We start from the raw sequence: 70,004 nt of genomic DNA on the forward strand, positions 1-70,004 counted from the left end.
ATAAAGTGTTACACTCCATCAGCTCCTATTGCATCCATGGCTGAACAGCACCAGCCAGCATTGGATAACACTCAGATCTGCTCATGGATGCGTTTGACATCCACGCAGGAGAAATACACACTCTGTGATGAATCAGGAGCTGGAGCCCAGCAGCAGGCATTTAAGGATGAACCATTTGTTTTAGAGGGCTTCACATTCTGGTTATAAAATTTCCTCTGGGCTGGAAGCTGGTGCCCAAGAAGAAATGGTCTCTGCGTTCTGTGTGGTTTGCTGTAAATCCTGTTGGCCTCCTGTGCAGCACGTTGTGGGAGCTGGAGCCACAGGGATGTCAGGCTGGGGCATTCTGCTAAGCACTGCAATTTGGGTGTGTTCCCTGTGTCAGAAAGACCAAAGCACTGTGACTTCATTAAATAGAGTCTAGTTTGAGGTTTATCTTATTTTTGAAACTGAAAACTGTTTGGGTTTTGGCTTGGGTTGAGTTAGAGTTTTTTGATATTGGGAAACTCAGGAGCAGACTTGTGCTGCCAGCAGGCTCTCTGTGTGTTCTCCAGTGTGGAATAGACATATCTCCATGTATGAGAAGGATTCATGTCTCTCAAGGTAAATCCATGCATGCCAGAACAATTGCACGAGAGGCCATGTGTATGTGCTGAGCAGAGCAGCCAAGTGAGCCTGCTCTGCCAGGGCCTCCTCGGAGCGTCCGTCTGTCCCCAGCCCTGCCGTGTGACCCACGCTGCACCCACTGGGATTCTCATTCAAGGTTCAAGCCTGATTTCCGAGTTTTGGCAGCCCTGCTGTGGGCTGGGGCAGTCCAGGACAGGCCCTGTGTTCCCCTGGTCAGTGCCTGGGGGATGCCCGAGGCCAGGAGCTGCTGCTGGGGCAGCCGTGCCGCTCCTGCAGCGCCAGGCAGGGACGTGAGGCTGCGCTCCTGTCAGCTCCTGTTAGTCCCCAAACGTTCACATTACTGTAATGCAGCTGGAAAGGAATCCACGAGTTACAGAAAATGATTTACGGGACACAAGACACTGCATTTCAGAGGTCTCATGTGTGCCATAAAAAATATATTATGAAGGAATTATCTCCATTGGAACTGGAGCTACACAGGGAGAACACATGTCCAGCTGAGAGCAGCATTGAGCTTTTGTTCATTATGGGAAACACTGATGCTTTTCCTCCTTTTTTTATGAGTACGTTTCTCAGCTCTGGGTAGCTACCTAACATTGGCACTTCACTTTTTCCAAATGTTGCTTTTGCAATGAGACCGAGCGTAGCTGGGAGCCCAAAGGTGCATTGCTCTGTGAAGCTGGCAGTCCTGAGGGATTTAGGTCAGACGAAGAATAGAGTTAGGGCTCTGAATTTTAGGAAAGCAAAGCGCCAGCTCTTCAAGGAGTTGGTCAATGACACCCCTGGGAAACTGCCCTCAGGGACAAGGAGCAGAGCAGAGCTGGAAGGTCTTTAAGGGCACTTTCCACAGAGCGCAAGAGCTCATGATCCCCAGGAACAAGAAATTGGGCAACAAAGGCAGAAATCTGACATGGCTGAGGTGGGACCTGCTGGCCAAACTCGAGGGGAGGAAGGAAATGCACAGGCAGTGGAAACAGGAAGAGTTATCATGGGAAAAGTACAGGGAAACTGCCCGGGTGTGTAGGGATGGAAGCAGGAAGGCCAAGGCTGGAGCTGAGCTTGGCCAGGGACATACAGAATAACAAGAAGGGCCTCTACAGATATGTCAGCTGAAAAGGGAGCTCAAAGAGAGCAGTGACAGCACAAGGGGAAATGGCTTCACACTTACAGAGGACAAGGTTAGATTGGATATATGGATATGGAAGGAATTGTTGCCTGTGAGGGTGGTGAGGCCCTGGCACAGGGTGCCCAGAGAATCTGTGGCTCTCCTTGGATCCCTGGGAGTGTTCCAGGCCAGGCTGGATGGGGCTTGGAGCAGCCTGGGATGGTGGGAGATGTCCCTGGCCATGGCAATGGTTGGACTCTATGACCTTGAAGAATCTAACAATTCAAAACATTCCATGATTCCACACCCCTATGCAACAGTAAGGTTTGGAGATGGGTTTCCCCTGTAAAACCTGGGCAATTCTTGGGCTTCCCCTGCAAAACCTAGGCCACGGCTCATCAGCTGGGGGAGCAAGAGGAAGCTCTGCCAGCTCTCTCCCATCCAGCCTCACCCAGAGCATCTCTGTACAATCCAGTAGTTCCCCAGACTGGTGAGTGGACAAGTGTCACTGCCTCCAAATTCCCGTCCTGCTCACAGGCAGGGTGAGTTACACGGCATTCACAGATGCACAAGGCTGGAGACACAGCCTGCATCCTCCCAGGGCTGGCTCAGGCGTGCAGCTGTGGCCCTCGTGGGTGTGAACACAGAGCTGCTCTGCAGCTTTTGCCACTGGGGTCGGGTGCTGGCTCTTTCTGGGATCTGCTGCTCCCAGGTAGTGCTGGCAGGTGCACAAGGTTACATTGCTGCTCGTTCACCTGTGAGGGTTTTAGCACATGGCCGTGTTCCTCAATTCATAGCTGTACATGGCACTGCCAGCCTTGTTCTGCTGTGGGGCAGGATGCCAAGGGCTGTGACACGCCCCAATATCCCAGGGCAACACTCATGATGGAGAAACTCTGAGAGACCTCAGACGAGGTATGGAGAAAGCTGAGAGACAATAATGCATTCCTTCCCCTCACAAAACACATCCTAATGCCAAACCTGAGAACTGGAGGTGGGAAGTGACAAAACGTGGAGCTGGAAAGAGGTGATGGCTGCTCCAGAAAACTGTGAGGAGGGAGGCTGTCAGCCCCAACCTGCTCCACCGAGGCTGGGGACAGAGTTCCTGGAAGAACGTCGTGCAAGGGTGTAATTGGCCTCATCTACTAGTGCAGCTCCTGGCACCCAAACTATGAACCCTCCATGCTCCAAATTAAGTTCCTGCCTGCCCCTGCCCACGGTCTGCCACCTCTCCTCAGGATCCCAGGGGAAAGCAGGCTGCCCTGAGAACCTGTCCCAGATCCCCATAAGGCCAGAACCAAGGGGCCCGGGCCATGCTGCGTGGGGCTGTCCCGAAGGATCTGTCTCTTGGCAGCTGCAGGCTGTGTGCAGGAGCCATGGGCTGGGGACACAACAGACCGCGGGGAGGTGGAGGGGAGCAGGGCAGGACACGGGGCCAAGGAGCTGTGGCACGGTGATTTTGCAGGGGAAAGGAGGAGGATTTGTAGGGTACAGCTGACACTGGCCCTGTTTCTGGGGCCCTGCGCCGAGCGCTGACACGAGCGGGTGCGGCCCGGCGGGTGGGTCTGGGCAGCAGGAGCGGTGTGGGGCGGCCGAGGGCGGGCGGCGGCGAGCAGCGTGTGCCGGCGGGACCGGCAGCGGGGCCTGCCCGGGCAGAGCGTCTCGGGGCTGCCCGGCCGCTGTCCGCGGTGCTGCCCGGCCGCTGTCCGCGGTGCTGCCCGGCCCGGCCCGGCCCGGCCCGGCGCGCTCCCCGCTCTCCCCGCGCTCTCGGCATCGGCGGCGGCGGCGGCGGCGGCGGGGGCGGGCCGGGCCCTCCCCGCGCCGGGAACGCGCTCCCGCCTCCCACCCGGCACAAAGTTTCACGGCAGGAACTCGGGCGGCAACAGTGCGGAGCCGGTGGCACCGGAGCGCGGCCGCGCGGAGCCCCAGCGCCCCGGTACCCGGCGGGGGCCGGCGGCGACCGTGCCATGCGGGGCCCCCCCCCACCGGCGGCGGCGGGGCGGGCGGGCAGCGGCGCCCCATGCGGCTGGGGCGGCCGGGCGGCGGCTGACACCATGTGCGCCCGGTGCCCGGGGCGAGGAGCGGGGAGCAGCCATGTCCCCCCCCGCCCAGCCGGGGGTGCCGGGCGGGCGCGGCTCTAAGGGGCCCCCGGCGCGGAAGCTGCTCTGCATGTGCAGCCTCTCCCTGTGCCTCACCTACCTGTGCTACAGCCTGATGGGGGGCACCGGCCCGGCCGCCCTGCGCTCCCCCGCCGCGCTCCCCGCCTCGGCGGCCCCCGGGGCCCCGCGCTCCCCCACCGCCTTCCCCGCCACGGCGGCCCCGCGCTCCGCCGGCGCCCCGGGCCCCTCGGCCGCTCCGCCGCGGGCCTCCAACGGCAGCCGGGAAGGGGCGGCGGACGCCTGGCTGCGGGCGCAGCTGGCCCCCGGGGAGGTGATCACGGCGCAGAGCGGAGCCTTCGAGAGGGACCCGCAGGAGTCGAGCACCACGGACGAGGAGCTGAGCCGGGCCGGCAGCCCGGGCAGCCGCGGCGGCGGCAGCAGCACCACGCCGGACTACGGGGAGAAGCGGCTGCCGCAAGCCCTCATCATCGGGGTGAAGAAGGGGGGGACGCGGGCGCTGCTGGAGGCCATCCGGGCGCACCCCGACGTGCGGGCCGTGGGCACCGAGCCCCACTTCTTCGACAGGAACTACGAGAAGGGGCTGGAGTGGTACAGGTGAGGGCGGGGGCTGCGGCGCCATCCGCGGCCGCGGCGGGAGGAACGCGTGTCCGTGCCGGGCGGGGGGAGCCCCGGCGCCGTCCCGGGGGTCCCCGGTGCCCCCGGTGCGAGCCGGGCGAGCTCCGGGACCCCGCGGGGCCGGGGCGGGCGGGTCGGCGGGGCCGCGCCTGGCAGCGGTGGAAAGCGCGCTGTTCTGGGGGGAAAGCAGGAAATCTCCAGTAACATCCCTCTCGGCTGCTCCGAGTGTGTGAGCATGCCGTAGCAGTTCAGCTGCAGTTGGTGTAAAATACGACTAAATAGGTCGGTAATTAATAATTACCGAAATAAACAAGATTGTAAGTTATCCAGGTGCTGCCAGGGCTGAAGGATGCTGTCTTCATGTGAGCACAGGCTTTGCTTCACAAATAGGGTTTACTCTTTATTCAACAAGTTCCACGTTAGGAAGTTTTTTTCCATTGACAAGATCTAATTCTGTTTGTGAAGAAGTCTCTAAATACTGTTGAGTAACATTTTAAAGGAATGGGTAACATTTTAAAGGAATTTTATGCTAAAAGTCCTGGTTATTAGAAAACACTGGACTGCAGTAAGGAAGTGTTAAATGTCTTGACAGGTTTAGGAAATCAGTGGATTGTGATGGCTCAGTGTTTTTCTCTCTCTTTAAAAATTTCTGAGCAGAATGCAGCACATCAGTAGAACTTAAAAACTCCCAGTAGCTCTGTAGTTCGTGGTTCAAAGCAAACCATACTGGTTCTTGATAAAAAGTGGTCTGTGGCTGAGCTGGTGAAGTTCTTGTTGTGGCTAGTATGGCAGCTTCTTAGTTGCTCTGCAAACGAAGCTAAAAATGAGAGGCAGCAGGCAAGTTACTGCCTGGATTATCTGGTCCCTCGTTATTAAAATAAAGTACATGGTCTGCATATCAGGGGTGTTTAAAGGTGAGAAACTCCAGGCAGTCTTCTGTGGGGATTGTGGAAGGAAAGTCTTCGTAACGCTTGGTGTGGCATCCGCTTGGCCATGGTGAAATGCTGTGGGATTTTCTGGAGGGATTTCATGAAAGTGGACATCAGCACTGAGAAAGTGAGGGTGTCCCTGAGAGTGTTTTTGGTTTGCTGCTCTGATGGGGGGAAGAACTAAAGGACTGGATATAGTTATCGTGTTTATAGATATAATTTCAGACACAGTGTTTTGTTGTATTGAATTTTCTTGGAGGAAAGGCTTAACCTTGAAAAATAAGTTTAGAAAACTGGTTAGAAGAGGATAGAAAGTGGCACATAAAAAAAGTTTGGTTTCATTTAAAACAGGCAGAAGAAGATCAAGCACTGAATATGATGAGCAGTTGCTTTTTCATCTTTAAAGTTATGCTACTAGAAAAGGGCTAGTGAGTGGGTGTAGCTCCTCTCGTGGAGTAAGAGGCACACACAGGTTTCCATTTGCAGAATGCAGTTTGGTATTTTCTATCCCTGCAGCAGCTCTCTGGGCTGTGCTGCTCATTTCAAGCCCTGCAGCTCTGCTGCTGGGGCAGGAGAGGTGGGAGAGCAGGTTGGAGCACCCTCGGTGTGTGAGGTCTGGGCAGAGCAGGCTGTGGGATGGGTGAGGAATGGCTGCTGCTCCGTGCCGTGCCAGCCCTGGCTGCCTGACCTGCAGCTGTCTTCACACCTGCCCAACACAAACAGGTGCTTCTCCCCCCTCCCTCAAGAGTGCCCAGCCCTGCAGGGCAGGACATTGCTGGTGCTCTGTGCCTCAGCAGCAGCCACAACTGCCCTGCGGCTGTACTGGTGCCAGGCTGTTGTCATGGGCTGGCGTTTAGTGCCACACAAACACAGACCAAGAACAGGATGGGGAAAGCTCACCGTCCATCCCAGCAGCTGCTTCTTCCTGACCTCTGACATTACCTGACTGAGTGCACTAGGGAGGCTGACAGCTCATAGCTGTGTCCCAGGTAGAGTAATTAGAGATCTTTTTCCTGTCCACAGAAATGTCAATGTTTTTTTAGCAAAGAAGCAACTATTGAAGTCACCTCCTTATTGTGACTTCTGCATTACACGCTGTGAGCTTTTAACACGGTCAGATTTTTTCTTACATAGTGAAAGAAGGGAATGGCAGACCTTCAGGGTTCCTTGCTTAGTTGTTCAGTCACCAGATCATCTGCCAGCCTCGAGGAGCTGGAGGAAAGGGAAATGCCTTCTCCACCTTGGTTTCTCCTGTAAAATGGAGACGGCACCCGGGCTTTGCCATTTCTTTGTGTGTGCTCTGTGCTGCATCACCTGTGTCTTTGCTGCCTTGAGATTGAAAAGCCCTAAACGCTCTGGATGTGTGGTCCAGCATCTCTCTCAGTGGCTGGAGCTGCTGCAGGCACTGGGCCAGGGGGTTCCAGCTCTGTGCTGCTGGGGACAGGGTGCCATGCAGGACGGCAGTTCCACACTGCTGGCTCTGTTTTTTGCTGGCACCCTGTAGGGAAAGCTGAAGGTTTGTATGCTGTCTCTGATCTCTTTAGCTCAGTTCGTGTGGCAATTGCAAACCGAGGTCTTTCCACACACAAACTGGTGCAAACTGGGCCAAGATTAGTTTTGGTTAGTTTCTATTATGCTGCCAGGGTTGTTTGTGTGGCTGCAGTTTATGGTTCTGTCCGTCCTAATGCTGGGCTGTCTGAAGGACAAGTTCCATGGTACAGCTTTCCTTAAACGAGATCCAGGCTTCCTCTGCTGTTCCTTTGTAAGCCATTGTCTTTAAGTTGCTCCTTCCCTCCCCAGGATATGCCAGCTTTCCTGCAGGAGCTGTTGCTGGTTTGTAGCCAGTGTCCAAGTGTCCCCCTGCTCTCTGCCGTGCTCAGGCACAGTGATCTCCACACGTCCCCCACGGCCAGGCTGGACTGCAGGCATTTGCTCTCTCCAGTGTGATGCTCATGCCTCAGTGGGCATGGCCTGTGCCAGGAGCTCTGCCCTGAGCTATCCTGCGTTTGGGAAAGCACTGAGAGCCTTTCTCAGAGCACAGAAAGGATGGCAGAATGACACAGAGGCCTCTGAGACCAGAGAATGGAGATTACATCCATAAATGCTCATTACAAGCGCAGACACAGCATTTGGGACATGTCTGAGTTCCCTGCCTGGGCGCGGATCAAGGGCACAGAGTTGTGTAGGGATGTTGTGGATGGTGGGAGCTGCAGGCTGCCTGCAGTGTCCCACACCTGGGCAGGTTTGTCTCCTTGTGGTGCTGGGGCCCTCGGTTCAGTCTCAGAGGGGAGGGAGGGACCCAGGGAGGGGGCAGGGGTGGGCAGGGCAGCCCTGCAGCCGCTGTGGGGCCAGGGGCTCTGTGTCACTGGGGAAGGAGGGGAGGTGATCCTGCCTGCAGGATCGGTGGCCACGCTGCCCTGCACCTGTGGGTTCACCTGTGCAGATCCAGTGCCTCGGGGTGCTCAGATGCTCCTGGTGACTGCTCTGGAGATTTTGAAAGAGAAATGCTCAGGTGGCTGTGTGAAGGGAGTGGGAGCTCCAAGCCCCAGCATCGGGGGGCTTTACTTGTGTCTTTCTGCTGGTGCAAATGACCAGCACACGAGACCTCATCACCTGGGCACCCTTGAGGGTTTGTGAGCTGAGTGGAACAGCCCAGTGCTCCCAGCCACCATCCCCAGCTGTCTGCAGGCTCAGCATGGTGAGGGGATTCAATTCTGTCACGTTACCCTTTCAAGGCTATCTTGACATCCTACCTTTAGCAGAAAAACTGGGGATTTGTAACAATATTTTGAAAACAAACTTGTGGTTTTAACACAAATATAATTTCCATAACACAAGAAGGACACCTGATAGTGGTGAGTTGAAATTGGATTTTAAGGTTTGCTGGTTGGAAGAGTTAAATGCTCTGTGTACATGTACATTGCTTTACTCCTTGCTTCCTCCTCAGTGGAGCCCTCAAGGAGAGGCTGCAGCAATATCTGTGATTAGATCGCGTTCCCCTCTCTGCCTGGTCTCCAGTGCTGAGAGCTTGGACGGGGTGTAGCTGTGTGCGTGGAGTGGCCCCGCTGCAGGAGCAGTCACCATGACAGGAGTGGAGTGGCTTGCATGTCTAATGCTATTTGCACTGCTTGTCTGGGTTTTTGGAGTGCTCTCCCGAGCAGTCAGGCCTGCGTGTTATTTGGTGAGCTGCTGGCCTCACACAAATAATGAATAATGCCACGACAGGAGCTCTTCCCTCAGCAATAAGCACGTGCTCAGGGTGAGCGGTTCCTGCAGCCGCGGGCCGTGGCTCGGAGCTGGCACTGCCAATCTCATCCCTGGGCATGCTGAGTTGGTCTGTGTGAGGCAGGTGGCTGTTGTGTGTTGTTATTTGTGCCGGGGGCTCTGCTCCCCACGGGACCGTCTCACCCTCCTTCCTGTGCTGACCTGGGGCAGTGGGGCCAGCCCTGCGTGCCCGGGGACGATCCGGCCTTGGCTTTTGCTGCCATGGCTGCTGGCAGGAATTGTGTCCAGGGATGTGTGCAGGGACCCTCCTCCAGCGTCCCCTAACAGCTGCTGGGCAGCAACAGCCTGGGGCCACTTCAGCCTCATCCCACACAGTGTCACCTCACAGCTGTGAGCTGTACCTCGCTGTGAGCTGTAATTGTGTTGCTGGCTAATGCCTGTGCTGTTCTGATCAGCTCGGGGCATTCAGGAAATCAAACCCTTTCCATCAGCACTGTGAGCCTGTGCTGGCGGCACTGTGGGAACACCTACAATGGAAGGATGGATTGGGGTCTGCTCTTGCCCACAGGCACAGCTGCAGAGCCTGGGAACTGCTGTGTTGCTCTGCAAAAGGCCTTCCCAGAGTGCTGTACCCACTGCACTTCTGGTAACTTAGGGAAAGTGTATTGATTTTGTTTCTGGGCCCTGCTGTGAGTTGGTTTTGCTGAAATGTAGTGACTCAGCTGCCTCTCTCCTCTGTGGATCCAGTGTATTGGACTTTGCTGACATCTGGGTCAGCTCTGGGGCTGGGGACTGCGAGCAGGGGTCAGGCTTTGTGCTGGTTGGCTCCCGGTTTCACCCATCTGGGGACTGATGAGAGGCCACTCCAGCAGCAGGCATGGATTTCCTTCTGCATCCTGCAGCTACTGCAGTGAATCTGCTGTGTGCCAGAGCTCAGGGTCTCCCGGCTCTGCCCTGCCTTGTGTGCTGTGCCAGGGGAACCCCCCTGCACCCTTCCTGGGCAGCAGTTGTCTCCCTCCTTTCTGCTCTGCTTCAGCTCAAGGAATGGGGTGAAGGAATGAATTGTGTCTATTTGCAGTGTTTTATCACCTGATGGTGGTTATCCACATGCTGCTCACTTGTAGCCATGGGAATGGCAGCTGCTCTCAGCACCTGCAGCCCCTGTGTGCTGCTCTGGCTCTTCCTGCAAAGAGAGTGAGAGAAGTGCCGGGGCCAGCGCTGCCAGGAGGGCCCTGGAGCACCCGCTCCTGCAGGGCTTGTCCCTGCTTCTGCCTCCATGGGGAGCGTGTTTGTGGTTGGCAGTGAGCACAGGGCGCTGAGAGAAAGGTGGAGCAGGGCGGAGGCACAGGGTGCTCTTTGTGCCCCTCGCAGCCCCCGGGCACTGCCCCCTCTGCCTGGCACGGAGGTGTCCGGCCCTGTTCCCTCAGAGGGGTGGGATGGGGTGGCCAGGGTGACATCCACCAGGCCCAGCTGGGCTCTGCCCTGCTCCCACTCTGATCCCAGGGTGTGTGAGGAGCCGGGAGCAGCACACAGCTCTCCTGGAGGGCTATGGGCACAGGGCTCAGCACACCAGCCACACGTGCTGGGGATGCCTCTTCCAATGACTGGGAACATCCCTTGGAGCATGTGGGAAAGAAACCAGCACATCTCACCAGCCCTGAAATCACTGAACTGTTGCACTGCAGTCTCAAGAACATCCTTTCTCTAGGATTTTGCTCCATTCCCCACTTTGTAAACAGGCTGGTGCTTTGGTGCTAATGGTTTGTGTTGTCCAGGATGTCAAAATTTGTGAGCTTGGCTCTCTTTATGAGCGCACTACTGCTCGTGCATGTAGAGTTGCAGAAAACTCAGAAACAGGCCTGGGGAAAAGCAGCCCCCTGGAGAAGCAAGAGGGGAGTGTTGGGTGGTCGCATTCTGTGGTTTAAATGATGCACCTGAGCCCTGCTGGCTCCCTGGCTGGTCAAGGCTCGCTCTGCTCTGCGCCAGGCCCAGACTGCCAGAGAAGGAACAGCAGCTTCTCAAAGAGGGTTATGGGCAAAGGCTTTAGATTTTCCAAGTCAAAATTCCAACACAAATTTGTGACACCTTGTATCGACAACGGTCAGAGTCTTTTTCTTTTCATGGGTTTCTTTTACCTCTTCTTTTCATGGGGACTCCTTTTCTCTGAGTCATTATTTCATGCACTTCAGCAGAAATTTTATTGCTTTGGGGGCTGGGCTGATTCATGTGGGACATTTCTCACTGCTCAGACGGTGATACACAGAGGTAATTTGTTTCAAATGATTTTTGCTTGAAGGGTTTCAATGAATTGTGAAGGGTGTGAGGTTATGAGCATGAATGAATGGCTGAAACATTTGTATGGAGTCCAGGTGAGGAACCTCCATGATCAAACTTTCCAGAGCATCCAGTGTGGATACTGTAATTTCACTGCTGTGTGCATGTGAGCACGAGCTCATTTTAGGCTTTTAATCCCCTTTTAAATAAGTATTATTTAGGGTTGTATGAGGTTTAAATTGGTTTCCCCTATATTTGAAGAAGTTTAAAGGAGCCCCAGAATTGCAAGAGTCTGTTCAATCGCAGTGAGAAATTCCTGTTTAGACCACAGGTATCTGTGAGGGGCATGGGGGAGTGACTGGGCAGGATTGGGCCCTGACCCTGCCACGAGAAGCTCCTCTCCCTGGCATGGCCGAGCTCAGACTCTGCTCCACGATGGCACTCGGGCACTGCTCCCCCCATTTGTTAGTGAGGCAGCTGCAGCTTCCAAGCTGAAGGAGAGTCTTGAAAGCTAGCTGTAGAAGGCTGGGGAAAAATTCATACTTATGGAAAGAGAGAAGAAAAAAGCCAAAAAACAGCCCTCAGAAAAACCCTCCAACCTTTTTTTCAAAAGTCTCCCATTTCCCTCCCCAGTGTTAAAACACCAATTTAGTAAATGTTGCAAGGCACAGTGTTTCCCCCCTTGTCATATTATACATCCAGGCATCAAGGATGGATCATAAACTTGCTCTTTATGGCTTTAACATTTCAATTGCTAGTCACATTTTATGTAAATTAAGGTATTTACCTTGACAAGCTCTCCTGTGAAGTACGGTACTTCTTTACAGAATATATTTGGCAATATAAACAGGCCAAATGCTGGGGGTGGATGCAAAATTCACAATTGATTTTTACAGCTAAGTAGGATCCTCCCAAAATATACTGGAGTTGTCTGCTCCAATCTTGTCAGTGCCTGGAGAAACTGAGGCAGGGGGACCTGGGGGAAGAGGAAATAGCAAAGGGACATCAGTTATAGCCACCGACCTACTAAACAGAACTAGCTCTGGATAAAAATAACTCCATCTGCCAGACTTTATTTTGTATTACAGAGATTGCTATAACACATTTCAAGCCAAAATCTGATTTCCATTCCCTTCAGAGCCAGGCTGGACCGGACTTGGCCCCCTACTTTATTAGCAGTAATTATTTTGGATCCGAGCAGAGCAGCGCTGCTGTGATAGCCCAGATCTGCAGTTCTCCTTTGTTTCAGAGTGTATTTCCTTTCATCTTGCATTGAGATGTGTACACTAATATATTTAGTATTAGTGCTCATCCACATCTGCAAATGACTTTATTTCAGCCCCAGCTCTGCCCTCTCTGTATTTGCTCTTGATGGACACTCATATAATTAAGCTGAGCCATGAGCACACTCGTGGGAAGCCAACGTCAGCACCAGGCCTGGGTGTTAAACCACGGCTGGATGGCACAGCCCCACAGCAGGAGCGGAGCATGGCACAGCCCCAGAGCGGGATCTGGGCATGGCACAGCCTCAGCGGGATCTGGGCATGGCACAGCCCCAGCAGGAGCTGGGCATGGCACAGCCCCAGAGCAGGAGATGGGCACGGCACAGCCCCAGAGCAGGAGATGGGCAATGCACAGCCCCACAGCAGGAGCTGGGCAATGCACAGCCCCACAGCAGGAGATGGGCACGGCACAGCCCCAGAGCAGGAGCTGGGCAATGCACAGCCCCAGAGCAGGAGCCGGGCATGGCACAGCCCCAGAGCAGGAGCTGAGCAATGCACAGCCCCAGTGGGATCTGGGCATGGCACAGCCCCAGCAGGAGCTGGGCATGGCACAGCCCCAGAGCAGGAGATGGGCACGGCACAGCCCCAGAGCAGGAGCTGGGCAATGCACAGCCCCAGAGCAGGAGCCGGGCATGGCACAGCCCCAGAGCAGGAGCTGGGCAATGCACAGCCCCAGCAGGAGCTGGGCAATGCACAGCCCCAGCAGGAGCTGGGCAATGCACAGCCCCAGAGCAGGAGCTGGGCAATGCACAGCCCCAGAGCAGGAGCTGGGCACGGCACAGCCCCACAGCAGGAGCTGGGCACGGCACAGCCCCAGAGCAGGAGATGGGCATGGCACAGCCCCAGAGCAGGAGCTGGGCACGGCACAGCCCCACAGCAGGAGCTGGGCACGGCACAGCCCCAGCGGGATCTGGGCACGGCACAGCCCCAGCAGGAGCTGCCCCCATCCAGCCAGGCTGAGTCCCTGTGCTCAGCCCAGTGTCTGTGCCAGCCAGCATGGGCCGTGCCCCAGCCCCAGCCCCTTTAGGCTCCCCCAGGTGTGCCCCGGGAGGCTCAGCTGCTGCCCAGCCCCGAGCCCCAGACATGTGGGAAGGGGTCACCTCCCAATCAGCCCTGGGTGGAAGGTGCTGCCTCACCTGTGCAGGTGACAAACTGTCAATTGCTCGGCCCTGGTCCTGCTTGTTCAACAGCAAACCGACCGTTTTCCATCCGAAGTGCTGACTCCAGAGATGCTGGTGGCAGAGCTATGGATCCTGGAGTCGTTGCTGCTGGAGGTCTTTAAGTGGCTGTTGGTTCATCCCTCCTTGGTCTGCTCCCCAGGGAGCACCAGCATCGATCCCACAGTGCACTGTCAGCACTCACAACCTTCAAGCTCATTTTCGGGCTCTTTATTTGTACCCTTTTAATTCCTGAATTACCAATCACCACCTCTGCTTCATGCTCTGTGGCACTGGAGCTTGCAGAGCCAGAGGGTGCACTGAGGAGCACTGGTACATCAGGAAAGGGCTCTGGGTACCCTAGCAAAGGGCTCTGCCTCCTCTACATGAGCTGTTCACCCTGCACAGAAAGGCAGGAGCAGGAGGGGCAGGAGGGCAGAGATTGAGGCTGCACAGCCCTGAGATGGGGCAGGAGGGCAGAGACTGAGGGATGCACAGCCCTGAGATGGGGCAGCTGCTGTCTGGCTGCTCATCCTGTGCTGCCAGTGTGGGGAAGAGGCTGCAGCAGCTCTGTTGCTGGGTCTGCTGCACACGCTGGGATCTGGAGTGGAAAGGGCTCCTTACTCAGCTCAAAATCATCTAGACCCTCCCCAAAAAATCGAAACACTGGAAAAATGCCTGAGGCAACAACTTCATTGGTAAACTAAAGCATCTTGCTGAGAATATCATAGACCCAGCAAATCATAATGCAATTTCCTATGCAAAAAGGGTTTATCTCTATCTAAATATTATTCTGCACTGTTACTCATTGCAGGGAAGTTATTGCTCTCCTAGGTTAACTGATTGAACTTCGGAAATAGAGCTGCAAGCTTATTGTACAGACGGGAGCTTGACTTTTATTGCTCCTAAATTGTAGTGATACTATTAGATGTGAGTAAAGCATACACTCCATTAGAAAATATTTAAGTTTGGTACCACTTTGAAATTAAAAAAGATTAAAAGAAGCATTTCTGCAGTCTAGTCCGCCATGAAATTGGAGTCTATTTGGTATGTGAAATGTGTGATACAAATAGCCTAACAATTAATGACAAAGGAAGAGCTGGGATGGATTTATGGCTTAAAGTATCCCGGATTTCACAAGGCTGGAGTGGCAGCAAGGGAAATGTGTTATTAGATCATTACAGGCTTTTCTGCGAGAGCCACTGCTGCTAAAGTTGCGGCAAGGTGTTTTATTATTACTCTGTTCCCACATAATACTCTGAAGCACTCTCGTCTTGGGATACGGTTGTCTCAGTGGGAGGCAATCCATGTCTCTGCTGCAGATGGGTTCCTTTGGAGCCTTATCAGGAACTCCTCAGCCATTTTTTTGCAGTAGGCAGCGGTGAAGTGCTTTCCATGGCCAGGCTGTGTAAGGAGCCTGTTGATCAGTGTGTGAGTTCAGAGCTTCCCCATGGCCAGGCTGTGTAGGGGGCCTGTTGATCAGTGTGTGAGTTCAGTGCTTTCCATGGCCAGGCTGTGTAGGGGGCCTGTTGATCAGTGTGTGAGTTCAGTGCTTTCCATGGCCAGGCTGTGTAAGGAGCCTGTTGATCAGTGTGTGAGTTCAGTGCTTTCCATGGCCAGGCTGTGTAGGGGGCCTGTTGATCAGTGTGTGAGTTCAGTGCTTTCCATGGCCAGGCTGTGTAGGGGGCCTGTTGATCAGTGTGAGTTCAGAGCTCTCCCATGGCCAGGCTGTGTAGGGGGCCTGTTGATCAGTGTGAGTTCAGAGCTTCCCCATGGCCAGGCCGTGTAAGGAGCCTGTTGATCAGTGTGAGTTCAGAGCTCTCCCATGGCCAGGCTGTTGATCAGTGTGAGCTCAGAGCTGCTGGCTGTCAGCGGGTGATGGGTCTGGGGGCTCCGGCTGCTCAGGGCCCCTGCACTGTGGTGGGTCTGTCCCTGCTGCCCAGTTCACGGTCCTTCCTTCCCCCAGGTGCTCTGCATGGCTTTGCCCAGTGCAGCTCCCCCCGTGACCCCCGTTAACGTTTCCTAATGCTTGGAGTGTGTTGCAGGCAGAGGTGAGCCTGAAGTTCTTTGCTGTGCCCAGAGGGTAAGGATTTGGGATGCTGGTGTAGGGACGAAGGGAGGGCTTTGTGGAGAGGTGGATTTCACCAGTGCCTCTGCCTTCAGTGAGCCTGGGGAGAGCTGAGCCCCCAGTTAGCCCAAGGCTGGGAGACACTCATCCTGCAGTGCTGCTGCTGCTGTTGGGGAGGGTCTCAGCTGCAGCCCTTCCCCTCCCACACGTGGCTGGGCGTGTCCAGGAGGGACCCAGGCACTGTATCCCCCACCAGCAGCTTAAATAAGCATATATATGAGCATATACATATACCCAGCATCCGTGTTGTGCCTTGGGCTCTCTCTCAGGGTGGGAAAATAGATTGAGGTAGGGCTGGTGTTTTGGGTGCGTTCTGGGTGCAGATCCAGGGCCCGTGGTGTCAGATGAGCATTGTATGACCCTTGGGAGTATAAACTGCATTTCTAATCCAGTTTCTCACCTTGCACTTTGTATGAGAGTCATTTTGTACTGGTGCCTCTGTGCTGGAGCATGCAGTGCAGGTTACGTATCTCCTTCTTCATTAATGGGATTTATATCCTTGGATGACTTAGTATTGTAATGAAGAACATGAGTGCTGCCTTAATTAAAATGTAACCCCCATATTAATATATATGTTGCCACTGAAAATTGAGATTCACTGAAAACTGAGTTTAAAAGCTTGTGGCAGGTGTAGCTGGCGGCATGTGAAACGGGAGGAGATTTGGGGTGCCCCAGCTGGGCAGCGCAGCCAGGCACAGGACAGGGGCTGAGCTCAGAGCTGCCCCATGGCCCCAGAGCAGGCAGGCAGCTGCTGCCCCACCGCCTGGCACTGGGGACACCACAGCTGTGCCAGGTGTGCGCGGCCACCTGCCCCATGCTCGGCGTTGGTGGGAGCCTGTGCCAGTCCTGTGCTCACTCCCAGGATGTTCTCTTGTACCGGGGAGGTGCAAAGCAGCTTAATGAACCAGAGAATTTGTTCCATAATATTACTTAAAAAAATCTTGTAAATGCAAACATTCCGAGCCTGTCTCCGAGCTGTGCATGCATTGCCATTGGCATATGATCAGTTATGAAGATATTTTGCATTCAAGGGTTTGCGGTTTCTAGGTCCATGAATATTCAGGCTCCAGCTCGCCCTTTTTGTCTGTGTTCCACACCTACCCTTTCCATTTCTTTGCGCCTTTTTCTTTTTTCCAGTGGATTCAATTAGTTCTATTTGCTGCTTTAGCAATAAAACAATTCCCTCTGTGGCATTAAAATGAGTTTCTTTCATTATTTCATTTGGCTTCTTGTTATACGTGGAAGGAAGGTAGGGAGCTGTGCTCTGTGCCCCAGCTCTCAGGGGCTGCCAAAGCCTGGAGGACAGGAGATGCACTTGGGGCAGCATTAGGAATTAATGAAGGGCACTGCTGGTGCAGAGCTGCCGGAGCTGCACTGACAGAGCCACGTTCAGAGCCACCAGGAGAATCTGACCTGTCCCAGGGACCTTCGGTAGGACTGAGGCAGCTGAGCCGCTGCAGCCTTCAGTGTGCTGTGCTCCTGACCATGCTTGGGCTGTGGGGTCTGGTCCGTTCTCACATGGCCCTTGCATTTCCTGTTGGTAATGGAACACAGGGACTTGAGCTCCTGCCTGGCTTAGATGAGGCACGAGTCAATCTGAGCTGAGGCACCAGTGAAACCAGCGGGAGGTTTGTGCAGCACTGTGGGTGCTGCCTGGCTGCAGGGGCTGAGGCTGGTCAGGGGTCCTGGTCCCGTTTCCTCCCTGAGCAGAGCCGAGCGCAGTGTGAGGAAAGCACAGGGGCACCGAGAGAGCCAGGACAGCAGGGACCGTGTGGGCAGCGTACAAAGAGTCACACATGGTGCCAGGACACTCTTGTCTGGCCACTCTTGGAGTGCCCTTTCAGGGGCTGCAGTGGCATTGGGAGTGTGCGCTGCGGACAGACCATAAATCATTCGTTTCGCACTGTGCTAAACACAAATCCCATTAGTGCACTGAGGAGCATCTAAGTAGAGAAAAGAAAAAGGCAAGATAGAAAGAGGAAACGAGATTTAAATCTAATTGTTTTTCTGCCTGTGTTTCACCACTGTTTGTGTGGGACATGATGAAATGCAGCAGAGGGGAGCCACACAGGTGGGAGTGGGAGCCAGTGCCGTTCCTGCTCTGCTGCCCCGGACAGCTGACGCACGTGTTGAAGGTCAACGGGAGGAGATGTGGCTTTGTGTACTCAAAATTATGGTTTTAATTACTTTTCCTCCTCTTTCTGTGACTGGGGAAGGTTAAAGCAGTTGTGCTGATTCCAGTTGCTTTTTCATTCTGAAGTTAAATCTAGAACCAAATGAGAATTTCCAGGCTATTGGAGGGGCTGCAGACCCTAGTGTCTGACAAGCACCCAAATTTCTGGAAAAAGAGGTTTGTGCCTTTCCTCTCCCCACAGAAAGGCCCATGCCCTTCTGGAGAGCAAGTGGCCGCTGGTGCTGGGTGGCTCCAGATGGACCTGCAGGTTCAGGCAGGATGAGTGGCTGCCTGTGTGATGGGTCAGTGACAGTGGATTTCAGAGGGACGAAGAAAAGGAGCTGGACAAGGAAAGGGGTCTATTAGGGATGGAAAGCCATTTTAAAAGGAAGCAAAATTAGAGCCTGCAGTAGGGTAAGTAGGACTGCAAAGTTCTGTAATTAATCACACTGTTGGAACTTTTAAAGGAAATGTGATAAAAGGATTTGTCCAAATAGATTACAGGCAAATTAGGAAAAAAAAAAAAAAGGTGGGGTCATCATGGCCATGGAAATTGTGCTCTTCAGAAATCTTCAATCATCCTCACAATCAATTCTGCAATTCTTTAATAGCATGGTCCCAGATTAACCACTACCTGCATGCAGACATTAAATGAAATATCGAGTATTTGTCTCTCAACAACACACTTGGAAATTGTTTATTTCCCTACTTGTCTTTTGCGATGTATTTCAGTCCTGTGACCGAAGCTGAAATCCAGCGTGCTGAATGCCCAGCACTTGGTCCTGCTGGCTCCCGCCCCGAGGATCTGCAGCAGGGGAGGGTTTTCTCATAAACCACTTGTTTGTTTGTGCAGACGATTACACCGGCTTTGCTATACAACAGTGTGTTTCTCTGCAGCAAACAATCTGCTTTATGGGTTTTCCTAGGAAAATATCAGCTCGCTATGCTCACTAATATGATTCAATTGTGTTGTGTTATCTGACCTTTAAGGAACTTGCAATCTATAATGACATGGTTCTACAGCAGAGCCACTAGTAAAAGCCCTGGCTCCTGGGGAATTCCGGCTGCAAATAAGTGAAGCCCGGCTACAGAAGCAGTAACAAGGCGCTTTAACCCCTGGGCTGCCGGCCTGCGGGGGCGCGCTGCCGTCCCCCTGGCCAGGCGCTGCGGGGATGTGCGTGTGGGCAGCTGGAGCGGGGAGCGCAGCTCTGTCTGGGTATCGGTCCGGGAGCGCCCGCAGCTGGTGCCGCTCGCCCCTCTCCCCAGAGCGGGAAACGGGACAGGGAGAAACGGGACAGCAACGCTTGGGGCCAGCAGAGCCCGGGGTTGGCTGTGCTGGGCACGCAGGAGAGGCTCCCCGTGCCCCGTTCCTGCTGGGCAGGAGAGGCTCCCCATGCCCCGTTCCTGCTGGGCACGCAGGAGAGGCTCCCCGTGCCCCGTTCCCGCTGGGCAGGAGAGGCTCCCCCGTGCCCCGTTCCCGCTGGGCAGGAGAGGCTCCCCGTGCCCCGTTCCCGCTGAGCGGGCAGGAGAGGCTCCCCCGTGCCCCGTTCCCGCTGGGCAGGAGAGGCTCCCCGTGCCCCGTTCCCGCTGAGCGGGCAGGAGAGGCTCCCCCGTGCCCCGTTCCCGCTGGGCAGGAGAGGCTCCCCGTGCCCCGTTCCCGCTGAGCGGGCAGGAGAGGCTCCCCGTGCCCCGTTCCTGCTGGGCACGCAGGAGAGGCTCCCCGTGCCCCGTTCCCGCTGGGCAGGAGAGGCTCCCCGTGCCCCGTTCCCGCTGGGCAGGAGAGGCTCCCCGTGCCCCGTTCCCACTGAGTGGGCAGGAGAGGCTCCCCGTGCCCCGTTCCTGCTGGGCAGGAGAGGCTCCCCCGTGCCCCGTTCCCGCTGGGCAGGAGAGGCTCCCCGTGCAGACCTCGGCAGTGGCTGTGCCCGCCATGGGCTGTGCCCGCCATGGGCTTTTCCTGCCGCCTGCGTGCACGGTGCCACGGAAATGATTAACGCTGCTGTCATTGCCACCCACCCACCGCTCCCGTCTGTCCACTGCGGGCACCGTGCCACTTGTGGGGGCACCAGCAAGCTCTGCTGCAGACGGGGACCGCACATGTGTCCCCTCGTCCTCCTGGTGGCATGGGGGTCACGTCACTGCCAGCGCTGGCTGTGTGCTGCTGCTGGAGAGTGTGGCACTGTCCTGATCTGGCATAACGTGGCCTCTGGCCCCCAGTGCTCCCTTCTGGCCTGCCAAGGTCCCAGGGGAACGTGACACTGCAACCCATTGGCCTCATGGCACAGTGGAAGCTCAGCAGGCAAACTGTTATGTGCCTACATCATCCTTTAGCTCTGGCTGTTCTTTTCCCACTTGGAATTTATCTGCACGGTGCTATGGGGAGGTTTGTAGGTCTTGGTCTCAACCAAGACTGGAGTGACCCCCAGATCGTAGATCAAACAGCCTGGTTTTCTCAGCAAGGGCAATGCCAGCCCCCAGCTCATGCTGCTGGTCCCTGAGGACCTCAGGCTGGAGCAGGACATGGCACCATTGAGGAGGCCTTGGGAAGCCTCAGGGTGTCTGTCCACTGTGCTCTGGCTGTATTTTCAGCCCACTAATCACTGTCTGATCCCTCTGATTGCTTCTGTCTGACCTCCCTCCATGGCTGGTATGCTTTACCTAAGAGGCATTTCAGGGATTTTATTCAGCTGAGTGAAAGATGAGGGATAGCTGGGAATCTGTAAGACCCAGGAAACTGGCAAGAGATAGGGAACTTGAGCAGAGAAACAAACACTCCCGAGATTCACAGAAAGATCTGGGTTGGAAAGGACGTTGAAGATCATCCTGTTCCAACCCTCCTTCCAGCCAGGTGCAGGGTGGTGTGGCTGGAGCACTTGCTGGCAAAGATTGAGACCAAATGATTTTGAAGGATTGGTTTATCAGAAGCTAAGAACAGCCTGTGCCAAATTCTAGGTGCTGGGTTTTAAGAAAGTTTCCTCAGTCTGCTGCACCAGCTTTTGGCAGAAATCTTTGTGAAATGACTTTTCCACTGAGGAACAGGAGATCAGAGAACTGTTCCCTTTAACACTTGAGTGTGCATGAACTTGCAGGGATATTGTTTGAAGCTCTGCTACCCTTGTTAAAGGTCACTTTTTGATCCCATCAAATACCCTCTTTACCTGGAGATAAGATTTAAAAATGGAAGACGAAAGAGAAAGGGCTTAAGGAAGGAGGAGAAGCGGGGAGCTGGCTGAGCAGCCGGCGCCGGGCTGGCAGCAGGGGGGAGATTAAAGCGGGCGCCGGGAAGGGGCTCTGTGGGGTGGGACGGGGGGAGCAGAGGGGCTGGGGCCTCTCCAGGGCTGCGGGGCAGGAGAACTGCCCATCCGTGCTGCTGGTGCTCCTTGCCCTGCCAGAGCCTGCTGCTGCCGCTGCCACAGCGCAGAGAGAGGAAACCGCGCCGGGCCAAGGTCGCGGCTGAGGTCAATAAATTATACATGACAATTAATCTTAGAAACCTGCGATTCGGGGGAGAAAGGCGAGGACACTGCGGCTCCTGAGCCGGGCTGGCAGGCGGGTGCCTTGGCTCCATGTCAGCCCGGGGAAGGCAGTGAAAAACAAGTCTGTGCTGGGATGCTGGGAGCCGGCGTGAGTCACCCAGCGCAGCTGGCACGCTCTGGGTGCCCTTCCCGGCTGGCAGGGCTGCTGGCGCTCCCTGCCTGCCTCGGGGCTCGCTCCCACTCCCTGCGCAGGGCCACGGCTCTGGTCCGGGGCTTCCCGTGGGAGCTGCTCTGCCCTCACACAGGCCGTGAGCCCTCCGTGCTGGGCTTCCGCGATTGTTTGCCTGGCACAATCAATTCCCATTTGAGATGTTTTAAAATGTATAACTGTCTCCTTGAGACTACAGCATTCAGCAGGTGGTAACACTCAAAGCTTTTTTTTTAATCTGTAGTAAGGATTTACAAAGGAAACCTTGACTTTTAGATTGATTTTTAAATAAGCATATATTTAGCTGTTAGTGCTTGAAGTACATATTGGATTATATTCTTTTGCAAACAGAATATTCTAATTGATCTTGCTAATAAATAATGAAAGCCAGCCCCGCTACATATAATTCAAGGTTACAATGCATTTTGTATCAGCGGCACTGGGGGGTTTTTTAATGCTTAAAAGATTATTTCTTTTGAATAAGGAAAAAAAAAGGTGGTGGGTGTGAGACTAAATGCTGTGTTTTTCTATAGAATTTCCTTTTGTTGTTTTCTAAACTGTAGTTAGCAAGTGTCACTGCTTGAGACCTCCTATGCATATAAAGCTAAACCTCAAAGCCTGTCCCTCTGCCCAGTGGCTGCCCTCGGGAGTGGCAGCAGCCAGGGATGTGCAGCTGGCCCTGTGGCTGCCTGGTGGCTGAGCTGAGGGCAGGAACGCCCTCCCACGCTGTGTCGTGGGCACAGGTAACGATGGCACATCCACAGGAAGCCCTGGGAGGGGCATAGGGCTGGCCCTGGCACTGAGAGCAGCTGGAGATGGGTGTGGATGTGCAGCCTGGCATTGACAAGCGCTTGGCTGGGGTGGGAGCAGCTTCAGGGAGCTCCTGGAATGGCCAGGTGTGGGTGCTGCCCACCCGGGCACACAGAGCTGCCGCTGGTGCTGGGCTGGGAGCTGTGAGCTGGGCATGGCCAGGTGTGGGTGCTGCCCACCCGGGCACACAGAGCTGCCCCTGGGGCTGGGAGCTGGGGGCTGTGAGCTGTGAGCTGTGAGCTGGGCACAGCAGGCTCCTGGCAGGCTGCAGAGCAGCTCTCTGCCCACTGCTTCCCCCTGCAGCCCTGCTCTGGTCCCCGTGGCCAGGGACACAGGGGCTGTGTGCAGCTGGGGCACTCGGGTGTGGGTTATTGTGGGTTGCAGATGTGCTGCAGGTTCTGGGGTGCAGAGCAGGCACTAATCACCCAGTGACATTGCAATTACCATAGCGGACAGGCACTTATTTGGCAGTTAAGTTGCAATTAAAATAAAATAACTATTTCTTCCCCATTCACAGAAGTTGTAAGCTGCAGCTGGCCAGCTTTGACCTGATGTGTTTGTGCAGCTCAGCTGCATTGGCTTTGCCACAGGGCACAGAGCTCCTGTGTGCAGTGGAGGTGAGCCTGCTGTTACAGGGACATTCTCAGCAGCTGTCCCCACGCCACAGCGCAGCTCTCCTCTGGGGCGGCAGCAGTGGCTGGAGCAGAGGAGAAGGCAGGGCACCCTTCCAGGGTCATGCCATCCCACAGGCCCCACGGGTAGGGACACAGGGCAGTATCGCTCTCTATTTCAGTATTGCTCTCTATTTCAGTATCGCTCTCTATTTCAGTATTGCTCTCTATTTCCTGCAGCATTCCTCCAATCTCCAATGCCCGCAGCCTGAGGACCAGGGAGGGGCCAGCCAGGCACCCAGTGGGGATGGCAGGGCGTGAAGCTGTCTGGCTGCTGGAGGGACAGCAGGGTCTGCAGGGCTGGGGCAGTGTCCCAGCTGGCCGGTGGAAGGGCTGAGTGCGTGCAAAGGGCTCATTGTGTTCCACAGCTGCGAGACCAGCTCCTCACTCCTGAGGAGAGCACTGTGTGCCCCGTGCTGGGACCTGCCCCTGCATTCCCCACCGGGCACGGGGCAGGGAGCCCTGCTGGCACACGGGGCTGCTGCCCCTCCTGCTGCCCCTCTGCCCCTGCTGCAGGAAGCCATTTGCTCGTGGAGTCAAGGGTGGTGCAGAAGGATGAGCCAGTGCAGCTCTCCCAGGCAAGAGGAGACGTTCCTGTCATCCTTTCCCCATAGGCAGCTGGTGATCGCTCTCCCACCAGCTGGAGTGACAACATGATTGGCCAGGAAAAGCAGCACAGTATTAAAGAGCTGCTACACCTCATGGGAAATTCCCTTTAAAATATTTTATTTAGGCGTGTGTCTGTAGATTTTGCTGCTTCTCCTCTCCTTGCTCCCCACCCAGGGAGCACTCTCTGGGGCGCAGGCACTGCAGTGAATGGGGTCCTGTAGATCTCAGGGGGAGAGGACAGGCACACAGAGCCAAGGCCATAGGGTGTCTGGAAGCCTCATGCCATGTCCCGTGCCTCCAGGGCACTGCCAGGGGAGGGAGCAGACTGACCTGGAGCCGCAGAGCCCACGGGTTGCACAGGCTGGCTGTGTTGGGTGGGAGCACAGAAACAGAGGGTCGTGGCATGAGCACAGAGGGACTCTGCTGGGCCTGCCCAGGATGAAGGGCTGCTGCTGGTGCCTGTTTGTTAGCAAAGCTTCTCGTGGTTTTGCCTTTTGTCTGTTATAGGAAATCATGATAAATATGGATGTGAGTGCGCAGGGAGATGGGATGGTTAATTAGAGGGGAGTCCTGGGAGCGGGATCTCCTGGGCTGTAATTGCACCCTGGGGAGGGAACTGGTCCTGTAGGGACCCCCACACACTGCCAGGCTGTGGGACCTGGGGCTGGGGACTTCCCTCTCCTCGGATGTAATTGTGCCTGCCTCACAGGCTTGTTGTGTGTCGGAGTTAATTAATGCTCATAAAGCCACTCAGCATCTTTGGAGAAGAGCAAAGGTATTGTAGCTGCTGTTAGGATTTACCAGGCAATGCAATTAGTTTAATTTCAGAGAGCCATCAGCCAGGCAGCCTCTCCACAGCCCCTGTGCTGTCCTGCGTGCCCACGGCCACAGACAGGTTCACAGAGAGCCAGCTCGTGCTGCCTGCCAGGGAGGAGACAGCAGCACGCTTTGTCTGCTCCTTCCGAGCACCTCTTCCCCCCTGCCCCATCCCTGCCTCCTGCACGATCCCAGTTGTCACTCTCTGTCCTGTTAATGGCCTGATGTCATTGTGACCTGTGGCTCTGGTCACAGCAGCCTCCAGTGCTGTCATGAACAGCTGAAGAATAAAGTCATCCCATTTCTGCTCAGCTGTTTACCTCACCGTGGGCTCTGGTGATGTCAGTCCCTCTCCTCCAGCCACAAAGGTCTCTGGTGACACCCCCACACTGCAGCCCCAGCTCCTGGGAGCCCAGATGAAGGATGTGAATCCAAACCAGCCTTTGCTTTGGTGTCAGTCTCCTTTATGTGTGCTGCTTCTGGCCAGCAAAGGTGTGGGACAAGCTCTGTCTCAGGCTAGCTCCAAGCTCTTTTAGTGTGGAATGTTGCTGTGTCCCAGAGATGTGGAGAAAGCAGAGCATTGAATCCCTCTGTCACAGGAGGAGGCAGGCGTGGCTCAGCCAGCCTCGCCTGTCTGCAGGATGAGGTGGGGTAGAGGCTGTATTTTTATATATCTATATGTATGTACGTGTGTCTCTGTGCGTCTGTGTACATTTATTGGGTTAAGAACTTGAGGACCATCTGTTGCAGCTTTTGGGGGAAGCTAAAGCCATTTCTGGCATATGCTGAGGCTGGAGGTGATTAATCACTGAGGACTCAGTGGTTTGCTGCCTTAGAGAGGAGTTTGCTCTGCAAACCCCAGAGGTGGCTCCACCACCCCACGGCCTGAAGCCAGGGTGACCCTGGGCCCCATGGGCAGGGGGCACTGGTGGGTGGCAATGTCCCCTCCATGTGTTGTGGCACAGTTCCCAGCGCTCAGGGAGGGCAGAGCTGCAGCCTCTGCGCTCAGCCTGAAGCACCTGGACTGGTCACCTCTTTCCAGGCTGCCTCAGGGAGAATGTCTGCCATCAGCTTTGGTGCCCCCTCTCCACAATCCATTCTTTGGCACCAGCTCTCTTTTCCTCCCAAGACATGAAAACTGAGACCTGTCGCCTTTCTCTTTGCCTTTGCAGCAGATGAAGATGTCAGGAGCCTGACTGGCTGTTGAAGAGATCTGCCATTACCTTTTTCCTCCTCCAATTTTTGAAATAATTTCATAGGAATCCAATTTTCTCTTTCATATTCACTTCTGCAAACAGATTTGAAAAACTCTTTGTTAGTCAGAATCATCTCTGAAATGTACTGCTGTATTTCTTTTTGCTATTCTAATTAGCCTTTTAACTCAGCACTGCTTGTATTTATAGCTGGCTAATCCTCCCTCTCCAGGCCCCATCCTCCTCCATAGCAGAACATTTGCACTGTTTAGAAGCCATTTCCTCTTTCCTGTTTTCTGTTTCCCAGTTCCTTTGCTGTGTGTGTTTCAATGCTCAGCTCTTGCCTGAGCTCCCTGATCAGAGGCAGGGTCCCCTTTGCTGCAGCACCTTTCCTGGAGCGAGATTCAGCTCCAGGCTGGCACAAGCCTTTGAGCAGCTGCCTTGATTCTCTCCTTCAGGATTATTTCAAGCCCATCTATTTTAGCTCCTCAGCTCCCACCGTCAGCTCCTGCAAAATGGGCAGCCCAGGGTGGGCACGGATGGAGCGCGATTGCCTTGCTATGCCAGGGTGGGCAGAGAGCCTCTGGCACGTTTTGGGGGCCACGGTCGTGTCCTGCCATCCTGTGCAGTGACCCCTGTGTTCTGCCTTCCCCTCACACCAGTTCCTGCTTCTGTGCAAAGGGGGCAATGGAACCAGATTTTTGTCCTCGTCCATCATCCTAATTAATCACCATAGTGCAGAATACATTTTTACTTTTTGATGCTTTTATGTGCTTAGGAGCCAGGAGGAATCATTTTGCTGCAGTGTTTCAGTAAAACCCTTCAGCTTAGCCTTGGGAAGCATCACAGTTTGCCCAGTGTTGGGAGGGGTGGTAAATACAGACTTATCCCCGAGAGCCAGGGGCACAGAGAGCACCCCCTAAGAACCCATTTTGCTGTCGCCTCTAACCCTTGACTTAGGAGCAATTCCCTTGCTAATGCTTCAGCTCTGCATTTATGAAGCTTAAGATAACTCAGAGCTCTTCTGGAGCAGCGCCAAATGCTGGCATAAAATATCAAAATGTCTTGTATGGTACAGAGCTTTATCTGTGGGCTGGAGCTGTGGGGCTTTCCCTTTATGTGGCCCTCCTGCCAGAACTCCTCAGAGTGGGCTTTCAAAGAGCAAATACGCAGGAGATCTGCTGGCTTAGCACAATTCCTAAATGCAGATAAGGCTTAGAGCCTCACACCAGGTAGGAAGATTCCAGCATCAGTTAAATGGGCTTGATTGTGCAAATCTCTGGCTGCGGCAGGGAGAGATGGGGAGCGCTGACAGATGGTCTGGCACAGGCAGCACGGGGAGCTGCTGAGGCGCCCTGGCCAAAACACGTCCTGGTGGCCTTGTGGTGACCTGGGGCTCCCAGCTGCCCATCGCTCTGGGGCTGGACCCACCAGCGTGGCCACTGTTCCACGCTCCCCTGGGCTGGTCTCAAACTGCCTCCATGGACAGCGAGTGTAAATCACCAAGGCTGAGGAGGATCCTGTGCCGAGAGCAGCCCTGGCACAGGGAGGGGGGGCTCGGGGCAGCCCCTGCTGTGGTGTGGAGACTGGGGCGTGTGGGACAGGCTCTTGTGCCCCCCAAGCCCATCCAGGGCACTGCCCATCAGGCCTGGGGAGAAATCCTGCCTCTCCACATTGAGAGCTGGAGCCCAGGCCCATTGCAGCGTGGCAGCTCCTGTGGGGAGCAAGAAGGGCAGGGAAAAGGAGGGCAGTGGAATACGAGGCAGCACTGAGGGCAGGGTGGGGAGATGGTGTATGTCAGGGACTTGGATGAGAAGTAGGGGAAATCAGGACTTTGTTCCTAATACCATATTTTTAAACGTGCAAATCTGTTACTACTGAATTATTTGCGCCACATAAAATATTAGTTCTTGTCAAGATATATCTTTCCTGTGCATAAACTGTGTAGTTTGATGCCGTGGTTTTTCTTATTCAATCTCTCTGCTCCTGAAAATTCATCTACATTTTATCATTTGCTCAATTTTCATGTTTGTGTGGCATTTCTGAGATAACCATGGCATCAATCCTCTGCTTTGGGAATCTCAAAGCACTGGTGGGGAAGAGTGGCTGGCAGTGCCCCCAGTCACAGGCCTGCCCCTGGCACCAGGATGCACACAGCAGGGTTTGGTGCTGATGGACAGGGCAGGGAGAGCAGGTGTGGGTGGGTACAGCTCCCCAGGACCCAGGGATGTGTTCCAGGAGGGGTGTGAGAGGCTCACACGTGGGCTGTGGCCAGAGGCACAGAGCCTGGCTCAGGGCACAGTCCTCAGCAGCCTCGGGCTGAGGACAAAGCATCATTTTCAGCTTGAAAAGTTGTTTTATTGCATGTAGCACTGGGTCACAGCGTAGGAAAATATTAAAGAGGTAAAGCAAGAAATCCCCCTAGGAGCATATTTAGCCACCAGGATTGGACGTGGCTGCCTCAATGGCTGTCACAGGCATCTTCAGTTCCAGCTTCTTGGTGTGGATGCCCCAGTCTCCTTCATGCAGCCTCCATCAGATCTGGAATCTCAGTGCCCTGCGTCTGCCTTTGGGATATCACATGGAGCTGGAAGAGATGGCTCAGGCTGCTCCTGGCCCTTCCCCAGCCTCCCAGGTTTGCCTCTCAGTCCTTCCCCCAGGCTGGCATTCCCTCAGCTGGTGTTCCAGGCTCACAGCCTCCTCAAGACCTTGCAGTAAAACTTCACACATCATTTATCACGAGATGTATTAGTGGTACAAACAATCTCTTAGCTTCCTTTTATCTCAGCAGGCCCACCATGTGCTTTGCCCATGACTATTAGCAGCACAGATGACAGTTTAGGCAGTGAATGGATGTTTTCTAGTTCCTTTTCCTTACCCCCCCCCCCGTATTAGTGGGAGTGAGGAAGTTTATAGCATACAGGGTTAAAGTCCTGTGTGTCATTGGGGTTAAAGTCTTGTGTGTCATTATGCACAGACCAAGATTTCTGTCTCCCAGTCCAGTTGGTGCTTTTTAAGCATCATAAATCTGTCCTCTTGCTGCTGGAGCCAGCAAGAAATCACACCTCACTGTGTCAGTCTCCAGTTGGTCTCTTGTCCTGATTTAAGCAAAACCATGCAACTGGTGCTACTGTATGGGAATGCAAACGTTAACGCCTCATCTGCGATGCTGCTGGTGGCTCTGCAATCATTAATCTAATGAAACTGGTAATAACTCTTGGGGATGTGGTTCTGGGTGAAATCTCAGCTCAGCTAGAGACACGCTGTGCAGCCTGTCCATTCAGGCAGTGATTTGTCATCTGCACGATGGAGGCACCTGGAATGAAACTCGGTGCTGCTGCTTGGTGGGGAGCAGACTGGCAGGGTTTGTTGGTGGAGCTGCACACTCAGCCCCTGCTCAGCCAGGGATGCTCCCCACACCAGGGCTGTCTGTCTGAGTGTGATGGGCCCGAGCTGCAAACCCAGGGACACAGAGCCACTGCCGTGCTCTGTTCGACCACACACCATTTTGTTGTCTTTGTGGCTGGAGGCTTTCATGAGAACATGCAGTTTTTGTCTGCACTCCAGCAAGAGGAAGAAGGATGCTTATAATCTGGTGGTGGAGAAATTGGCTGAGACTCAGAGCTCTGTGCCAGCCCCCTTTGCTCTCCCAGAATCTGCGGCAGAGATGCCTGGGAGCTTTTCTGAACCGTTCTTTTTGCCACCAAAAAAAAAAAGCTGCTAAGTCAAAACCTAAACAGTTTGCAAACTAAAGTTGATTTTGATGAACCTTCGGATTTTAAAGTGTTTGGGGGAAAAGTTCCATTGTTGACAGAACACCTTCTCTCAGCTGCGCTGGTGAACAGGCTGGAAAATGAGTCAGAATGTGAAGGCTTAATTACTTCAGGCCTAGCATGTAAAAAACCCCAAAACTAATAGGGCTGAATTCTTGGAAGACTGCATTTCCATAGACACCAAATAATTTGCTGAGAGATGATAAGATGTTGGTCTTTCATCCACACAGGAAGAGCATTTTATATTTTGAAATCTCTTCAGGGAAAGAGAACCATTGCTGGCTTGTCTGTAGGCAGGAATTCCTTCTGGCCAGGCCCCAGGAGGTGTTGGTGTGAGCCGGGCAGGCTCTGAGAGGGAGCAGAGCTGATTCTGGGCTGGCAGCCCTGTGTGCCCAGAGGTGCCATCCCCAGCACAGCCTGGCCAGGAGCCTTGCCCAGGGACACCTTGCCAGGCAGCCGCTGTGCATGGGAGAGGCTCTTGCTGGGCAGAGATCGAGCTGCCTTGCCCTGTGCTTTGCCTGCCCTCCGTGCCCGGGCTGGCCGGGGTCAGTGACCGTGCCAGCTCCGGGAGCTCCCCATGGCACCTGCCCGGGCACTGCGCCCTGCTGCAGCTGCTGCTCCTCAGAGGCTCGGGATGGTGCTGGTTATCCCGCTGGCTTTATGCACTTCCAAAGGGGCAGAGGGAGGGAAGTTTATGGCTGCATTTATGAGGAGCTTGAGATTATCTGCATACGCTAGAAAAATCACAGAGGCTATATAAAAAAGGGAAAGTGCCATCCCTCGGCAAGCAGAGTGAATTGGTATTAGCCTGCAGTCAAAGAGGATCTTAAATTATTGTTGTCTTTTTGTATTGCTGTACAGTAGTTTAAAGATAAAAGCCATCTGGGAAGGGTTGAGATAAGTTGTGGGGGGAGCCAGCCGAGCCCAGAGCGCAGAGCCCAGGCACCGACTGCAGCATGCTGGAATGAGCCTGCTGCCTGCCTCAGGTTGTGCTTCACCTGCCTGTGCTCAGGGTGATAGAGCTGCAACACCCAGGGCTGAACCCTGCGTGGCTGCTGCAGCCTCCTCCCCACAGCTGCCTCTGCAGGCCCTGCTAACCGCGCCTGCCTGTTGCAGCTCAGGAAGCAGCTCCGGCTATAAGCACGCTTGCTGTCCTTGCTGTGTATTATCCCTGCTCTTTCCCCAAAACAGAAGCTGCACGCCCTGAGCTGGCATGTCCCCACATCCCTGTTGCTGTGACACCTTCTCCATCACTGGCACACATTAGGGGAGGTGTTTGTTCCTTCTGTCCCAGCGCTGAGGCCTGTGCCTGGGCATGGGGTGGGTCTGGCTGTGCTCAGTGCAGGGGACACGGCTGGGGTCTCACCCAGCAGAGGAAGGGGGGCTGCAGGGCCCCATCCCAGCTGATTGTGGGGATGCAGGGGAGGCCTTTGCCTGGCCCAGTGCTGACTGCAGTAGGGCTAACAGAGTGAGAAGCCCTCAAATCAGCTGCTGCCTGCCTGGGTTGGTAATTTAAACATGAGTTTATTAGAAATAATTAATTTAGCCTGCAGCAGAATGGCGCAGGTAGAGCAGCAGGAGGCGGCATGTGTTGGGAAGGGGAGATGGAGTGCCAGCCTCACTGGCAGCCCCGCTCCCCTGTCCCCTGCTGCTGGCACCCATGGCTCAGTCCCACAGGATGGTCTGGGAGCATTGCTCCAGGCTGGGCTCACTGCCTCGACGTACCAGTGGCATTTTGGGCCTTTCCTGGGAGCAGGGAGGAGGAGGTTTCTGGCAGTTTTACGCCATGCAGGGAGTGTGTCGGGTCCCAGGAACACCAGAGCAGTTCCACACAGCCAGGTGTGATGGCAGCCTGCAGAGAGTGGCGAGCAGGGGCTGCACACTGTTGGGGAATGTCCCTGCTGGGGCTGTTGGGAAGGCAGCAGTGGAGCACCCGGGGCTCCTGTGCCAGGGCAAAGCCTGGGTGGCAGCAGGGCTGGCTGCTGAGCCCCGTGCAGCTGGGCACTGGGGCACAGGGGGCACAGGCTGCGCTGAGCTCGGTCACGGTGCCAGCCCAGAGCGCTCTGCCCAGGAGGGACAGCCGGGGAGCAGCCCCAGCACGGTGCTGGGCTGGTGGTGGGCACGGTGGGCACGATCTGTGCTGCCCGTGGGGCTGAGGGCTGGAAACCAGCCCTCCTGGCAAGCACAGAGGCATTACTGTAGTCTAGTCTGCAGGAGATAAAGGCCCAACGAGCTTTGTGGAGTCAGACAAGGATAAGCACTGACAAAGTCTGGAATGTTTTTGCAAATGATAATGGCTCTCCTTAATAAAATGCCAATCACAACAGTGGGCAGAGCTGAAAGCAGCGGCAGCAGAGGCTTCATGGCCATCCTGAGCACGGCCACCCCAGCCTGGGAGCAGCCACAGGCTGACTGTGGCCGGGGCAGGTAGCTGGCCATCGATGTGACCTGGCAGCCCAGAGGCTCGCCCAGCTCCACCTCAGGCAGCAGCACTCACAACTCCAGCACTCACCAGGCCCCCTGGCACCCTCCAGCAGCCCAGGACTGACCCTGCTGCTGCTGCCCTGTGATGGACAGTGCTGAGAGGGACTTGTGACCTGTGCCAGCCTTGCTGGGACTGTCACTGCACCAGCGGGGCTGGAACGCTGCTCCAATCCCGCAGGACAGGAGCAGAGCAAGGGAGCCTGAGAAACTATTGCTGATTCCCCAACGGCCTCAAAATATGTCTTTGTGTGGTGCTGCTTTTTGAATTGCTGCATTCACACAGCAGCTTGAGGGGAGTGATAAGGCTCATGAATATGGAAATTTTTCTCAGATGGGGGAAGGGGGTTTGCTGGGACCTGGGGTGCTTTCCTGAAGCGTTCCTATCCTGGAACACAGGGAGCACAGGGAACTGGTGTCTGAAGCAGCCCCCAGTGCTCGCATCCACTCTGGCTCTTGGACCAGGGGCCCAGGGAAGGCTGTGGGGCAGCTCTGTGAGGATGACATTACCTGTGCCTGTGTAGGACAGCCAGTTTTGGTGGGGCTGGGCTGCACGCCGGGCTCTGCAGAACAGGCTCCTGCAGTTCAGCACACACTGTCCCTGCCGGCAGCACCGCCCGCCATCCTGCTCTGTGCCTGTGCAAATGGCTTTCCAGTTTCTTGGCTTGGAGCACTCCTCTCCTTGCTGATCCGCCTGCCAGCTCAGGGCTAAACCTCCCCTTGCTCCCTGCAGCCATCTGCACGCAGCCAGAGCCTATGGCTCGGGACAGGCAGGCAGGAGCCCTGCTGCAGGTGGGGCTCTGTGTGCCCCAGCCCCAGCCTGCGGCAGCACTGGCGGTGTGTCCTGGGAGCCCCCGCCAGTGCTGGCCTGGCTCAGTCCTGCCCAGGTCCCCAGATGGCTCCAGGGCTCAGGGCCAAGAGCCCCCAGTGCCACTGAGCTCAGCAGGCCAGTCCCTGGAGCCCTTCAGCACTGGGTGCCCCGGTGTGAGCTGTGGGGGACAGTCCCAGCATTGTGCATGGGGCTCAGCATTGGGTGCTTGCTGCACTGCTGCTGTCCCCAGCACTATTGTGCATGGGGCTCAGCATTGGGTGCTTGCTGCACTGCTGCTGTCCCCAGCACCATTGTGCATGGGGCTCAGCATTGGGTGCTTGCTGCACTGCTGCTGTCCCCTTCATTGTGCATGGGGCTCAGCATTGGGTGCTTGCTGCACTGCTGCTGTCCCCAGCACCATTGTGCATGGGGCTCAGCATTGGGTGCTTGCTGCACTGCTGCTGTCCCCTTCATTGTGCATGGGGCTCAGCATTGGGTGCTTGCTGCACTGCTGCTGTCCCCTTCATTGTGCATGGGGCTCAGCATTGGGTGCTTGCTGCACTGCTGCTGTCCCCAGCCGCTGCTCTGCACACTTCCACTGGTTATTGATCGCTCTAAAAATCTTTAAAGATTAACTTCTGGGAACAAATATGACATCTTTATGGAGAGCCAGAACAAGCTGCTTTAGCATTCGGGTGGCTGCTTTGCTGCACGGAGACATCTGTTTGCATCAGGACGCGAGAGCAAATGCGTGTCAGCGTTCAGGGGCGTCCTACGAGCAGCTGCTCCCCTTGGTGGAGGCACAGGTAACCTTGCCATCCCTGCAGCTGCATGAGTTGCTCTTGTCACCCTTGTCACTGCACCGAGTTCCTGGCACGTGCTGTGAAGCCAGCCAGTGCTTTCACTGTGTGCAGCCTCCAGGGGAAAGCCAGGTAGGGCACGGCCTTCCAAAAGCTTGGAGGGAGGGAGCAGCTGGCAGCAGCTGAATCCATCCCAGTCCTTTGGACCGACTCCTTGGGCACAGCTGGAGAGAGCTTTCCTTGTGGCCACGATGCAGAGCGCACCTGGGAGCAGGGGACTCCAGGGGCGACTCCAGGCTCCCCAGGGGCACAGCACCACGGTGCACGACAGTGGAGTCTCCATGGTGGTTCTGCTGCAGGAGGAGAGCCTGCTGCAAAGAAATCACTGTCCTGCTGCAAAGCCTGGCCTGTGGCAGGGCAGCACACTGTGTGAATGAAGGGACCTTTACCCAGAGCAGTGAATTGTCATTAGAAATCACTCAATGATTTATGTCAGGAAGAGCAAGTCACATATTGGGTCATCCTGCTCATCTCACCAGCCATCATTTGTGCATTCCCTCTGGGATATTTGCCAGGGATCTCCAATCCATCTCATGCTGTGGAGTTTTCCCCTTTCCCTGGGATGGCAATTCCCTGACTAACATGGTTTGCTTCCAGAAAACTTTCTCCAATATTCAGTCTGCGTTTTCCCTATGTTAATTTCTTGCCTTTACAGCTCTGATTAATAATTCTGTTTATGCCACTAGAATATTTGCAGGCCCTTGCCATTGATGCAGGGACACTTAATAGAAGAGAGATGTCTGTAGGTCTAATTGCTTAATGAAGGCGTGAGGAGCATTCTCTGTTCCCCTGGGTTCTGCAGGACCAGCAGATGTTTCTGTGGTCTGGCTGTGTCACAGTTATGATTCCCTGGGCTGGCTCCAGCTTTCTGGTCACCCTTGCGTCCCCTTCTGCAGGCTCCTTGTCCCAGGGAATGCGGCTTCCACAGTGCGATCCAGAAACAGGACAGGGCTCCTATATGGGTTCTTACTGCCTTGCAAATTAGGGTAAAAACTCACAGGGAAGAGGCCCAACAGTGAGTGCCTGTGGGTCCAGGTTCCTCAGCCCCACCGTCCAGGTGTGTGTGCATGTGGCACTCCCCACCTGTCACTGAACCCATCAGTTCTCTCTCTGTTCCCAGCTCTGGGTGTTATTTTTGCTCCCCAGCATGTGGCAGTTCCTCCTCCACAGACACAAAACGCTGTGCATCCCCAGGCAGGAGCTGGAATCCAGCCCCGTGTGCATTTCCCAGTTATCCCAGTTCCCTGTGGCACTGCTGAGGCCCATGTCCCCGTGCAGCCCCGTGAGCATTTCCCAGTTATCCCAGTTCCCTGTGGCCCTGCTGAGGCCCATGTCCCCGTGTGCATTTCCCAGTTATCCCAGTTCCCTGTGGCCCTGCTGAGGCCCATGTCCCCGTGCAGCCCAGGGTGCCAGCTGGGCAGTGCTGGCACCTGAGCCTGGGGACCAGTGTCATCACCCGGGCATCTCCTCTGTGCAGCAGCTTGCAGGAGCTCAGTTCCCCTCCTCGCCCGAGACTTTGCCAGCCTCACAGTAAAAAGAGGCTCCAAAAGGTCTTCTGACCCCCTACAAGGCTCCCCAGCCTTCTTGAGTGGAAGGAAAGGATCCATTAATGTTTGGCTTCATTTCTGTTTATCAAAGAGGAAAAAGCTTTTGTCAAGCATCAAAGTGGCGATTCAGGACACAAAGCAGCTGCTTTGCTGTGGGCTCCTGAGGAACCTGAGGAAGGAAAACACTTGTGCAAAATTCCCCACTAAATGGGTGAACCTGAAAACCCCAATTTGTTAAACGAAGAGGATCAAGAAATTCCCTGTCTGTGGTAAGCCTCTCTGTAGTGTGGAGCTCTGTCCAGGTCTGAAATCCTGGGCAGAAAGGATACCAGCATTGCACCCTGAGGGGATTTGGGACTCCAGGCTGGAGCTGGAGCTGGAGCTGGAGCCAGCTGTGCACGGAGCCCTCAGACAGACCAGAAAGCCCCAAACTGGCTGAAGCAGCTGCAAGGGAAATGTAAAATAAACATGTGGCCTGAAGTCCGGATGTGCAGTTTATTTTAAAACCTAATAACTCCAGATAATTGATAGTGGAGCACAGTATTTTCCATGCGTTGGATTACGAGCGTCTGTCGCTCACCAGAAGCTGTAACCTTGAGCTATGAGACATTATTGGCAGTATTTAACACAAATCTGTTTTCCATCATTGTCAAATCCCACTTCAATATGCACCACAGGAAGAAAGCCGAATGCTAAATTGATTTCTCTAATGGGAAGTGTTCTTCAGGAGATACCGACCTGTGTGGAGATGCATTAATAGGATTACAATGGAGCCTTTTTATTTTGCTTTATTTTTAATGGATATTTCCTGTTCTGACACACCTGTGAGGTGCTGCTTGGCCACAGACATGGCAGGGCAGTGTACCGCGAGGGGAGCGTCTGTCTCTGGATCTGCAGCTCCTGAGCTACACGGGATGGAACTGTGGTGGCTCTGCCAAGCTGTGGCTGCAGGGACAGCCTGGGAGCAGCAGCATTCCCCAAACACCAGGAGAGAGCTCACCAGGAACTGCTGACTGGGAGAAGGGGCTGCATCCTGCTGGCACCTGGCAGCACCCAGGACATCCCTACGTCCCCTCTTCTCCTGACCCAGCTGCCTTGGGAGGCCCTGCAGACGCATCTGGAGAGAAGCAAAGGGAGCCCAGACGCAGCACGGAGCTGGTGTGGAAGCCAGGGGCTTCCTGCCTGTCCCAGGGCTGGTGCTGTGCCCAGTCCCAGTGGCCGGAGCAGCGCAATGGGCAGCACTGGCCACCGCCGTCCCCACAGGCTCCAGGTGATCACTCTGGGCATTGCTGGTGCCAAGCAGGCAGGAGGAAGCTTTGCCTTCTCCAGGAGAGTGGGAGTTCTGTAAGGACAAGGTAATTACCTTACTTCAGCATAAGCTGATTGACAGGAAGCTAATTGACATTTGAAAAGTTCTGTTTGTTCTGTCCGGGCTGGAGAGAGCCCCATGAACTTCTCTCACTTCCTCCTGCTGACCCTGCCTGAGCTGAGGCTTGGCTGGGAGTCCCAGGCCTGGGCAATGAAACCTCCCAGCTCTTGTGGGGTCTGTCCAGCGGGATGAGCAGCTGGGGATGAGCAGCTGGAGCTACACCCACCCCGCAGCCCTTGAAGAGCAGGTTCACCTGGCAGCTGCTGGCTCCGACACAGCTGGGCGCATGGCAGTGCCACATTAACACGTCTGTGTCAGAGCTGTGGGCTGCTGCCAGGTTGTTTACAAGTCTGACAGGCAAAGCTGAACATTTCCTCGTGATTTGCTGTCTGTAAATAGTGAGGGGATGTGTGGGAGGTGTGGTGGGTGACGGGGCCGTGCAGGGCAGAGCCCCCACAGGCAGAGGGGTCGCTGCTCACAGCGCCCTGCAGGGCTGGATGCTGCTGCTGCTGCTGCTGCTGAGGGTGCAGCAGGCTCTGTGCCACACCGGGGCTGGGCTGCACTCAAGGATGCTGTTCAGGCAGGGAAGAAACACCAACCATTTGACAAACAGGGCTTTACAGAGTGACAGGAGCACATTACATGTTTCCAAAGGCAGTATGGTATGCTCTGGAGCTAATTTGAAGGAAGGTTTTGGATTCAGAGACAATGCCGCTCTGGCATACCATGACATAAGTGATGCTGTTGCCGTGGCAACTCCCCAAATCTTCTCTTCTGCTCTCAAAATCCACCTGGGTCTCCAGCTGCCCTGGGAGTGCTCGGGGCTCGTGCTGCACCCCCTCTCCCTGGGCAGCTGCCTTTGGCTTTGGTCAGCAAGGCTCATGCTGCTGGTCCTGTGCTCCAGCCCATCAGGCTCTTGCACTGCTTTGCTGCAGCTGCCCCACTTCCCCTCTGCTGCCTGTGCAGCACTGGGCCCTGGGCAGGTATAAACAAGCTGCCACTGTGATGGATAAGAAAATCACAGTGTCAGTTAGAGCAGATTATAGCTTTTTTCTCCCCTGACAGGAAGGAGATGTCTCTCCATACAAACCTAAGGTTGCTCAGGGCAGCCACAACCTTCATCCGTCACTGCTGGTCCCCAAGCACTCCTCAGCCAGAGATGCATTTGGTGGGAAATGCATCCACGTGGGCCGAGGCTTTTAAGGTGATCAGATCTGATGCAGACCATGCTGCCCTGAGCTCTGTCTCAGGCAGGAAACTTGTCCTGCTGCCTCCAAAGATGCATGGCCTGTCCCTTCAAGCTGTGAAAGGCACAGCAAATATGGAGAGTCTGGAGAAGTCCCAGGTGACAGTGGGAAAAGTGACTTGGCCCCAGCCAGCATGTGTGCCCAGACTGGCTGCAGCCCTCGAGCCCATGCAGCTGGGATGCAGTGTGAGCACCTGCCCGTGCTGAGGGCAGCTGTGACAGATTCACACTGAGCATCACCTTAGGGACCCAGGGGAGCTGGGTCTGCCTTAAAGCGAGGTGTTCATGACCAGTCAGATATCACAGAAACATCTAATGGGATTACTTGTGATGCTGAGAGTGTTGGGTCTGCTTCAGCTTTGTCCTGTGCCCAGCACAACCATGAAAGGCAGAGCTGCCGAGTGTCCTGTGCGGCAGAGCCCCTCGAGGGCATGGGGGCCCCACAGGAGCAGCAGCTGAGACTGGGCTGGGGTCATTGTTCCTGGCAATGTGAGCAGCTTTCCCTGGAGGCTGTGCCCTCCTGGCTGAAGCTGTGCGGTGCAGATAGGCAGTGCTGGGGAGGCAGCACACACCCGTGCCAGAGACAGAGACATCCCTGCTCACAGTGCACTGGGGTGGCACTGGGGCCATGGGCTCGGGGGCTGCCCTCCTCACCTCCTCACAGTGCACCGGCAGCGCTGGGCTCCCTGGGCTCCTCACAGTGCACTGGTAACACTGGGGCCATGGGCTCGGGGGTGCCCTGCTCACAGTGCTCCAGCAGCACTGGTGTCCCTGGGCTCCAGGGTCCCCTGCTCGCTGGTTGGGAGCCCTCCGAGGGGCACAGGCCGTGCAGCATTTGCCGGGAGTGCAGCGGAGTGCATCGCCTGTCAAGCGGCATCGACCCGGGTCCGTCTTACCTGAACGAGCCGTGGCCCCGAGCAGGCGCCAGGAAGACATTCCACTTAACAAGCGCAATTAGGGCTGTGACACAGCGGCAGGAAAGGAGCTCGGCCGCCGTGATTAATGTTCTCGCACCTCTGTGTGCTGCACTGGGGCTGCACGCCTGTCTGGTGCAGGATGGCTGACCCCAGCCCTGCTTACCTGCAACACCTGTTTGCTGGAACCTTTCAATTACAGAGGAGAGACATTTCCTCTAGGAAAGTCTGTGGAAATGCAGCGCTTGCTGCTGGAACTGGACCTGCCGATGTTGTCCCTGGCAGCCAGGAGCTGGGCAGGCGTGACATGCTGCTGTGGCTGCCCCGGCTGTGGCTGTGGCTGGTGCTGTGGCTGTGGCTGTGGCTCCCTGGCCGGGGCTGTGGCTCCCTGGCAGCCGGTGCAGCCGGGGTGCCAGCCCCTGGTGGCAGGTGCCCAGCGCGCCGGGTGGCATCCGCCGCAGGCAGTGGCGGGCGGAAGCTTTCCCTCCCACGGCACCATACGGAAAGGCTTCTGTCACTGTGCCACTGCGGAGAGAGGAATTTAAAAGTGTGACAAGGCAGGTTCCTCTGAAGTGCCTCCAAATACCCGCCTAAGAATAGCAGCTCCCTCCAGAAGGGCGGCTGGCTCCGGGCTCCGGGCTCCGTCCCTGCTCCTGTCAGCCTGCGGGCTGGCACCAGCTGCTGGCACCGATGTGCGAGGGGCAGGCTGGGATCTGGGACTCACACAGACTGCACGGATCCTCTGCAGTGGAAATCCGCACCCCACCTGCACAAAGGCAGGAGTCGGGGATTTATTCCCCAGCTCCTTCCCCTGCTAACAGCACGCCCTCTGCTCTGCCTGTGGTGTCTGGGCACAGCAGCTTTCCCAGGTGATAAACCTGGCTCAGCGAAGACAGACCTTGTGTCAAACACGGCAATATTCCCCAAGCACAGCCCCAGCAGTGCACAGCCTATTGCAGCTCAGAGGGTTAGGCGGTAGAGCCCTTGTGTCCTGTCAGCTGAGATACAGCAAATCTGGAGTATGTGGCATGGGAAAGGGGCAAAGGAGCTGGCAGGGGTTTCCTCCCTGTGTGCCTTCCACTGCAGACATTTACCTTTGAAGCAATGTGCTGGAAGGTTTCCTTGCTGATTAAAGCCCAGCATTAGTATGCAGATGAAAACGTGAATCAGCCTAGATGAGGCTTCCTGGGCAGTAGTGGAAGTCAAGGGTTTAATCTAGCCTGATCTTGGACATGGTTTAAACTCTTCAAAACAAGAGCACATAACCTGCTGAAAAGGTTTCATTTCAATAAACCTCCCTGCCAAGAAGCTCCAGCCGCCTCTGTTTGCCTTTGGTTGGCAGAGGTGAAGGGCCTGGCATTAGTCCCTGTGCCCGTGCTGCTGCAGCAGTCCCCAGTGCTGCCAGGACAGATCCTGGCACCCTTCTGTGCCCCTGGGCTGTGCTGATTCCCCCCAGCACTGGCTGAACCTGTTCATCTGACATGCAGTGCTCTGAGCCACCAGAACCCTCTCCAGGACTGTGGTGATGAGCAGGTGAGCTTAGTGCTGCTCAGGGACCTGGAGACCTCTCTTCTGTTTGCCTTCTATTGGTGTGGGAGAGCCCTGCCTCATGCTCTCCCTGTGCCCTTGCAGGAACACAGCTGTTTATGGGACCAGGACAGCTCCAGCCGTGCTGCAGTTCTGAACCTCATCCTTTCAAGTTGTAGTATTTATTCATAAGAAACTAACTGTCATCTCTGTGCCAGGTTCTGGAACTTCTTCTGCCAAATCCTGCATGCATCCCTTTGACAGAGAGGCCAAAGCAGCGGAAGTCTCAGCCAAGTCCCAAGTTTTGATGAGAATTTGCAGAAGCTCAGACTGCCTCGAGAGTCTCCAAATCCAAAGAGAATCCATGGGCTGCAGAGTCCATGAACTGCCCCACTGGGGGTACCTGGGGCAGGGCAGAGGGGATAACGTGTTTGGTGGCCGCAGCCCACAGGAGCAGCTCACAGCCGTGGTGGGGCACAGAGAGGGGCCCTCCTCACTGCCCATGGCCCAGATGGTTCCTCGGCCAGGCTCAGTGTGGCACGGCCCTGCCTTGCTCCCAGGGAGCCGTGGGCAGCACGGGATGCCCAAAGCAGCTCCCGGGGATGGGGATGGCACATGGGCACAGCAGAGCCCAGGCCCCAGCACAGTCAGGCTGCTCTGGGCAGCAGGAGGGGGGCAGGCAGAGAGGGATGTCTCTGGACACAAGACCAGCTGACTTGATCAGCGAGCACTTAATTAATCTGTGTGTGAAGGCTCCATCCACAGCAGCTGTACACAGGAGCAGTGAGGACAGGAAGAATCCTTCAGCAAGAACAAGCAGCAAGACTGTGGCTCCCCAGACCCTCCCTCCAGAGTGAGAAAGCCTTCACACCAGGAGCACAGCCAAGAACTGCTGGCAATGCCAGCAGCCGAGCACAGCCCTCGCTGCTCCATCCCTGTGCATAAATTACCTCCCGGCTCTGAGCTAAACAAAGGGCCCTGAAATAATTCTGCATTTTAATAAAGTCAGCATTCGTGCCACCACCGTCCTTACAGAAGGAGAATTTGCATTTCCTGCTGCCAGCTCGCCCCACACAGCCCACTGGCACTGAGGCCGGAGCACTCGCCTGTGCTCACACCAAGGACAATGTTAGATTTTGTCTCTTAATCACGGTGACACAGGGTAGAGCCTCCCGAAGCCCCAGACCAGAGAGCACACCAGCGTCTCCAAAGCCCTCCAGTGCTGAAGGCTGTCTGAAAGCAGCGCTCTCCAAAACACTTGCCACGGTGGCTGTGCATCCCTCGTGTCCCCCTGGACCCCCTGGCAGCAGCTCCTGCCCCGTGGCTCTGAGCGCTGGTGCTTGCCCTGCTGGTCTGTGTTCCTGGGAAACCTGGAAAGAAACAAACTGCAGTTTCTGGCTCCCAAAGGGAAGGGATCCCCTGGGCCTGGCAGCAGCTGTGCCTCCAGCAGGCAGCGAGCTCAGAGCAGGTGAGCAGCACCAGCATTCTGTGCTGTGCTGATGGTGCCAGACAGGTGCTTGCCCAGACAGGCAGAGCAGAGCAGAGCAGAGCCATGTCTCCCTTCCCTTTGGTGGGCCTGTCACCCTCTCATTTCCCTCCTCAGCCCCCTGTGCTGCACACACAGGCCAGGGGCTGGTCTGCCCTGAAGCACGCTGCCTTTCCAGCTGGAGCTGGGCCAGAGCTCCAGAGTGTCCTGCTGAGGGCTGAGGGGCTGCTGCAGCAGAGGGGCCCGTGGTGCTCCAGGGTCTGCTGTGAGGGTCCCCAGCCCACGCAGCTCTGTCCCACCTGCGCTGGGCTCCTATGGGCTGAGCAAACCTCTGGCTGCAGCAGTGTCTGCATCCCTGCAGGGCCCCCGTGGGTCCCCCTGCCAGCTCTGAGCTCCATCCCAGCCCCTCTGCTGCGGCCAAACCCTGCTGTGGGGATGGCTGCGATCACAGCTCTCAGCGCGTTCAATTACTGCCAGTTAATGATGATTAATTTACAATTAGGGGCCTCTAAAGGGTAGTGTGTCTGTTAAATAAATATTGATCTTTCATTTGTGGCCACAGATATATTGCCCCAGTTATGGGAAGCACTGCAGCAGCAAAGCCAGAGAGACTCCCTGCAGAACCGAGCTCACAGGGCTGCTGGGGCCCGGGGGCTGCCCAGGGCAGGGCACTGGACAAGGATCATGGTATCTGGGGTGCTTCACTGCTGCCTGGACGTGCTCAGTGCTGCGGGTCCTGTTCCCATTTGCAGAAGGGCTGTGGGAATGGGGATGCTGGAGCTGGTGCTTCCCTCTTGCATGGCCCTTAATTGGCCTTGTAAAGCGAACAAATTGTCCAGAGGCTCCACCAGCAGCCTGACAAACTCCTCACTGAATACACCGTGTGTTTTCCACCCCATCTCTGCCATGCTCTGCAGCCTCTGGCCAGCGTGGCCCTGCCAGTGCCCGCACATGCATGCCACACTGTGGGCTACCTGACTTCTATTGGCTGAGCCCACTCTCCAAGAAGTATTTTTCTAAAAATCTCTTATCAATTACTTATTAGCCATATAGCTCTTCTCCTTTTCTGAGGCATTGACCTCAAATAAACAAAGGCCATTTCAACTATTTGCCAGGGCCATCCAGCCCTGAATGCTGGAGCTCAGCAGGGATTTATTTCTGCAGGAGTGTAGCGCTCTTCTTTCTCACCTGTGATTCTTTGCCCCATGCAGATGAGGTGAAACACGATCCCACCCCGCCTCCAGTGTGTCCCAGGAGTCCCTGATGAGTCCTGCTCCTTCTCCCTGGCACATCCCCAGTCACTGTTCCCTCATCTCCCCTCCCCTCTGCAGTGCACGCCTCGGAAGCAGGCTCACCAGGAGAACACTCTCTGGCTTTCTCTTCTGTTTGAGGCATGTGTTTGGAACAGTGCTTTTGTTCCAAATGAACACGTTGATTCATTCAGAAGTGCAGTTTCTGTTTTTGAATCAGCAGAGCTGTTTATGCTCATAGTGTCCATAAAACTGTTATTTTAGTCCTGACACTGATGCTTATGAATAAAATTTAGATCTCATTCAGAAGAACATTAGCTGTAGCTATTTGGCTTCTTGTTAAAGCATTAATTTTTATTGAGACCACATTGCCAAGCAGCTCCTTCTGCATCTTGCAGCAAGCAAGTACCTCCAAGTGGAGATTTGGGTAGGACCAGATGCAGCAGGTGTCCCCCAGCCCCGATTGCAGCAGGGGTCCCCCAGCCCCGATTGCAGCAGGGGTCCCCCAGCCCAGACTGCAGCAGGGGTCCCCCAGCCCCGATTGCAGCAGGGGTCCCCCAGCCCAGACTGCAGCAGGGGTCCCCCAGCCCCGATTGCAGCAGGGGTCCCCCAGCCCAGACTGCAGCAGGTGTCCCCCAGCCCCGATTGCAGCAGGTGTCCCCCAGCCCAGACTGCAGCAGGGCTCCCCCAGCCCCGATTGCAGCAGGGGTCCCCCAGCCCCGATTGCAGCAGGTGTCCCCCAGCCCCGATTGCAGCAGGGCTCCCCCAGCCCCGATTGCAGCAGGGCTCCCCCAGCCCAGAGTGCAGCAGGGGTCCCCCAGCCCCACGGCTCCAACTCTCCATCTGCAGCTGCTGGGTGATGGTGGGAAGCTCCCAGCTCCCCCAGGTGAGCAGGGCACCATTCTCAGGGGAGGTGCTGGGGTCTGCCAGAGCCCTCAGGAGCTGACACAGCAGTGCTTGCTTGTGCTGGGTGGATGTTGGATGTTCTGGTGCCAATTAGCTCTCCTATGTATTTATTGCACCTTTTTGCTTGAAGCAAGCTGTTAAATGTCAGAAACACTTTAGCATTTTAGCAGAAAGATAATTTTTAATAGATTCCACCTACAAAAAGGAGCTGACTGGCAGAATATTAAACTCAGGGAGATTTATTTTTACTCAGTGCCTCCAAACAGCTTGAGATAACCATTTTTGCATGGCTCCTTGCTGATTAATGCTGCTGTCTCTTGCCTGTCCTCCTCACTCGGTGCTGTGGCAGCTGTGGTCTCTCACATCCCATTAACCTTGTCTGCAGAAGGGATACCTGGCCAAAGCGAAGAATTAGCCCTTGTAATTAGGAATGTAAACATCTCACACTGCCTGCTAACATCCACACATCCTTCCCTGCCTGCTACCAAGTGCTTGTTAGGGCAGGATACCCCCATTCAGGCTATTCCTGTCATCAGCTTCCCTCGTACCAGCTTTCAATAATTTCTAGTTGAAGAAAAGCCCAAATAAAGCCCAAATCAAACCCAAAGTAGCTTTGGTTCTTCAGGGACTGAGGTGGATGCTCTGTCAGTGCTGGTTTTGCTCTCAAAAAGTGCCCTGGTATCTGGTGGGGTTTGCTGGGGCTGTGGAGAGGCTTTCCTGTTCCTCAGCAGAGCTGATGGATGCCTGGGATTCACAGCTGGCACTGGCCAAGCAATCGTTGTTAGTGGCGGTGATGTTTGTCCTGGGCACTGTAGCTGGAGGCGCAGCACCAGGCCAGCCCCAGGAGCTGCCGCAGCAGCGCTGCCTCAGGGCTGCAGGGATGGCACCTGGCACCTCTGCCGTGGCCCAGGTTTGGTTTTTGGGTGAAGCTCTATCAGTCTGTTCTCAGTTTGAGCAGTGACTCCCTAGTGCAGGATGGAGCAAATGAGTCATTGTTCATAACACAGCAGCTTCTGAAAATTCAGGTGACTTTATTTGTTTCTCAGTGATATAATGAGCTGTTTTGAGTGATGCTAGATTTAATGGCTAAATCAATGTGTGTGTTTAGTGTTAGCCTTTATTTTAGCACTAAGTGACATGAGATAAGCAGACTTAGAGAGTGTTAATTGGTTTGTGTTTAGCATTTACACTAATCAGACTGTGCAGTGCTGCCCAGAGCTCTTCAACACTAGTAATTCTGTTTATCCAAACCAGGAATTGTTTACTCTATTGACTGGAGTGGCATCAGGCTGCTTTTTCACTCACTTGGATGTTACACTACATGTGTGAATTAACCGAGAGCCCTGGCCAACCCTGAGTGCTGCTGCACACAGCGTGTGGGGAAAGGTGGCTGAGCAAACCCTGCTGAGACAGAATGCAGCAGGGCCCCTGTGCAGGCAGCAGGAGCAGCAGGGCAGCCCTCCTGCCTTGGTGCTGCTGCCCTCGCTGCGAGTGGGGCGGGGGGCAGAGGAGGCTCTGATCCCCATCCCAGCCCCATCCCAGATGGAGCTCCCGTCACTGTGAGTAGGGCAGGAGGCAGAGGAGGCTCTGATCCCCATCCCAGCCCCATCCCAGATGGAGCTCCCGTCACTGTGAGCAGGGCAGGAGGCAGAGGAGGCTCTGATCCCCATCCCAGCCCCATCCCAGATGGAGCTCCCATCACCCCATTCCTGCGTGGAGCCACTCAGCAGCAGGATCACAGCACTCTCTTCCCATGGACCACACACTGGAGAGCTGTGAGACGGGGCTATGGGCTGAGCTGTGGGGCTGTGCTGCCCAGAGAGGGGAACCCCCAGGTCAGTGGGCAGGGGGATGTGCCAGAACCCTCCTCCGCAGTCGTGGCTGGGCTGCCTGGCCTGGGCTCACATCCATCCTCTGCTGATGGGAGCAGATGTCTGGGCAGGAGCCCACCAGAGCATCCCAGGAGCCAGAGACAGCACACTGGCCAGCCAGCAACACACAGCACGGCTGCCTTCAAAATGGCTTGGAAATTGCCTCACCACTGCTCTGTTCCCATCACCTGGCTGGTTTTATTAGAGTTGGTTTTGGATCATTTAATTTTTATCTAAACATTCACTTCCCAGCTGAGCTCTTGGAGAGCTCTGGCTCCCTGGCTGGTGCTGAGCCCCTGGAAATGGAGCTGCCTGCAGGATGTGCTGACAGCCCTTGCTGCTGCTGAGCTGCCTCCTGAGCTGTCCCTGGCCCTTCCCCGTGCAGCTCCAGCGCTCGCTTTGCTCCTGGGCTCCTGCAGGGGTGGGTTTGGGTCACCCGTGGGAGCCCACGGTGCGCTTCCCCAGCAGGGATGCTCTGGGTAAGAGAGGCCAGGCATGCCACAGGCTGCTCCTGCTCCAGGCTGCTCTGGGCCCTGCTGGGAGGCACAGCAAGATGAATTTCCTTTTGGTTTGCAAAGTGCTGTTTTACTGATTTCTGCCAACCAGCCCCAAAGTGGGTTGCGGTGCCCCTCAAGTGCCACCCCTGGGGACGGTGGAGAGAACCCAGAGTCATCATTATCTGGAGCTGCAGGGGCATGGTGACATCCCTGGGATGGACGTTAAATCACCGTGTGAGGGCAAGCAGAGGATGTCACTGGGGCTCAGGGAGGAAGCTCTGCGGTACCGTTTGCACTGACTGTGTGATCCGAGTCAGAATGAGAATCATAAATCTTGATTATTCTCTGTCTCAGCTGATTTGAACCAAATGCCTTGGACAGGGATATAGTTCACATCTCGCTGAAAACTGCAAAAAAACTGATTAAATGTACAAACTGATATCAATAGCACTCTATCTCTGTTAATGCCCAAACTGTCAGAGTTTGGGGAGAGGATCCTGTGTGGGCAGGCTCTGTCCCAGCCCAGATCAGCCTCCTGAGGGGTTTCAGAGCAGCTTTCTCCCCACTGTTACTTATTTTGGTGCTTCGTTCCTGCAATTCTGGCTGTTATTATGATGCTGTCAATTACGGATGGCATCTCTGATTCTGATTGCACTTTGCTTACAATTAAGCATCCTATAGAAAAATGGAAATGCTGGGTCATTAACATAGTGTAATAATAAGGTAAACCATTCAATTATGGAGGAAAAACCACTTTGAATAATAAGGATATTGTATGCCTAAAAGACATTCAGATGCCAATGTATTACCATTCTTGCATACATAATAAATGAACTTAAACCCAAAAATAATCAACAGAAGCAAATAATAAATAGCTGTGCCCTCGGCAGCAGCCTGGCTGGCATCACTCCCTCCCGGGGCAGAGGAGCAGCTCTGGGCTGGGAATGGACAAGTCCTGGATCCGTGCAGTCCCTGGCAGCGGTTTTGGGAGGTGCCTCGGCCGCTGCAGGACTCGTCTGATGCTGGAACGGACGCGGTCGCCACTTGCACGGGGAGGAGGGAGAGGAGGGGCTGGGCACTGGTGTGCAAGGGGAGCGCGGGGGCTCTGCCCGGGGCACCTGCCGGGCTCCAGAGGCTGCATGCAAACGCTCAAGCCGTGGGATGTCGTGCTTTGGGCAGCGGAGAGGCGCACGCAGTTGGGGAGATCTCGCCACTCAGTGTCCCTGTGGAGGGATTTAGAGCTGGCTTTGCTGGGAGAGCAAAGAGAGAGCCGTGACCTCCCCACCCGCCCTTCAGCCGCTCTGCCTGCAGCGATGGCTCGCATGGATCCGTCTCACTGACAGCTCACAAGGAGCGGCAAACTGCAGGTGTGAAGGTGCAGAGGGTCATGCTCCTCCAGCACCCCTGACCTGCCCGGGGCTCCTGTGGCAGCCTGGGTTGTGGTTTTGTGTCCAGCCCGCTTATGCTGGTGCCTGTGCCGCGCCCAGCTGGGGCTCAGCGCAGGGTGTGGACGATTACTGCTGTTTGCAGCCTCTTTGGCACTACCGCTCCTCCGTAACAATTCCCAGCCTTTTAGCTGCTGATGGCTTACCTATTACTCTGGCACTGCGTTAGGATAACATCCAGATACATCTGAAGAATAGAATTTATTTACTCTTTTCCCTGAAAAGCTTTTAGTATGATACAGCTGTGGTGCTTTCACTTAGGCAGCCATTATTGCCAGCGTGTTTTTCCTGGTAGAATTAAATTTTCCTGAAGATGAAAAAGGACTCCTCAGGATTTGCAGCTCCAAACCACTATATTTTAATATTTTGTTTCCCTGGCCTTCTTTGGGAAGGGCCCATCCCATATTTGGGAAACTGGAGTGATTTGACCACCCAGTTGAGTCTGATCAGTGTTAGGTGCGCACAGAGCTCTCCCCATGAGCCGTGGCTTTTCCAACTGGCTGCTCCAGGTACTGCAGCCTGCAATGCCAACAGCATCTGCTATTGACAGTCCTGAAACTTCCACAGGCGCCACAGCAGCCGTCAGGGCTGGCTGGGTGGGAGCAGTCCGGGACAGGAGCGCTCCTGCACGGGTGTCCCTGCGGGCTCCAGGTGCTCTGCTTGGGGCAGGAGGAACACAGCCGGTGCTGAGGGCCCCTCCTGCTGCATATCGGTATTGATCTCCCAGACTGGAATCCCAAAGGGGTGGGAAGGGAGTGTGTGTGATGGCTGCTGCCAGCGGGGTGCACTGGGTTGCATGATTCAGAGAGGTTTCTGTCCTGCAGAGGTTGAATGTGCATCAGCATTTCATGTAGCTCTGCCCCATAGCTGAGCACCGGCATGGGGCACGAAGAACCAGTGGAAAGTGAGTGAACTGGCACGGAGAGGGCTTGAACTGCTGTGTTGAAGGGAAATCTGGGCTGGGAGCAGACTAGCTGGACTTGAACATCCCCAGTAAGAGGAGCAGGCCTCCCCCTGCCTGCCATGAGTCCTTTGCTATAACTGTGACTACACAGTAACTAAATCCAGCAGACAATGCTGAGATTCCCAGTGAATAGGATCTTGGCCTTCTGTAGGGAATGGTAGTGAGACTTCATCAAAATCTCTTTGGCAGCAGAGGGGCTAGAAATATGCATTTCCAACCTTTCTCACAACCTGTTCCATACATGCTAAACAACAATAAATCTTGCACTGAAATTGGAGAGATTGGGCCAAATTTATCCCTGGTCAAGCAATGTCAGGCACTTCCCCATCAGGAACCCCCTGGCACTAACCTGAGCCTATCCAATTTGTGTGAGAGCTGTGCAGGCAAGGGATTTGGGCACAAGGCAGCAGCCGTGTCCCAGAGGAGATCCACTTGAGGAGAGAACAGAAGAAAGCAAGATTTAGCATTAGGATCATAATTTCAGATTACATTGTGCAAGTATCAACAGTCTATACTCATGAGAGCCTTGGGGAACACAATGCTGCAGCAGCTCTCCCAGCTAGCCTGATCAGTGAGGGCTGGTTTTAATTGCAGCTGAATGGATCTAACCTTGTGATGTCTGTTCACAAAGCATTGCCAGATTAATATAGGTTCCATAGTTGCTACTGCTAAAAGACTTTAATGGATCAGCTTAGTACTCTGCTCCATGATTATAGCATTCCTACCCACCTATCATGCCTGAGCCAGATGGTCCCAGTGAAATCAGAGCATATTTATATTTTTGTCTGCTATTCAGCCACCTGCCCACTGATTTTGTTGCATAGTGGTAGGAGGAGAGGAGACTTCCCGGGTGCAGTTTGCCCCCCTGCCCTTTCCCAGCCCCGGTATCTGCCCCAGCTCCTGGCAGACCCCAGAGGAGCCCCAGGCTCCCCTCTCAGGCTGCCAGGGCGCCTTGCCCGGCTCTCTGAGGGCAGCCCCCGGCCCGGGTGCGGCGCGGCCCCGGCTCCTGGCACAGACACGGCTGCTCCCAGGGCGCTGGGCGATGTTTCCCGTGCCATTGGTGATGGGAGCCATTAAGAAGGTACAAGTACTGAAGAGATCTTGAGCGATGCCTATAAAACCTTTGAATCCTTGACAGAATCAATAGCAGGTTCTCAGGAGTAACTTCTTATCCAGGCCAACTTAAGCACATGCCAATGAGCCGTTAAAGATTTTGCATTTTGTGGAGACACAGAAGCCCTTTCATTGGGATTGCTGGACTCTAGACTAGGCGATATTGTGAAAAATCGCGTTAGACATAGGCTGTGCTCCGAAGGCACTTTCCCATGTCCGGGGGTGCGGCTGCAGGGGTGCCCTGGGTGCAGCCTCGCTGCAGGCACCGCTGCGGAGCGAGCCCGGGCGGGTCGGCCCCCGGTGCAGGGATGCCCCAGCAGGCGGGGGCAGCGGGCAGGAGCAGCGGGCAGGAGCAGCCTGCAGGCAGCCTGAGGAGGTTCATGCCCCCGGTGCAGGGATGCCCCAGCAGGCAGGAGCAGCCTGTGGATGTGGATGCCCCCGGTGCCGGGATGCCCCAGCGGGCAGGGGCAGCGGGCAGGAGCAGCCTGCAGGCAGCCTGAGGAGGTTCATGCCCCCGGTGCCCGCAGCCCCGCCGGGCGCTGCCCCCCGCGCTCTGGCCGCCTCCCCGATACCTTTGCTATTGACACGGATTCCAATTTGGCATCTCGGTTGCCATGGCAGCCCCAAGCTGCCATTCTCTGATCAGCTCGGCTCTCCGCGAGTCAACACGCGTTAGCACCTGCGTTGGTATGGCAACCCGGGAGCGCGCTGCGGACGGACCGACGGACCGACGGACGGACGGCCGGCCGGCTCCAGGCAGCCCTGGGCGCACTGGCAGAAGGGCTGGCCCTGCTGAGGGACACTGGGACACTCCCAAGCCGCAGCTGCCTCTTGCTCCCTGGCTGCACTGGGCTCCGGGGCTCCCACATCCTGCAGGGCCGGGGGACGCGGGGAGAAACTCAGCGGGGACACGGCTGGCACAGAGCAACCCCAAACTGCCCCTCACGGGAGTGTTCTGCATGGACAGCGAATGGCTTCGGAAACCCTGGGAAGAGGGAAAGCTCCTTGTTTTGGAGAGGGAAACCAATAGTGCCGGCAGCCACTAATTTGGGGTTACAAGCCCTGCAAAAGCAGAATGCAAGTCACAGAGAGGGGTTGTTCACCCCCTTCTCCCAGCCACCAGATCCCTAACCATTAAACTCTTCCAGTGAGTCTCCTGGGGATAGTTCCTTTGGCCCCCAGTCTGAGCTGGCACCCACTTTTCTGAAAGGGCTTTATAATTTGTGTTTAGTGTTTTTTAACAGACATACGTGAGCTGTTTGAATTAGAGCAATGTGAATCTATTAGGCAGCGACAGATGCAGGTTTTGTGTCTCTTATTAGAAGGGATTGGCTTCTGAGGTTTAGTGATGTGCAAAGGATTGGACTTTGGAGAGATTAAAATTATTTTCAGCGTTAAGCACAATATTTCTGAGCTAATGCACTCTTGAATATAGATTCACAGACTGAAAAGATTATAAAACATTAAACCTATGTAAATTCAGCTGTAAATTTATGTTTGAACAAATTCAACAAGAGATTTGACTCGGGGGCTTATAGCAAATGGGTTCTGCTTTTAATGCTTACTGCGGGCTCGGTTGCAATGCCGCTCTCCCCTTGAAAGTCCCACGCCTGCTGAATTACTGGCAGGTCACAGCTGACAGCTCAAGCAATTATACTGGAATGTGTTAATAATAAAAAGAAAAAGGATTCATGTTTGTCTTTTCAGAAGACAAAAGCAGCTGTTTGCTCCACCCCAAGGAGCAGCAGAGAAGAGCTCTGTGGGCAGGTGACACTTGCAGCACCTGGCCATCTCCTCTTTCCACGGCAGCTGTGCAAATCCTCGTCCTCCTCTGTGATCCCCCAAGCCCTGGGAGTTGCTATGAAGTTTTTTCTCTTGTTGAGAACATGAAAACACAGTTAACAAAGACTCTTTTTGAGTGGGATTGCAGGAAACCTGCAACATGGTGAACAAGCTGCCTACACAGAGATAAATGACAGCTGTGACTGAAGGAATAAACAAGATAATCTGGATTTAAATAAACCACAAGGGGATTTTGGCAACATGCAAATTTGCAAATTTATAAAATGTATCCTTTGAAAATAAAGAGCTTGTTTGAAACCAGCAGTTAAGAGCAATTACCGGAGCACATTTTCCCAATGAGGGTCCCTGCTCCAAGCCAGGGTGGGCAGGAGCCAGCTGTCCTGCTGGAGGCTCTCCATGCACAGAGCAGAAACCTGGCGTGAGAGCAGCAGCCCCTGTGCAGCTCAGGGGGCACAGAGCACTCTGCCCCTCCTCAGCCTCTGAGGAGCACTGGGCAATGAACAGGAAAGGAGAGAAATATCCAAAGCCCAAGCAAGTGCTCAGTAATAGATATTGGATCATCTGCTTGATGATTCCCGGGTCCAAGGCCAGCATGGCAGCCCGGTGTTGGCACTGCACAGTGTGGTGCTGCTGCACCCACAGCTCAAGGGGACGATGCCCATCCCGTGAGGGGGCAGGGGGCTGGCTCATGCCTGTGCCAGCAGGGCTCCTGCCAGGGGATCGCTGTCACTGCTCCCCTTTTCCAGGCGAGCCGTGGTAAGAGAGAAGAAGGGCAGGTGGGGAGACAGCAGTGGCAGAGCCGTGAGCAGACATGTCCCATTCCAGCCCTCGCCCCTGCAGTGCCCTGTGCAGGCATGCCAGGCACAGTCACTCCCTGGCCGTGCATCTGCAGCGACCAGACCGGCCTCGAAAGGGACACAGACACTGCAGGAAAGCCAAAATGTGTTCAGAGGGAGCAAAGCCCCAGCCCCACACTGCAAACTGCTCTGCACCAGCCGCTGCAGGGGAGCCCTGTGCGCTGCTCTGCCTGCACACAGAGCTGGTTAGAATTCTGTCGGCACACACGCAATTAGGGCTGAGCACATGGCAGCAGCTCTGTGAAGGTTAACTGCTCTGAGGAGCATTCCTGCCGCGCCAGAGGCTCGGCTGCTCCAGCTTTAACACCCCTGCTATTCCCAGCAGCAGGAGCTGGCCGTGCAGCGTGCTGCTCTGTTTGGCAGCGCTTACCGCGTGCCACCGGCTGCACACAGGGCACCCGACCCCGGGGCTGCAGGCTAAGCCTCCTTCACCTGCACAGGGCAGCTCGGCTCCTGCCCAGCAGAGCAGCGCCAGGGGGGATTCTGAAACGCAGCAGAGTTTGGGGTAAAGCCTTTCTGTATGCGTGTCCCAGAGCCACAGTCATTCCGGGCTCTGCATGGCCAGCGTGTCCTGAGGACAAACTGTGGCTTCCAGCTTTATGCTTAAAACCGTGCAGCAAATGCTGAATCTGCTTCTCCTCCTCTTTTCCTTGATCGCTGCTTCCCTGTTTTCTCTCCTCAGTGCCAGCCCATCCATCTATTTGTCTTTATTGTGCACAGAGTTAAACACAGTCCTTAAATGTGGCAACACTTCCAGATTATTAGCTCTGCAATTTCTTGGCTCTCTTTTATTATGGTAACATCATCTGAAGGGGCAGTTGTAATTAACGTTTGTTCATGCTTCTTTTATAAACCCCCAGTGTGTTTGTTTTATACAAACCAAACCAAACCAAAAGCCCTGGGGCATCAGGTGCTGCAGTGGGGAGCAGACACCATGTGGCTGCTGTCCTTGCAGCAGGTGGGTTGCTCCCCATCCTGCCCATGGGCTCCTGTGGGAGTGGGCACGGAGCAGTGCTGCTGGGGGCAGCACCTCCCACTCCCCCACGCCCTGTAGGACAGCAGTGGGCACCCAAGGGCTCCTCCCTGATCATCCGTGGGTCTTGCTGTGATGTGCATAGCCACAAAAGCTGCTTCCTTCCCACAGGGCTGTTAAATTCAGGTACTGGATTCCCCAGGGAAGCTGGTCTGTAATTCTGCAGCATCTGCAGTCCCCAGGTGCTCCTATCCCTCTTATTTTTTTTCTTAATTTTTTTCTTAAAGGAATAAATACCTCAAGATACACCATTCTGACTAATCCTTGCTCCCTTTGTGCCACTGCTGCTCAAGTGGCTGATGCAAGGCACACATGAAGCACCAGAGTGCTCTGGACAGAAGGCTTGCAGGCCCCTTGCCATTGGGAAGGCAGCTGCAGCAGGACCTGGTGCACGGGGAGAGGCTGGCCAGCAGCATGCTGGCCCAGAGACAGGGAGAGCTGCAGCCCTGCAGGCTGCACTGCTGGTGCTCAGTCAGGACTGTTCAGCAGGAAAGGCTCTGCAGCAGGACAGGGGCAGCCGAGGAACGCCAGCCTCTTCACCCAAAGTGCTGAGGACACTGGCAGCCCTGTGGCAGCAGCAAACCCACCCTCACTCTTGCCTTGAGACCCCTCATCACCCCTGTTCCCAGCAGAGCAAGCCTGGTGGGCTGGACGGTGCCAGCCATGAATACACAGATTACAGAGGCGTTAAAGCCAGATGATGCCTTTAGCAGACAAATAGGAGGTGACAGTGACAGGCACATCTAGCAGGCTGTGCCTGTCCTCTGCTTCCGCTCCAGGCTTCAGCTGTGTTATTCCTGAAATGGGTCTTCCTGGGGCCCAGCACTTTGACGTCAGCCTTACTGTGGCTGTCGCTGCCCAAGGTGCTCTCACAGAGCCATTTCAAGCCTATCCACGTTATTTCCTCACCATATGTTTGTACTAAGAATAGTTGCAGTACAGAGGGATAATCCTGCAAGGCCATGGGCATGGCCACCCTCCGTTCTGACCCGGCAGATCTGCCCAGCGCCGTGGGTGATTTCCACTGCCCCGTTGCTGTCCTTGGCGCTGAGGCCGGGCTGGGGCTGCCCACGGCTGGGCACGGCGAGGCTGGCGGGGGGCAGCAGGCAGGCCCTGGCTGCGGCACAGCCTCCAGCCCCCGCGCCATCTGGCAGCACAACAGGTGTCACCGAGGCTGTGACACTCCTGCAGGGGACACCATGTGGGTCCCTTGCAATGCAGCTTATTCTGTGATTCTGTGATCACTTAAAAGCCCCTGGCTGGCTATGATAATCCTTAACTGGTGGCACTGGGACAAGAATTTACCTCTTCATTTTCTTAGACATAACTGCTATCTCGCTGCAGTTTCATTTTACAATATGGTAATATGCTATCCAGGAAAATCTTGCTACATGCTAATTTATCCAGTAGGCAAATTCCTTTTGGCTAATAAAAGTGCTTGCACAGGAAGCTCAAAACCCAGCTGCAATTAATTATTGACAGAGCATGTGAATTAGAGATAAAAGAAAAGTCATTCTTTCTCACACACAAGATAGTAAATAAATTTAATTATTGTACTAGAAGCAAGGGATCTTATTCTGTATTAAGTTTTATTAGCTGAGACATTTAAAAGCATGTCATCATAACAAAAAGGTCCTGTGTAATCCGAACTGCGGCGCTCCGTACACGGCTCGGGAGTGAATAGGCTTAATTGAGCAAATGGGAGCAGATGGCTTCTGAGCAGGCAGGTATTGTGCGGGTTTAGTGTCAATTAGCTTTGGTCTACACGCGCCTGTGGCAAATTGTCTGCATAATGTGTCACCGAGGCTGCTGTTACATTTTGGGTGCCCACTGTGGCCGGGGCTGAGAAGAAGCACAGCCAGCAGGGCTTGGGTCTGGGGACACACACGAGTGACAGCATCCCTCCTCCTGCGTGTCCCATCACACCTGCGCCAGGTGCCAAGCCCCGCCTGCCCCTCGCTAACCCCTGCTCTGCTTTGGCACAGGAACGTGATGCCCAAGACGCTGGAGGGCCAGATCACCATGGAGAAGACGCCCAGCTACTTTGTGACCAACGAGGCCCCGCGGCGCATCCACTCCATGGCCAAGGACGCCAAGCTGATCGTGGTGGTGCGCGACCCCGTCACCCGCGCCATCTCGGACTACACACAGACCCTCTCCAAAAAGCCAGAGATCCCCACCTTCGAGGTGCTGGCCTTCAAGAACAGGACCCTGGGGCTGATTGATGCCTCCTGGAGCGCTATCCGCATTGGGATTTATGCCCTGCACTTGGAAAACTGGCTCCAGTATTTCCCCCTCTCCCAGATCCTGTTTGTCAGTGGTGAGAGGCTCATCACTGACCCAGCTGGGGAAATGGCCAAGGTCCAGGACTTCTTAGGCCTCAAGAGGATTGTGACAGAGAAGCATTTTTATTTTAATAAGACGAAGGGGTTTCCCTGTCTAAAGAAGCCAGAGGACAGCAGTGCTCCCCGGTGCTTGGGCAAGTCCAAGGGTCGAACTCACCCCAAAATAGACCCAGATGTTATCCACAGACTGCGGAAGTTTTACAAACCCTTCAATGTCATGTTTTACCAAATGACAGGCCAAGATTTCCAGTGGGAGCAGGAAGAAAGTGATAAGTAGAACCACAAAATCAGGAAAAAATATTTTTTTGTTTTTGGGATGTGAATCATCATTTGAGACCCAAAACTCTCTTGGGGCCAGAGGCTCATCCCTGTGCGTAACAGGCTCTCGTGCTGCCAGGGCTGCAGCAGAAGTGGCCCCAGGTGTGCAGTTGGAACTGTTGTGTCACCTCGGGCTGCACTGGGCTCTCCCCAGCGCAGCACTGGGGCCAGGGCAGGTGGGAGGAGGAGGAGGCAGGGGGAGCACGGCTGCTCAGGTGAGGGGCACTCTGTGTCAGCGTGTCGCTGCTGGTGTCCCCCTGCAGCCAGGCAGGCAGGACCAGACCTCCTGCCCAGCAAGAGGGTGGCTCCCAAAACCCAGCGCTGGGACAAACCCAGAGATTTGATTTCTCCTGCCCTGCACTTTAGTTTTGCCCAAACAGCAGCATCAGATCTGGTAAATTCAGGCCTTGTGCACTCACATGCACACTGGTCTTCATGTGTGGAAGGAATAAAGCCAGTTATGCTGCAAAGGAACTATGTACAGGAACTTCATTTGCACCAAACGTTTCAATTACTTCTTGCACTAAAACTAGAATTTACCAAGTGCCACAGACACCTGGTCTCAATTCTCCTCTGACTGATGGGTGCACCTCCACTGTTGGAAGAGAGTTGTTCCTTTTTGCTGAGATGCTCAGTGAGATCAGAACTGGGATCCCCCCAGGTCTCCATCCTCCTGGGGGCTGAACGAGCACTCCAGGCTCCCAGAGTGAGCCAGGCTCCCACTGCCCAGCCAGGCTGCCAAGGCACAGTGTGGTGCCCGGAGTGGTGCCCACGCAGCTCCTCCTGGCCAGGCTGTGCCATGCCCTGCTCCCTGCCCCATGGTTTGGAGCCATGTGGGGACCGAGGGGCAGGAGGGCTGGGACAGCCTGGCACGGGCTCTGACAGGCAGCACCCCTGGCACTGCCATTTGTTTGCACCTTGAAAATGCAATCCCTGCTGCTTGCTGTGGACAGCTGGGGTGGCAGAACAGGGAAGCAGCCTTCATCTGACTTCAGAATTACAAAAGAGCAATCGATTCCCAGGGCAAGCACCGCTCAGCGCATAAAACATGTGCTTTCTAGTGGAAATGACCAAGTCACCCAAATTTGCAAATCCTGGTAGAAATTATAGACTAAATGTCTATTCCCACTCGATCCCCCAGTGTCATAAGAGCTGTTTGCTGGGCCCAGCAGAGAGGAGCAGAGCTTTCACACAAGTGCACAGCTCCACCTCCACTGCTGCAGAAACCAGGCAGAGGGGGAGCAGAGGTGAAGCATAGCTGCTGAAATGGTCCCTTGTGTGGTGATTTCTCAGGGCACTCAGACACTGCTGGCAGCTCTCTTTGCTCTGATGAGGGCTAAGGCTGCCTGCAGCTCGGGTACAGCCCCATGAGAGCCCCCTCACGCTGGGCAGAGGTGCAGGAAGGGGCTGCTGCAGGAGGACCAGGACCCAGTTGTGGTTCAGGTGAAAGAACTCCCTAGAACTCTAGTTCAGCAGATGAAATCACTGCTGCATTCACTGGGTGAGAAGCTGACCCTGCTCAGGGTTCCAGGGCCTGTCTGTGGCTCACCATGCCATGGAATGGTGCCAGTGCCTTGGACTGCATGAGAAGAGCTGAAGCCATTTGCACCATTCACCACATGGCCCGTGCTGAGGGACACTGCGAGGTCCCTGCTGCCACCCGCCAGTTCCCATCAGCCTGGGCAGATGTAAGAACAGCTCCTGACATAGTACAGTTTTCACTAACCCACAAACTCCCAAATTACTACAGGAAAATTGGAAGTATATAATAAGAATAATCTTATGATGTTTCACACATTATTCAAATATCAGAACAGGTCCTACACGAAACCTGTGGTTGCAGGATTTGGTGCAAGATGCTGAATGGAGGCCAAGGGGCTCCAGGCCCGGTGTGCCCCTCAGCAGAGGATGTCTGGGAGTCTCTGCCTGTCCCTGCAGCCCAGCCTGGAGCAGGGCTGGGCATGGAGCTGGCACTGACTCTGGCTGCCTGGCACAGGGGCTCAGCTCGGGGCTGGGGGCTCCTGGCCGGGCTGGGGACCCTGTGCCCCTCCTCACTGCTGCCCCCACACTCCCTGCTGTCATTTCTGCCATATATTCAGAGTTTATTTTTTATACCAGATGCCATCTCCAGCTGGGCAGGAGCTGATGGGCGCCCATGGGAGAGGAGACCGCGCTCCTGTGCCCTGGGTGCCTGCTCCATGGGCACGCAGCGTGGTGGGACAGCGCAGTGCAGCCGCCAGCCCTGTCCCAGGTGCAGCTGTGGTGCTGCCAGTGCTGCAGCGCTGCAGGGAGCAGGGCCATGCCAGCACCCTGCGCTGGGGCACGGGCGCTGGGCTGGGCTGGGGGTGGCGTTATTTTGTTTTGCTCTTCGGAAATGCGCCCCACTGCAGCTGGGGCTGGATGGGGGGGGATTATTTTCTATCTGGCCAGAGAGAGGCCTGCCAAATGAGAGTCAGGTTAATAACACTTTTTTTAAAAAAACTATTCAAATGTCAGCATTAGAATACCCAGGAAATTGAATTTTGTATTTGGTTTCAATTAGCAAAGCATAAATTATATTTAATTTTATACACAGACTGAGTGATTCATTGTTCTGGAAAAGCTGGTACTTTCTGGTTCAGAGACTGGAAATGGAGAGTGGGTCTGTTCTGAATCTTCTTGCTGTGCTGTCACTGCCTCCCCAGTGCGTCTCTGTCCGTCAGTGTCTCTGTACCTGAGCGATGTGACTGTCCTGAACTGAACCCTGGAACCCCCAGCACTAAACAATAAATCATTGTAGCAGCTGCATTTCTTGGCTCCATTTCTCCTGGCCCCCCAGCAGCACCAACACCCCATGAGCAGAGCCACAGCAGGACAGCACTCACTGTGACCCCAGCTCACCTGGCTCCTGTGACCCCACCTGGCTGCTGTGACCCCACCTGGCTGCTGTGACCCCACCTGGCTGCTGTGACCCCACCTGGCTGCTGTGACCCCAGCCCACCTGGCTCCTGTGACCCCACCTGGCTGCCATGACCCCACCTGGCTGCTGTGACCCCACCTGGCTGCCGTGACCCCACCTGGCTGCCATGACCCTGGCCCACCTGGCTGCCCCACAGGCCGTGGCCCCCATGGCCAACAGGGCTGGACAAGGCAGGTGCTGCAGCCAGGACCAGAATGAGCACCAGGAGCAGAACACCTGGGCCAGCCTGCAGGTCCTGGATGGGGGACAGCTCTCCTCACTGACCTCTCAGTTTGGGGTGCACCTCCCAAGGCCACAAAGAACAAATCCCCGAGCAATACCTGGGAGATTTCACTGCTGCTGATTAAGGAAAAATCAGTGGCTAATAAAAAGAGAGGGGTGAGGGAGGGCTGGCTGCCAGGGTAAGAAATTTGGAGGAAAATTTTTTAATCTTATTTTATGCGCACAATTTCCTGCTTGTTTAAAAAAAGGTTATTTCACAGCATGGTCCTATTGTGTCATCTGATAAAAACCACAGAAAAACTTTTATCGACAAAATTAGGAAGTAGTGAACTATAAAATTGCTAATTATTTTCTAGTAAATTTACTTTTAAATAACTTTAGACACCAATTACAGGCACCATTAAGCACCATTAACACTGGGTATATTTACCAAACAAGGATGGAATACTTATTCAAATCAAGATCATTTTGGTGTAGATTCTGCTGTTTGGAAAACAGCCCCCTCTCACCAGATATTTAAAAAGCCATCAGAAGATCCATCACACCTCGGGTTCCGAACCTTTGAGTGTTGGTGTGGCGCAATTCAACCCTTGCAGGAAACGCCTGTGAACAGGAGCTGTGTCCCGAGGGCAGTGCCCGTGCTCTCTGCAGTGCCCACAGCCCTGGGCAGTGCCCGTGCCCTCCGGAGTGCCTGCACCCCTTGGCAATGCCTGCAGCCCTGGGCAGTGCCCATGCTCTCTGCAGTGCCCATGCTCTCTGCAGTGCCCTCAGCCCATGCCCTGGGCAGTGCCCACTACCTGCCCTGGGCAGTGCCCTCAGCCCTGGGCAGTGCCCGTGCTCTCCTCAGTGCCCGCAGCCCTAGGCAGTGCCCGTGCCCTGGGCAGTGCCCGTGCTCTCCGCAGTGCCCGCAGCCGGTGCCCTCGCCCCTGCCCGGTGCCGGACACTGCCGGGATGAATGCCAGCCCTCACCCTGTAGTGGAGGTTGCCAGGCAGCTGTCAGAGCGCTGGCTGCAAAGCTGCCACCTGCTCCCACCTTCCTGCTGTCATCTCTGACATCCTCATTATTTATTAACTGCCCGGTACCCAACAGGCTGCCGCTGATGCAGAGATGCTCAGATTATGCAGGTTCGATATGCTGCCTGCCTCCAAGGTCACGTCCTCCAGGGTGTCTTGCAAACCAGAATGAAGAGGTACCAGCAAAGATGCAACATGTTCTGTATTGCTGATGCCAGATTTCAAACAGAGCCCTTTGAATAAGGATGACTTACTACACAGCATCATGGAATTGTTTAGGTTGGAAAAGGTCTCCAAGACCACTTAGTCCAACCATTCCCCCGGCACTGCAGAGGCCACCACGAAGCCGTATCCCCAAGTGCCACATCTACACGACTTTTAAATCCCTCCAGGGACAGTGATTTCATCACTTTGCTGGGCAGCGTGTGCCAGGGCTGGACAGCCCTTTCCATGGAGAAATTTTTCCTAATATCCAATCTAAACTGGGCCCGATCCCTTGGTTATCTTGTACGTGCAGTGTGATGGTGCTCAAGGGGATCTGGTCCTTAAGCTTCCTCAACACCAAGGTCAGACTGACAGGGCTGCAGTTCCCTGGAGGAATTCTGTGCCCTTCAAGACTCCCAAGGAAATCTCTCAGCCAGGCTCCTCAACAGCAAGGAGGCAGTTCTGCTGGCCCCTCCTCACTCCCCCAAGAACCCAAATACTCTCACTTTGGGTTCTCTATGCCCAAGATGGGCTCTGAGCAGATGGTGATACCAGGCCGTGCTGCTCGCTGCTGTTCCCAGTCCTGTGTGCAGCTTGGAGCCTTCTGTGCAGCAGCGCCAGCAAACGCAGGGCCCAGGATGTCAGGTGAGAGATCCTGCACAGCCTCCACACGTGGCACCCTGGCTGTGTCTGTGCCCCGAGCCCAGGGGATGGCACATGGTTTGGCTGGGCAGGTTGTGGCCCTGCAGTGCCCGGTTACAGCCTGGTCAGCAGGAACCACCCTGCCCCTGGCACTGCCCCCCTGGCACTGCCCCCCTGGCACCGTGCCCCTGGCACTGCCCCCCTGGCACTGCCCCCCTGACACTGCCCCCCTGGCACCGCCCCCCTGGCACCGTGCCCCTTGCACTGCCCCCCTGGCACTGCCTCCCTGGCACTGCCTCCCTGGCACTGCCTCCCTGGCACCGTGCCCCTGCTTGTGCCCCTGGCACTGCCCCCCTGGCACCATGCCCCTGGCACTGCCTCCCTGGCACTGTGCCCCTGCTTGTGCCCCTGGCACTGCCCCCCTGGCACCGTGCCTCTGGCACTGCCTCCCTGGCACTGTGCCCCTGCTTGTGCCCCTGGCACTGCCCCCCTGGCACCGTGCCCCTGCTTGTGCCCCTGCACCCCGCAGTGCCGGGCTTTGGCACCCTGTGCCACCAGACCGTGACATCCTGGCACAAACAGCTGAACAATCTTTCACACCCCACATTTCCTGGGACCCCGTGCTTGGGGCTTTTTCATTTTGCTAACCTCAGAAACTCTCCCTCTATGAGTCACTTGCTGGGAAAAATTTATGATAAGACAATTTTTGGTGCCTTTTAAGATGCTCTTCTAACTTCTAGTACAGGAAGAAATATTTGAGGGTCACATCACAGTTATTTGTGCCACCAACGGGGATGTTTTGAAGTATTTAGCTGCAATATAAGGACTAACACCAAATCTCAGCACTTGCCCATAAGTACTTTGTGCAAGGACAGAAGCTGACAGATGTACCCACAGATTAACAGATTTCTGCTCTCACCTCTGCTGTCCCATTGCCCCCACGGGGCCCAGAGGCAGGGTCACTGTGTGCACAGAATTCAGGGAAATGGGAATGGAGGGAACTGCATTTCTTGCAGCACTTCATTTGTGACTGAAGTCATTATGTGCAGAGACGTACGGGTAGCTGAAAGACAGAATTAATATAGTAAGTAATCCTCTCCCTTTAGCATATCTTTCTGCATGAAATAATGGTTTAATGTCTAACTTTTCTAGGCACATGCTTTTCCTCATAACAAACCCTTATATGAGATGCAGCTATTTATGTTTCAAGGCAAAAAGTGTGGAGTGTAATGGACTCTACTCTGACTATCTGCCCATGAAGAAATTTCACTGTATCATGGGAAATGAAGAAAAACATTTTATTTGGAGGCAATTTCTTTCTTTTTAAGCCATTCTTATCTTTCTGCCTTGTTCTGTGTTGCAAAGGATATTTGCTGGCTCTGAGCTGCCTCTCCTCATCCCCTGCAGGGATGCCCTGGCTGCTCCTGGGCACTCCTGGCAGCAGGCACACGGCCTCGGGGGGCTCCTGATGCCTCCAAAGCAGCTCTGGGTTCCTCCAAAGCAGCTCTGGGTTCCTGATGCCTCCAAAGCAGCTCTGGGGTTCCTCCAAAGCAGCTCTGGGTTCCTGATGCCTCCAAAGCAGCTCTGGGGTTCCTCCAAAGCAGCTCTGGGGTTCCTCCAAAGCAGCTCTGGGGTTCCTCCAAAGCAGCTCTGGGTTCCTCCAAAGCAGCTCTGGGGTTCCTCCAAAGCAGTGCCTGGCCGTGGCAGCCCTGGCTGCTCGGGCCTCAGCGAGGAGCTCCTGGCTCTGCTGCTCCTTCTCCCTCCCCCAGGCTCAATCCAGGGCCGTGTGGGTCACAGATCTGGCTCCCACAGGACCTGCCTCAGGGCGCTGCTCTCTGTAGTGGCCAAGGCTCATCCCACAAGCACCCAGACCACCAAGGAGGGTGAGTGAGCTTTTCCCCGGCAGGGATGCTGCTCAGCGCACTCATCCAGGTGATGCAGGAGATGTCTGTGTTAGGAAGGCAAACGGTACATCTGGCAATTTTCCACCCAACTGACAGAGATAAACAGGTGTAAATATACCCCATTAATAGTGTAAGCGTCCTTCAAAGCTTCTGTGGAGAGGCTGTGGGGCCAGTGTGTGGCAAGGGCTGGTGCTGCAGCCAGGGACCTGAGCAGCAGGGATGGCAGAGCCAGCAGGTGAGACAGAGCCAGCAGGTGTGGCAGAGCCAGAAGGGATGGCAGAGCCAGCAGATGTGACAGAGCCAGCAGGTGTGGCAGAGCCAGAAGGGATGGCAGAGCCAGCAGGTGTGACAGAGACAGCAGGTGTGACAGAGACAGCAGGTGTGGCAGAGCCAGAAGGGATGGCAGAGCCAGCAGGTGTGACAGAGACAGCAGGTGTGGCAGAGCCAGAAGGGATGGCAGAGCCAGCAGGTGAGACAGAGCCAGCAGGTGTGGCAGAGCCAGAAGGGATGGCAGAGCCAGCAGGTGTGACAGAGACAGCAGGTGTGGCAGAGCCAGCAGGCCTGAAGCCCCTCCCCAGCAGAGCAGAACCAAAGCTGGCAGAGGCAAAGGGAGACCCTTGCCAGCAGCAGAAGAGCCTGAGGAGCCGTGGGTGCCCCTCTCAGCACTGCCAGGGCAGCAGCAGCACTCGTTGGGTGCCAGCTGAGCCGAGCTGTGCTCCCCTGGCACTGTGGTCATGCCAGCTCAGCCTGGCAGGTCAGCTCAGGTGTCCCAGCAGGGACTGACGGTGATCCCTGTCCCTGGGACCCTCTGTAGCACCCAGCAGTGATGAGCAGGCACGCCTGGCTGGGTTTCAGCCCTAGCTCAACAAGGGAAAGCTAATGGCAGGGCTTGCCTTGATCTAAGAAAGCTACTGCAGGATAAATTGCAGTTAAGGAAAAGAGTGAGGAATAGGCAGGTCATGGGGGTGACCTCACTCACCTCTTGAAGGATTTTTTTCTGAAAGAATAAGCAGCTGAGAGCAAGTCCTTTGTCAAATCCAGCCTTTCCCAGGGAATCTTTGCATTCCCATGACATGTGAAGCTGGAGGGCTGCATGTTGTGCCTGCATCAGAAACCTCTCCCTGTCCAGTGCAGTGGTAGAGGATGGAGAACTGCTGCATTTTCTCAGTGTTCCAAATTTACCTGTGAAGAAGTGTCTCATCACAGTTAATCATGCTAATTCAATCTAATTTCTCAGCACTGTGGCTGTCTGCTCCCCTGTCCCATGTTTTGGAGGCATGGTGGGTGCTGCTGGAGCAACAAGACTCCAGACCTGGTGTGTGAATGAGCTGCTCACAGCAAAAGATCTCCTTGGAGGAGGGCAAGTGATTTACAGTGCTTTGCCCAAGTGCTGATGGTTTCGGCTGCCCTGTGGGCTGGCCTGTTTGTCCAGCAGGTATTTGCTGCCCAGCAAAGGTTTCCTGCTCAAAGTTTGCTTTGTCTTAGAACACCACTGCATCCCCTGAGACATCCGTGCCACTCCTTAGCCCTGACACCAGCCCAGGCTGCCCAGACACTCCATCAGTGACTGTGCAAAGAGCATTTCCCAGTTCACACATCCTGCCCGAGCTCACAGCACAGGAGAGTCCTGCTGAGAGGGGCTTCACAGCTCCTGGAGAGCTGCAGGCTGGACAGCAGGCAGCACTTGGCTCATCCGTTTGGTCCAGGGCCATCTCTGGATCACTGTAATATAGAAAAACAGTTCACTAATATTGTTTTCTAGCAAGATTTGATAACAAAATCATTAGTCTGGTGTTTTCCTTCCAGATACAACAACTTATGTGGAAAAGTTGATTTGTAAGATTTCCGGTATAGGAATTACTCTCAGAAAGGGAAAAACTAAACAAACCCAAGGAAGTGCTCCCAGAGACATATGCTAGAAATCTTCTAATGCCTCTGAGAACTGTGAGTTTTAACCCCATTCTAATATGAAAAACTCAGAGAGAATGGCTTGTGCCATTGGCTTGTCTACCTGTTTTGCTGTCTTTGGAGCAGCAGAACTCTCAGAGCAGCCAGTCAGCTCTTGGTCTGTCAAAACTGCAGCATGCAGTTATTATTGTAAACACAGAAAAGAAGGGCTCAGAGCAGTGTGAGCTGCCGCCCTGACCATGCACAGTCAGGCACTCCTGAGGGGCTGTGCACACACAGGCAGCCACGGTGCCCCAATGCCTGCGGCACAGGAGACTCTGCCACCTGCACCGGGCATGGACAGCTGAGCTGCACCATCTGTGGGAGTCACCTGTGCAGACAGATCTGGGCTGCACCGTCTGTGGGAGTCACCTGTGCAGACAGATCTGAGCTGCACCGTCTGTGGGAGTCACCTGTGCAGACAGATCTGAGCTGCACCATCTGTGGGAGTCACCTGTGCAGACAGATCTGGGCTGCACCGTCTGTGGGAGTCACCTGTGCAGACAGATCTGGGCCCTGGCCATGGGGCTGCCTGAGTGGAGATGGTGCTCGTGGCCTGGGAGCCTGGTTACACCATGGGCTGCAAACGAAGTGCTGCTGCCACCTTTCACTGTCCCCAGGCATGCACCAGCTGCTGGAGCCTTCCCCATGCCACCAAGGAATCTGGCTCTCTCCGTGGGCACAGCTGCTGGCACTCAGTCCACACAGCACCTGCAGTTTCTCTGCTATTCACCATCTTGTTTTATGTTTAATGAGTTCATGTAACTTTTTGTGAAGCAGCGAGGAAATGTTTTCCAGGGAAGCCACTTGCAGCACATCCTCTGTGTGTAGGTTGGATGTTATGGAACAGTGGCTCTGTTGAATTCATTAGCATACAGCACTTCACTTACTCACCTAATCTACATATTTTTCTCAAAGGGTGAGGAAACCTCCAGGTGCTGGTAAGAAGCTCAGGTGCCTGGGGCTGTGACCCCAAGGCAGGTGGGCACGGGCAGGTGTGGGGCAGAGTGCTGTGGCTGCCCCATGCCGTGGGTCTGACAGTGGCTGTGGGTCCCTGACTGACTGTTCTCCCCCCAAACCACAGTCAATGGGACCTGCGTGGGGCAGTGCTTCCTCCTGCCAAAACCCTGCCCTTCACCGCCGGCCCTCTGCCCAGGGCACGTGCTGCCCCATCGAGGGCACCCTGCCAGCCCCGTGCCACCGCCCCGGCCCCGAGAGGAGGATGAGCAGGGCTGCCCCACTGCTCCCTCCTGGGCTGTGCTCACGGAAACATACACATGCTGCTGGGACCCAGGCATTTTTTCATCTTGGCACAGAATTCTTCCAGAGATGATTATTTGAAAGATGAGTCACCAAATACAATAGCAAAGACACATCCTTGACTTACTGGCTGAGAAGGGATGTGACCAGCATTAAGTCTCCATGCAACGTCTCCATCACACAGTGTCTGGCGTTTATTCTAAACAGCTCTCAGTCTTGAGCAGAATTGTTTTTTCACATCAGAAATCCAGCTACTTTTTCATAAGAAATGTTCCTTAATGAAAGGAAAACCAGACAGTGTTCACGGATGTAAAAATCATTATAGCACAGCTCTGTGCTCTCTGCAGCTGCTGCCTGTTACAGCCTGATTGTAGAACACGGGCACACATGGGGATGCACATCAGCATTCCTGCACTGGGGGCAGCAAGGCTGTGCCCCTCAAATGGGGCATAACCAACAGGACACCTTTGTACACGGAGTCACACGGAAAAGCCAGGGGGAAATAGGTTCCAGTTCCTCCCAGGGTGAGTCCGTCTGCACAAAGAGAATGGAGGGTTTTCCCCATGAGGACGCAGACACAGAACGATGTCCCCGGGCAGCAGCCCCGGCTGGCCCCGGGGCGGGAGCGGCTCCGTCCCTCGGCCGGGAGGGAGCGGGGACAGCCCCGGGACAGGGCTGGGGCGGCGCTGCCCCTCCGTGGGCAGGCGCTGCTCTCCGGGAGCCTCCTCAGCTCCGCAGAGGGTCCTGACCTTGCTGATGTTGGTTTAACTAGGATATGAAATGCAAATACAGCCTAAACTCAGTAATTCTGGCACCCAGCAGAGAGCCTGGAGGGTGGAACGCTTCCCAGAAGGGTCAGCAAGAGCACGAAAAATTATATAGAGCAAATAAACAGAATAAAAGGCTTCTCACTTATCCTGGTGCAGAGGGCTGCAGCTCCAGGGGACTGCAGGAGATTGTGCTGCTCGGAGGCTCATCCTCAGGGACAAGCTGCTCATCGGGAGGCAGAGGAAAGGCGAAGGGCGAGGAGTCAATTTGTGTTAAAAACTGCAAGCCAGGAGGAAGTCACCCCCGTTCCGCTTCTCGGCTGCTCTCTGTCACCCATCCCCTGCCCCACAGCCGAAGCAGCCCCCCAGGGACTCCCCAGGATCCGGGGCCAGACCTGCGGGCGGGGATGGTGTGTGATCAGCCTGGGGAAGGGGCAGCCCCCCCGAACCCACCTGCCCTGCTCACAGGAGCTGCTGCCACCAGCCTTGGGGCACCCGAATGTACCCCAAGCTACTGCCACCAGGCACAAAAACCCCCTTGAATTGTACAGATTAAAATACCCGGGCAGAGCCAGGGGCACAGGGCAGAGCCAGGGGCACAGAGCAGAGCCAGGGGCACAGGGCAGAGCCAGGGGTACCAGGGAAGAGCCAGGGGCACAGGGCAGTGCCAGGGGCACGGGGCAGTGCCAGGGGCACGGGGGGCAGTGCCGGGGGCATGGGGGGCAGTGCCAGGGGCATGGGGGGCACAGGGCAGAGCCAGGGGCACAGGGCAGTGCCGGGGGCACGGGGGGCAGTGCCGGGGGCATGGGGGGCAGTGCCAGGGGCATGGGGGGCACAGGGCAGAGCCAGGAGCACAGGGCAGTGCTGGGGGCACGGGGGGCAGTGCCGGGGGCATGGGGGGCAGTGCCAGGGGCATGGGGGGCACAGGGCAGAGCCAGGGGCACAGGGCAGAGCCAGGGGCATGGGGGGCACAGGGCAGTGCCAGGGGCACAGGGCAGAGCCAGGGGCACGGGGCAGTGCCAGGGGCACGGGGGGCAGTGCCAGGGGCAGGGAGGGATCTGGCGATGGCTCTGCCCTGGGCTGGTGCTCCTGGGTGCTGTGGGGCGGCCCCTCGAGGCCCCGGGCAGGGGAGCCCAGCGGGGCCAGAGGCTCAGGCCGGGAGGAGCAGCCTCATTTGGGCACCATGACTATATTAAACATTTAAAACACAAAGTACAACGTTTATTGGGAAGAATCGCTTTCCTACCAATTACAGTTAATAGGGTAAAATTAATGTACCAATTAATACGGCTGCTTCTAAACTTGGTCTAATATGTTAAATACTGTTCCTATCTCTGTAAATGCAGCAAAATAAAGTGATGATCAGGATAGGAGCTAATAAAGTTTTGCTTCTCTGTACTTAAACTATTTGGCATCACTGAGTTAAGGCACAGGAAAAAGGAGATTATTTAACATTTTAAGGTTTGTAAGACCCATAAATCATTTCATACATGCCATATTTGTTGAAAAGGATAGAATACATTCAATTTTACAGTATATTAAACTTCATCTAATTTGAACGTAAGAACAGACCAGCAAAATAAATGACCAATTTCTGAAGCAGAAATTACCATTTGGCTGCTGCCATTATGAAGCTGCTGGTATTTTATCATGTTCTTAACATAATATTGCTTGTCTATTGATGCATAGTTATAGTGCTAGTCCAAATTGGAAGGCGGTGAAAGAGGACAGTGCAGAGGGTTTTTTTAATAGGCGTCATTTGTCAGATGTTATTTCAGAGGTCTTTGCACTGATGATAATATGCAGATTAAACCAGAAGTAAATAGGAAAAAAAAAAAAAGAGAGAGAGAGAGAAAGGAAGGCAGAAAGGGAATGAGAATTTCAGCCCATTTTGGCTGCAGCAGGTGGACCAGCCCCGGTGGGATCAGATAGCAGTAATTAATCTGGGTTTTAGGGTTTCTTCTGAAACCTCTCCGTGCCTGACAAAAGGAGATTTCCTTCCCTGCATCCCAATGCTGCGGGGCCCAGGGAGCACCAGGGCAGGACGGGGCTGGAGTTCCTCCCACCCAGCACTGTCCCCCCTCCTCACCCTGCCTGCACCAGCCAGAAACCCGAGCACAAATAAAAATTATGTTTAGTTTGCAAAACAGGAGGAAGGTACCTCCATCCTCTAGAGTTCATTGTTCTGCTAGACTTGGTATTATAGTGGCAATATATTACAGAGAAGAAAAATCAGCTGGCTGCTGCCTCCGGAATGACAATGGAAACCACAAACACGCTGGAGCTGCAGCTACCCAGAGGGGATCTGCCAGGGCTCTGCGGGCACTGGGGCACCAGGAAGGTGCTGGTGGGGAAGGTGTTTGTCCTGTGTGTGTTCCCATGGGCAGACAGACACCTCCTGGGCAGCAGGGATGGCCGCGCTCAGGACGGGCAGGCAGCACCCAGCACGCCCGTGCTGGAACTCTGCAGGAACAGCTCCTGTGCCAGGGCAGGGCAGCACCCAGGGCAAGGCACTGCCCGAGCAGGGCACCCCACTGGAGCAGCCATGCCCACAGGTGGAAGCAATCACTGACCACTGACCACGGACCACTGGGCACTGACCACTGACCATGACCACTGACCACTGACCACTGGGCACTGGCCACAGCACCTGCCCCAGTGCTGCCCGGGGCACAGCTGCTGAGCTGAAACAGCTTCATGCCAAACCCACCCAAACAAGGATGAACGCGGTGGCTCACTTGTGTTAAGGACAATCGTCCTGACCCCGATCCTCCCCTTCCCTCCCTGCAGGAATTCTGCTGCCCCAGGCTGCCAGGAGCGGGGCAGAGCAGGGCAGGGGCAGCAGGGCAGACCCTCCCTGTGCTGGCACCTGCTGAGCACCCCCGAGCCTGGCTCTGCTCAAACCAAATGAATTGCTCAGATATTAGAAGTGGAACTGGGTTCTGTGCCTGCAAATCTGCACAGGGATATATTGTGCCTTAACATAGATTTCAATTACTTCCCAACCTTCAGCGTGATGATGCGACATTATGCTCTACTGCCAGGGTTTGCCAGCATGCTCCTACTTTTATTTCTCCTGTTAAATATGGTCTTTGTTGCGCTTCATTGATCTCTGAGCATATTCTGCTGTTTACAACTTTGATAATCTTTGTGTAATCTTCAGGGGTAATTGAATTCTGACAAACATAGCTGAATTTTAAACACCACACAGATTTCAGAACATTGAAGAGCCATGATATGAAAGTCAAAACTGGAA

The 70,004-nt window shown here is 55.1% G+C and overlaps 1 protein-coding gene across 1 annotated transcript; it reads left to right on the forward strand.

The window, feature by feature from the left end:
• The first annotated feature begins 3,823 nt into the window (after positions 1–3,823).
• Positions 3,824–55,788, forward strand: HS3ST4 (heparan sulfate-glucosamine 3-sulfotransferase 4). Its single transcript, XM_058816185.1, has 2 exons — positions 3,824–4,443; positions 55,152–55,788. The coding sequence occupies exons 1-2, from the start codon at positions 3,824–3,826 to the stop codon at positions 55,786–55,788; spliced, it is 1,257 nt and encodes a 418-aa protein (XP_058672168.1).
• The last annotated feature ends 14,216 nt before the right edge of the window (positions 55,789–70,004 follow it).

This window comes from Ammospiza caudacuta, chromosome 17 (genome assembly GCF_027887145.1).
Source record: "Ammospiza caudacuta isolate bAmmCau1 chromosome 17, bAmmCau1.pri, whole genome shotgun sequence".
In the NCBI taxonomy this organism is placed as follows: domain Eukaryota; kingdom Metazoa; phylum Chordata; class Aves; order Passeriformes; family Passerellidae; genus Ammospiza; species Ammospiza caudacuta.

Excerpts from the sequence above, each read along its gene's own strand:
- HS3ST4 (XM_058816185.1), top strand. The coding sequence starts at position 3,824 with ATGTCCCCCCCCGCCCAGCCGGGGGTGCCGGGCGGGCGCGGCTCTAAG. Across the intron at positions 4,444-55,151 it reads AAGGGGCTGGAGTGGTACAG|GAACGTGATGCCCAAGACGC; the intron begins GTGAGGGCGGGG and ends GCTTTGGCACAG.